Genomic DNA, 72,089 nt, shown 5'->3' on the forward strand with positions numbered 1-72,089 from the left:
CAGCGCCGAGTCTCGTGCGTCAATCCAAGTTGTAGATCAAAAGATGTAGGCTGGGCAATTTTTAGACCCTTAATCATGTGTGGGACCCACCTTATCCTTGTTGCATGTTCTCCCATGTGGGCCCACCCTAGCATTCCTCATTCCCTATGTAAGCTACAAGTTAGCCTGTAGCCACCCTAGTCTAGCATGATGTCATCCCTACCAAGCCTAAAGCATGCCTTGCTTGTCATGATTGCAAGCATGCTCCCATCCTCCCAAAAACTAATCATTTCATTCCTAGCAACCATTTCTCCCTCTCTTCTCTCTCTTTTCTCTCATTCTCTTCTCTAAGCCCCCTTGGACGTCGATGAGAGAGCTTTCTCTCCAGCCCCTTTCACCCTAAAATCCTCCAAATCTAACCCTCCAAATCCCATCTTAGCCATTAAAACCTCTCCTATGGTGCTATAGATCTCTAGTATGGAGAAAGAAGAAGTCTTGAGGTGGGTGATTCATAGGATTAGTTTCTTTCCTTTCTTATTGCATGAACCTTTTTCATTTGTTTGGGAGTGTGTAGGACCCACCAATCAATGGTGGAGGTCCTACAATACTCCATGAGTGTGGCCAATGACCCACTTTATGCATGCATGATTGTCATGATGGGGCCATTCTCCATGGACTCCATCATGAGATTTCCCTTTGGTTTGTAGGATTGTGGGTCATCTAGACCCTAAATCCATGGTGGAGATATCCCCACCTCAAATTTCTAATTTTGTAAGGGCCCATGCTTGCATGGGACCCATGATCATGAACATGTGGTTATGATTGTTGTGGAGGGCTCATAGTGGTGGAGTCCTCCCTATGGCCGTGATTCTCTCTCTCTCTCTCTCTCTCTCTCTCTCTCTCTCTCTCTCTCTCCCCTTCCCTATTTTGTTCCTGATGTATGTGGCCCACCTAATGTGTCCATAAATTCCAGACCGTCCAGATTTTTAGGACATCCAGGCCCACCTGCTGGACGTCCAGGCCCATCCTGTTTGCAAGGGTTGGATGGCCACTAAGGCCTAATTTTTTGGATGATTTTGTAAGGGGCTTGGGTCTGGAGTATATGTGGCCCATCTAGGTGAACCCCACTTTGTTGAATCTAAGCTTTAATTCCTCCATTTATTTTACAATGGGTTGAAAATGGACAACAACATGTTACTGTTCAGATTTCAAGCCCATTGTTGTATGGTTTTGTATGTTGTTGCAAGACCTGTTTACAATGCCTTTTTTAAAGATTTTTTTAGGTATTTTCTAAGGTGTGGACCTCACCTTGATGTAAGATGGAGCCCACATCATCCATCCTTGATTTGAGCTCCATGGAGTGGGCCCAAGAGGCTGGACGGTTCAAATTTTCTGGACTATCCAGCAGTCCTGTATGCAAAAAATACACATGTATCAGCTTAGTTTTGGGGATAGTGGGCCACTCTGATGGACCCCGTTTGTTGTCCATACATGGGTGCATGCAATCCACCCATTTCCGCTTTGATTTGGTAGGCCTAGGCCCACCCCATTGGGTGTCCAAGTTGGGGACAACCATAATTTTTCTACAGCAGAATTTTATTTAACCTTGCTATCCACTTTTGTAAATTGCTTAAACATGTGTTAATAGCTTCTTAAATCACTCTTCTTGTGGCCCACCTTGCTGGGACCCATTCCATGTGCATCCAGGCCATCTGGGCCACCATTATTGGGGGTGTATACTGCTGGGCCAGCAGCCTTACTGGATGTCTAGTAAGGGCTAGTCGTCCCCAGCTTTTGGGCCCACCATGATGATGTGTTTCATCCAGCCGTCCCTCCCTTTGGTGTGGCCCACTTGGACGTGGACCACCCCTAGTGGAACATCCATAGTGGGGCCCACCTTGAGCACCTCTTATGGGCCAGCTGTCCACCCCTTGGGACGCTAGAAATTTATGGGTGTTGCTGGACTTTTTGTCCAACAGTAGTCCCACCTTGCCTTATGTGTTGTACATCCACCCTACATCTGGTGAGGCCCATTGTATCGTGTATGGGCTACCTTGGACTATGTATTTTAACCAGAAAATCTGTTTTGTTGGATTCCAACAAGCCCAAGAAGTAGGTGGGCTGGATTTCTAGCAAGGGCCCAAAATTTGCTACATATAGTTGTTTGTTTTGGGATTGCAAGGCCCACTAGGCTGAGGGTGTTATGTGAACACACCATACTTATAAATCTCTAATTTTTGGGCTTAATTAGTGCCTTGTGAGGCCCACTTTGGGTTGATTTTGAGGGCCATAGTAAGCCAGATTTTTTTTTGGACATTCAGCAGGCCCAAATAATATTGGCCATCCACTCTTTGGTACTAGGACTGATTTCACCTTATGATGGACCTTATAGGCTGAATAATTTGATCCTTATTGCCCCTCTATCTTAACCAGATTTGGGCTGATTGGTAAGGCTCAACTTGTTAAGCATTGAGCATGCCTTACCCATGTATTTGGGCTTATGGGCTACCCATTAGGTTCAACATAGTGCATGAATTCGGTGGCCATTGTTCTTAGGCCATAGTTTACCTTTTTGGGCTCATAATGTTGTGTAAGGGCTTTGGGCCATTTTCTTAGGGCCCATTATGTGATATGATATATATGTATTGCTGCCCATTTTATTTTTTAAGGTAGTACTTAGGCCTTAGGCCTTGCTTTAGGTGGAATCTTTGTTGGGCTGCCTTTTAGGGGACAATGGTGGTTAAATGTCCCCATTGTGGACCCCTCTGGGCCCATTTATTAGGCTCATTCTCATCCATTGGTGGTTGAATGTCCACCTTAGACCCTTGTTAGGCTCATTCTTATCATTTAGGTCCATGGTATTGTTTATTTAGTCCTAGTGGGCTACCCCAAACTATTAGGCCGCAATTAGTAGTTGTGCTCCTTCCATTCCATGTATTGTCTAAGTACCTAGACCCTAATGTGTTATGAGAAGAGTACAACATCAATGCATGGCATACTTAATTATCTTTATGACCAATTCCCAGGTGCATCATATGTGTGCTTGATTGAGATGTGATTGGTCATGGTTTATGCCATTGGGCAGGCTATTATGGGACTCCCTGAGTGATGGAGTTGCCCCTCTTGAGCGCACTGTATGCGCAGAACTGATGCATGGTTGATTTGTGTGATTCATGCATCTAGCATTGCATAGCACGATTGATATTCGCCCTAGCTTCATCAGGGCCGTAGCCTCCACAGGTATATCGTGATGGCCAGATTTGGACACCGAAAATATTAGTTTGAGCACTGTGGGCACGTAGGATATTCTTGGGTGAAAGTCTCAAAACTTTCATGGTACCAGGAGATGCTCCAACATCAAGACCGAGTGGAAAACATGAGCGCTGGTTCCTTTACCATTAGGTCGCGTCTCCCACTGTATCGTGGTCGGTTGGAAAGGGGTGTGGCCTTATCCGCCCAAGTGAGGGGGCATTTAAGCTAGGCTGAGTTTGACCAACTATAAATGGATCCGCTTCCATCGTGCCTTGTTGTTGTTGATTGTCCACAGGTGGGTAGTGAGGTCTCTTACGCTCGCTGGGCTGCGTGGCTAGGGAGGCGGGAGTCAACATGTAGTGCATTTGACTCCGGTGATTTCCCAGAGAGGAACTGTACTGATATGTGGACTTGCTATGAGGATGAGCATGATCGCATTATATATTGCATATGACACTTGGCTGTATAGCCCCGCATTGCATAACCTTTGATTGGCAGATGGTATTCCTGTCTTACATTGCTTAGCCTTGTGACGGCTAGTGGTAATCATGGTCTTACTGCATTTTTCCATATACTCTGATATTGCATTCATGACACCTGTCCTGCACACACTTACACCGCCCTCTAAGCTTTCTATAAGCTTATGCATGATTAATGCGTGCAGGTGATTCTAGGCAGCATCAATAACTGAGTAGGAGTGTGGAGCTTGCCGTGGCCCCTTTTGGAGTTATTTTTGTATAGTCTTTGTAATGCTCCCCTTGAGCCTTGTAATTTTGAAAAGTTTAAATTCTTAGTGGATTTTGTAATGTTGTTCTTGTGGTTATTTATTTGTGGTTACGATGTTATGATCTTGGGTATACTCATTATGAATCAGACTTGTGTTTTAGAAATCCTCCTTGTAGGATCCCAGGATCGGAACCTGGTGAATGGGTGCTAGGAGCCGAGAATGGGGTACTGGGGAGGTTGTCACCGCCAGATTCGGTGATTGAAAATTTTGTGAGCCCAATTTATGAGTCTGGGGCGCGACACTATCTTTATCTGATTGTAGCCTGAATACTCGTCAAGAAAATAGTAATAGGAATGACCAGCTAGTCTTTCCAAGATCTGATCAATGAAGGGCAAAGGAAAGTGGCCCTTCCTCGTGACGGTATTCAACTTCTTGTAGTTAATGCACATTCTCCAACTAATAATGACTCTAATTGGCACGAGTTCATTATTGGCATTGGCTACGATGGTGATTTCAGAATTCTTAGGAACCACCTGAGTTGGACTCACACATTGACTATCAGATATAGGGTAAATGATACCCACATCAAATAGTTTAAGAATCTCAGCCTTAACCACTTCTTTCATGTTTGGATTTAGTCTACGTTGTGGTTGCCAATAGGTCTTAGCATTATCCTCGAGATAAATGCGGTGAGTACAAATCGAAGGGTCAATTCCCTTGAGGTCCGCAATCATCCATCCAATGGCTCCCTTATGCTCACTGAGAGTATATATGAGCATACTCTCCTGTTCTTTCTCTAGGTGGGCAGAAATCACCACCGGGTATGTCTCATCTTGACCTAGATAGACATATTTCAAATCAGAGGGCAAAGGTTTTAGGTTAAGCTTTGGTGCCTTGAGGTTAGACGGCAGAGACACTTCTTCGGTTTGGGGCAATTCTTCAAATTATGGCCTCCACCAGTTAACTTCAAGTACCAGCGCAATATCAAGCATGACACACATCTCCTTAATCATGTCATCATCAAAATCATGGGAGTGGGCCAGACACGTCTCTAGAGGATCAGAGGATAAAGTCAGAGGTGTCCTCTCTTCCACGAAAGAGTTAATCATGTTAATGTTGTGAAAATTGTCATCATCCTCTAACTGTCTGCCTGTACTAAAAAATATGTTTGATTCCAATATATATTCCCAAAAGACATACTCATGACACTATTCTTGCAATTGATAATTGCGTTTGAAGTGGCAAAGAATGAGCGACTAAGAATGATGGGAATCTAAGTGCTCATGTTACTGATGGGTTCGGTATCTAGGACGATAAAATCTATAGGGTAGTAGAATCTGTCAACTTGGATGAACACATCCTCAATTATCCCTCTCGGTACATGAACAAAACGATCAACAAGTTGTAATGTGGTCAAGGTGGGTTTTAATTCACCCAATTCTAACTACTTATACATCGAGTAGGGAATCAGATTGACGCTCGCTCCTAAGTCAAGAAGTGCGTGCTTAATTCGATAGTTTCCGATTACACATGATATGGTTAGGCTACCGGGATCTTTGAATTTCTGTGGTATATCTTACTTTAGGATGACACTCACTTTCTCGGTCAAGAAGATTTTCTTTTGAATATTTTGCCATCTTTTGGTCATGCACAAGCCTTTAAGGAATTTTGCATATGAAGGTATTTGTTTTACGACATCAAGTAGAGGAATATTGGCCTTCACTTGTTTCAACATCTCTAGAATATCCTGAGAGTTAAAGAGAGCTTTTGGTATAACCAACCGTTGGGGAAATGGAACAACCGACTTCACTTGAGGTTCCGGTTCTAATTCTTGTGGAGCATGGTTAGATCTATCATTTTTTGTCCACTTCTAGGTCCTTAGGCTTTTCAGCCCCAACCAGAATAGTTTTGTCAATAATCTTCCCACTCCTAAGAGTGGTGATAGATTTAGCTTGCTCCATTTGATTTGATGAGCTTGGATCACTTATCTCATATTGTGGTTTAGGATTAGGGAGAGGTTGTGCCAGAAGCATCTCCTTTTTTATAACCGTCATACCTGAATCCATCTTTTACATAAAGTTTGTAAGTTCACGTACTGCCTGAGTAAGCTCTTATGTGGAATTTTGAACTGGTTCTTCTTGAGGTTTCCCTTTATTTGGATTTTGATTGAAGAAACCTTGAGGGGTAGCAGTTTGTCCATTCCTCCAATTGAAATTTGGATGATTTCTCCAACCAGGATTGTATATATTAGAGGTAGGTCTATTGAAAGGTCTTTGATAATTGTTCACGGCATTAGATTGCTCAATCAACACCCCCTTGAAAGGCAGGTATTTTTGTACAATTTTCAGTTGTGTGAATGTTGCAATCACAGATACCGCAATCAGTTTCATTAACCTTATCCTTCTTTAATTCCATGGTCTCAAATTTCCTTATGAGATTAGTCACTTTAGAATTGATATCACCGTCCTCTTTTAGGAGATACATTTCACCCTTCTCCTTAGATTGAGTCGGCCTAGACATGGTGCTTGATTTTGGGTGTGTGTCCCATGATTGTGCATTTTGAGCAAGTCTATCCAAGTAGCCTCACACAACATCGACATTTTTATTCATGAATTCCCCATTGCAAATCGTCTCAACCAGTTGGCGCATGGAAGATGTCAGTCCATCATAGAAAAAAAGTGTAATGCTCCACGTTTCAAAACCGTGTTGTGGGCATGACTGATAAGATCCTTGAACATTTCCCAACATTGGAAGAATGTTTCATCTTCCTTTTAGGCGAAGTTCATGATTGATTTTTTAAGGGTGTTCATTTCATGACGCTTTGCATATCATTCCATGTGCCAATAGATCTAGGACGTACTGAATGCAACTACGTCTTAGCTTTCTCTTTCAAAGAAAAGGGAAAGAGTTTCAGCCTGACTGTGTCCTTAGACACGTTTGGAAAATATAAAGTGGCAATGATCTCATCAAACTCTTTCAGGTGTAAATATGAATTTTCTGACTCAAGCCCATGAAATTTAGGAAGGAGTTGGATCACCCCTAGCTTGATATTCATGTGTCTCGTATTGTCAGGAAAAACCATGCATGAGGGCGTGCTCACCCCCGCCGGTTGTAAATAATCTCGTAAAGTACGAGGTGGGGGTGCTTGATGCACCTCATTCTCATCCTGGACTTCCCTAACCCTAGGTGGAGGTAGTGCTTCAGGTTGATTTCCGGCCATAACCACAATTGTTTCAGGGGATCTCGAGCGGTGTTTAGTCCTGCGATAGATAGTCCACCCCTCAACCAATCCTCCTTCAATCAAGAGACGTCGAGTGTCATCACGAACCCACTTAGGCATGAAACACTTGCAATCCTCATTTCAGATTCTAAACCTAAACCTAAAAAATAAGAAAATAAATAGAAATCTTAGAAATAAAGAAAAAAGAGTTGGAAAGAAGTTAAGAAATTTGAAGTTCCTAAGTTAAAAACCTACAAAACAAACAAAACAAGTCAATATCTAAAAATAGAAAGTCTAAAATTAGAAAGAGATTCTAAAATAGAAAGTAAACTAATTTCTAAAAAGGGAAAATTTCCTAAAAGAAAATAGAAAATTTCCAAAAAAAAATTAAGAAAGTTCTAAACCTAAATTAGAAAGTAAGTTAGTTTAAAAGAAATCCTAAAATTAGAAAGTTCTAAAAATAGAAAATGAAACCTAATCTAATAATAGAAGACAGAAAACTAGAAAATTGGAAAGACTCTACCAATTTAGAACATCTATGTCAAGATCTTACAAAACAGAAAAGTTAGGTTAGTTTCTAGAAATCAAATAGAAAAACCTAAATGTAGAAAAACTCTAATCTTAACGTAATTCTAAAACTAGTTAATCTCAGAAAAATGTAACCGTCAATCCCCGGTAACGATGCAAAAAACTTGTTCATACCCCAAGTATAGGGTTGTGATGTAGTAATAATCTCAGTAAGACCGAGGTCGAATCCACAGGGATTGAACCTTGTACGTAATCTGAAAGTAACTTGAACTAGAACTAAGTAAAGATGTAATTTAAATCAGGAAATTTTAACAGAATAATGGTGAAATATTCAACTAAAACTTGTAAAATTCAAAGGTGGAAAACTAGGGTGCCAAGGATCCACTTGTAGAAATCAGGGAGATTTATGCTTGATATAACCTTAAAAATCAAATCTAAACTTCCTTTAATCTAGTTTTCAAGAGACGAGAGGTATGAGGATTAGAATTGATTCCATCACAAAACCATGCCCATGAGACAAAGCAAACAACTGAATTTAACCAATCCACAAACAATCTGAAAGAGTTAAAAATGTTAGGAAGGGTTCCATCATCCAACCATGCCCATGAGATGATGGTGAACAACAAGGTTTCCTTACTTCATAATCACAGTAATGAAAAAGACATGCTCAAAGCTATCGCGGATCCATTGTAATTTAAGTTACAACAAACCATTAAAAACTAAAGGCATTCCTTATAATCAAATTAGAATCAAAATCAGGTCAGTTTAACATGAATTAAAAGGAATAAAAAAGTCTCACATCACGCTACAAGCTTCACCTCTTAGCCCTAGCTAGGAGTTTTAGCCCATCATAGACATGGTGAGGCTAAAAATCTTAAAAAGCATCAAAACAGAAATAATCTAAAAGGGAAGAAAGAAAAATTCTTGAGATGGCCAGCCCACGCTCCATGATCTCTCTTCTTTGCTCCCACGTCCCCAAATATGGCCTTTATCCACATCCTCCCTCTCATTTTATAGAGTAGGAATGGCTGTGTTTCACGCACAAAAGGCGTGCGTAAAGCTTTCGCAGTGTGTAAACGCAACTCACTTGCATTTGGAAGTTTGTTTCAGAGAAAAGATGTCCAAGAATCTCTTTTTGTCTCCATGGCTGGGGTAAAGACCCCCATGCCTGATCTTTTGGATAGTTCAGATCACCCATCTGACCACAAACAGTAGCCCACAACTCCCCATAATGTCTAGAAAAACCGGACGTGCATTTCCTGCAAAAATTCTTGCTCTGATGTGTTCGATGGGCCCTACAGTGATGTTTTTAGTGAAATCCACCCCGTTCATTGCATTCCTGGTGAAATTTCGGTCGAAAAGGAGTGGTTTTGGTCAAGTTTTGGTGCGGTCCACTGTATCAAATTAACTCACCGTCCATCCTGCATTTTCTGGCGATCCACGTGTGTACGTGCGCATGGGGCCAAAAGGCCACCATGGCGAGGGTCGTGCCCCCCCTCTGAAGTGAATGGATGGTCCAGATTGTCCATATGGGAGATGGTTGGGCCCACTGAGTGTCCGGCCGCTTTGTTTTTACGCAGAGAGAGTTGGAAGGAGACGGGCTTACGTGTTTGACCAGACTGAACGGTCCGGTGCGGTGCGCGTGGTCCCACCGTGGTGCACGTGTACCATGTATGTGGGGTCCATAGAGATGTACATGTGAAATTCACTTCGTCCATCCACTTTGTCATCTCATTTAAGGGGTTGAAACCGAAATTGAAGCATATCCAGATATCAGGTGAGCCCCAGATTGATGATTTATGGGATGATCTATCCGTTGGGCCACTTCCATAAGGATCCAATGGCTGAAATTTGATGTGTACAGTTAATTTATAGTCCTCAGGCCAGATACAAAGTTTCGAGCCAAACGGATGGTGGGAACCCTGTGATCTTACATTCTGGACGATTTTCAGGCCTCTTTAACGTGAATGACTTGATTTTCTTAGATCTTTGGCATGTAAATTCTTCGATCTTGGTCCCCTGGGGTCCGTCCCTTGTCTTGGTGATTTCTAAGTGTTAAATCCATGCTTTTAGTACCCCTTTTCAGTCCAGGCTCCTAAATTCACCTTACAACACAAGCACGATTAAAATAGGCCGTTAAATAGTATCATGTTCATAAAATCAAGTAATAATTATGGTCAAATATGCAATATTTGACCCTCAACACTCTCGGAGCATAATCATTGAGCGATCGGTTAACCTTGATCACATCGCTCAATATGGTCTCCTTGAACTTTTCTCCAAGGTAGGATGGGAGAAAATTTTAAAATGGGGTGGAGCGGCTTACTGGTCCATTGCACAAGGGATGTATGCATCTATTAATAAATTTTCTTCAGATAAATTATCTTTTAATATTCAATTTTTAGAAGAAACTATCACAGTAACACCCTCCATTATATTGTTCATAATGGACATTGAAATGGCGGATGATGGTGTACCAATTGCTACGCTTTCTGAAGATATGAACAATTTAGAAAGAACCTCTCTTACCTGGGTGTTATGTGGATTTAATGCCGAATGAAAGTTTAGTAACTCTCTCCTCAATTATAATTTACTTCCAAAATACGGCGTCCTTCACTGCATCTTCAGGTTAAAAGTATATCCCAAGGCAGAGAATAAGACCGATCTTACTCCCTTCATGATGCGAGTTATGCATGTTGTTGTTCTGGTATACGTATTTGTCTTCCATCTTTGATTTCTTTCCTGATTATTCAATATTGCTTCCATCCACGTCATGGCTCCATTCCTTTTACATTTCTTACGACTTCCCTTACTTTGCGCTTTAATGTTCAAATTCCCACGATCAAAACACCGAAATCTGAACTCCCTTTTGGAAATGCAAATCTAAATATGATGAGGTTAAGTCCGCATCCTAAGCAACAAGGTGATCAGGAAGAAGCTCGTGAAGGTGACATCAACATGGATGATATTTTTGCTGATTTAAAAGAATCGAGAGATACAAATGATTCTGATTTCCATCCTTCTCAATTTTCTAATAGGTTGGATAGTTTAGAGAAGAAGGTGAAAGCTTTATAAGTATCCTAGGACTTACTACTTCAATCTCAAAAACAACATATGAAGTACGTTAAAAGTACTTTTATCGCTTTAACAAGAGTTTGAAGATTAATGATTTTGAGATGCTTGCATCATTCTCTTTTGAATTCGAATGATATTACATTTATGGTTTGTAATAACTTTATATTACTCTTTGGATTACCTGCACACTTACTTAATTTCACCTTAGGATATTCGGATAATTGTCTTTATGCACTTGAATGATTTTATATCATTAATCTCTATGACATTATCTTTGATATTCATACTTTCTATTATGCATATTTTTTATTTATTTCTTCCTTTGTCAACTTTTGACAAAAAAGGGGAGAAATTGGATAGGATATATTAATGCAAGATATGCTATATATGGAGAAATGGATATGTTTTATGATGCATGATATGATAAGGGATTATATTTGTTTGCATTGGATTGGATACATGTATTTATTTTTGACTAAGTGCTCAAGGGGAGTTACTTATGCTTGTTCTAAAGGGGAGCACCAACTTAGAACTTCAAGATATGGTACTACAGGTGGTGTATAAATGTTCTTTTGAATCAGAGCTCATTTTGGTATGATGAGTCTATGTTATGTTGTAATATTGTATGATGAATTGTGTATGATAGTATTTTGTCATGAAATTGACAACGGGGGAGATTGTAAGTGCTTATACATAAAGCACAGTTAGGAATATTAAATTTCATAGTCCCGAATAGATCACAAGTACTCATGAAGATGTTCTTCGGCAATTCATGAAGATTACGTAAAGTTCGGATCAACATCTTAAGGAAGACTCAACATCTTAAGCTTTAAAGGTTATGTATGATTCAAAATTTTAAAGCACTCTATATGTGTCAACCATCAAGTAGTATAACTTTAGAATGACCCTAGGTTAGGTGTATTTCACATGGTGACATGATAATATATAGTTCTAAGTAAAATACACTAAAGTTAGGATAGCCCGACCTCTAGTTCGGCCAGCCTAACTATCTTCAGCCAACCCAATACAATTCAGGTAAGTATACAACAATATATGATTTTTTTCGTGCAAAGTTCCCTATCCGATTGGCCAGCCCGAGTGTGTTCTGTCAAGTTTCTAGCAAGGGCAACATTTCGGATCTCAGGGAAATTCGACCAGCCGAACCTTATGTTTGTTCAGCTAGCTGAATTTTGGTTTGGGCCAGCCAAATTTTTGAAAGATCTTATCCCGTGAAATTTGAGTGTCTTTGGAACGCAATCGTTGGAATTCGAACAACCAAACCAAAAATCAGGCCAGCCGAATTTCCAAATCCTTCGGGTATATATAGAGGCCTTCTCTCACTCATTTCAACAATGAAAAATTGTGCGCAATATCCTCAAGCATAGAGAGAAAATCAGGGCCTTCTTAGCTATTTGTGCGGTAATTCTGATATTTATTTTAACTTATTATATTCTCTTTCTCAAGTTAATTTTAATAATTTTTAATAGAGTAATTCATACTCTACTTAAAAAATTAGAGAATTAAATTTGCAGCATTAGAGTTTTTGTTTATAACTTTGAAAATACATTAAATCCCTATACTAGTTTTAGGTTGAACACATATACGGCTTCATCAAATATCCCAAGAAAGAAGATCATTGCAATAAGCTACAGTTACCTCTTCGACTCAGCTTCTGAAGATAAGTACTGTATTTACTTTTATTACTTTTGGATTTTTCTGAGATAGCCCAAAAATCTCAGCGGGTTGTTTTGTGGTAAGCCTGTGAAAATCACAAAGTGGGTTTTGTTATGATAGCTTGTGAAAATCACAAGAACTGTATAAGGTTGTTAATATGAACCAGTGAAAACCTTGAAATAGTGAAAGCCAAAATTATGTGGGTAGTAATTTTAAGAGTGGAGTAGGTGTGGAGTTAAGCACAGAACCACTATAACTCCTTGTGCATTTGTGGTGATTGATTATTTCTTTATTACTTTCCTTATGTTGATTGTCTCTTAAAAAGTTTGATATTTTGATCTCAAAGATGTGGTGAAATAAGGATGTCATGCCTAAATCATTTAGGTGGGAATCAAGATTTCAATACTTTAAATGGGAATCAAGATTTCAATACTTTAAATAATTGAGAGTATTTGTTTTATTATTCTGTATTATATCGAAATATTTTGTATTGTCCTATTCACCCCCCCTCTAGGACATATATAGCTTGTCCTTTCACACATACATTAAGAAAATCATGCATATACCATTGAGTGTTGAGACTTAAATATTGCATATTTAACCCTTCAATTACATTAGTTTTCCTAGCATTTAATTGATAATTTGATTTAATTATATACGTGTTTGTCATGCGAGGTGATTCGGAAGCTTATGATAAATATGCACTTAAAAGGATGAATTTAGAGCTCAAAAGAAGATAACGAAAAATTAGAGATTTAGAAGTCATTAATAAAGAATTCACATGCTAAAGATCCAACGAAATCAAGCAAGGAGTGAAAAGAATCAAAGATTTGAAGTGAAAATTCGGCTAGCCCGAGTTTTAGTTCGGCTGGCCAAAGCTTGAAATTCGGCTAGTCCGAGAAAGTTTAGGTGAAATTCCAATAACATTTTCTTTTGGAAGATCGAAAAGTCGGCCAGCCGAAGGACAAATTCAGCTAGCCCGAGTTTTGGTTCGGCTAGCCGAAGGTTACGTGGAGTGCATAAATTTGAGGTGGTTTTCAGAATTTTTCAACTCGGTGCGAAAGTTGGAGTTCCCCAACTATAAATAGGAGTTCCTAGGATGCTTCAAAGAATCTTCTAGGGTTTGGAAAGGGAGAGAAGGCCTAGGTGGAGTGCTGATAATGTTTTTCTACTTCAATTTCTTCACGGGTTCTAGTTGATCATTTTGTTTTTCTTCTAAGATGTTAGTCTTCTTAGGCTAATCTTTTAACTAAGGCTAAGGGATAAAACCTATAGTTTATTTTGATATTTAGTTTGCTTTGATTCAAGTATATGTTGGACTTCCATTAAGTTTTGGTTTGAATTAAGATATATTTCTAGTTTTCTATGATTTATTGTGATTGAAATTATAGTAGATGCTGTGAAGGCTTTCGATATAATCTTATTGACTTTAGAATTGTGTGATGTGTAGAAGTTGTTGTTCACCATTATCTCTTGGGAATGGTTAGATGATTGAATTCCCTACCATCATTGCAATTAGATGGATATTTGGGAACCAAATTAATGGAAAGTTCAAATTCCGTTTTAACCGCTCCATCATCTGATTAAATAGGATAGGACTCCGATTCCAATTGAATTAATTAGATTAATGTTGAGATTGCTATAGGTGGATTCTTGGATCCTTAGTCTTTTATCTTTATTATTCAAAACTCTTTTTATCTTGCTAGATTAAAAACCTAGACAAACTAAGTTAGACTTAGATTAGTTTTAGACTGTGTTCCCCTATTTCCTGTGGATTTAGCCTCGGTCTTACTGAGTTATTACTACTTCGCAACCCTACACTTGGGGTTGTGAATAAGTTTTTGACGTTGTTGCCGGGGAGTGGCATTGAACACGATTAGGTTTATGTTTTTCTAGGTTTGATTTTTGTTTCAGGTTAGATTTTTCTTATTTTTCAAAATTTTCTACTCTAGGGTTTTTAGGATTTTTCAGTTTTTAAAATTTTATTTTTAGGATTCAACTTAATTTTTCTCTTTTCTTTTTTCTTCTAACATTAGTAACATAGTTTGATTGTTTTGATTTTGTAGGATCTTCAATTCTAGTTCTTCTCTTTTGGTAACTTCTTCCCTCTACTTACTTTCCATATTGCTGTAGAAATTTTTTATATATAAATTTATTTTAGGATTAGATTCAGAATTAGAGTTTCACCATATTCATGCAAGAGTAGACACGTAAATACTCTAATCTACTTCTTGAAGATGAGAGATACTGTGAAGGGCTGTCAAATAATTATGTTAGGAAAAAACCTATCTAAAAAATTTACTGAAACTATGATTGAGAACCGACCAAGACATGATACTCCACCTGTTAAGAAATCAATACATGATCATATGAGGGAGAACAATTATCATCCATCAGTTAAGAAAAAAACATTATGAGTGACAATACGTACCAATAACCATCAAACCCCTCCCACATATGATCCGTATGACTATGATTAGTGGAAACATAAACATTCGAGAGATGAACCAACAATCAATTCTAATGACTATCCTCTTGGATCCCCTATCTTTAAGATCCAATTAAAAAAAATTTAAGAGAAGTCAATTTAGAAATTCATAGATGATCAAGAGCAAATTAACAAACACATCGTGCACTCATTCATAGAAAGTAAAACATCATGTGAATTGCTCGAATCTTCAATTCAAAGAATTCAGTTGCACCTCAATGAGGAGGAAGAGGCTAGTTTATCCCAGCCTCAATTCAATCTAGAAACACAACGTGAGAAGAGTGATTCCAACTTGCTTGTGGAGTATATTGAATTTGAGAATGATGAGTTAGATTGTGTTAACGAGTTTACAGTTCAATTTCCCAAAGTGTCAATCTCGATGACTGTCCAAGTTAATGATCAAGAGACATGGGTATTTTTCAAACATAATGATGTTGACTCACTCCACCTACATGACACGCTTGATTCCAATGTGGAGGATGAACCCCTTTCAAGTGAACCTCACGACTCTTTTGAAGTGTGCTCGGCCCACTCCCCTAATTTAAATTATGATATGATTAGGGAGATGAAGGACTTGCTTAATATAACTCCAGTGTTTGAAACTACCCAGTGGAGGCCACCATTTGAGCAGTCACCCCTTGAAGATACAAAGCCTCTACTGATTAGTATCAAGGAACCGATTCCTCACATTAAATTTTCGCCTACTAATCATCAATCTGTCTATGCAGGGCAAGGTGAAATATATTTGGTAATGATTTACTCTCATCGAGAGGAAGAGCAAGAGAGTATGCTTCCCTATATCCTCAAAGAAGATGAAGGAGTCCTTGGGCATATCATCACAAACCTCAATTTGGAAAATGAGTCACTCTCAATTGAATCTCTCGACTCTTTAGAAGTTTGCTTGGCACACTTTGAGAGTTCTAATGACTATATGATTAAAGACATAATGAATGCCCTGCGAGAAAATACATTGGTAGTTGATACTGACTGAGGGAATTATTTTCTGAAGCACCTCCTTCCATAGATCCCGAATGTTTACCATTAAAAGAGGAGGAACTAAAATTTGAACTGAAGTCTGAAACTTCGAAATGTGCTGAGACTACATTGCTTAATGAGAATTTTTCTGAATCTCACCTAATTGTGGTCTCTGATTCACCATGGTGTACCAATATTGAAAACTTTTCTATACCTCAAGGGATTAAAATAATTTTTTTTGTTGAGGTTCATAAATTTCTCTGGACATTCATGCTCCAAAGCATCCAAGCCTACAACAAAAATGGCTTTTGGATGATCTTATTGAGAAACCTACTAAGAAATTGATCAAGATACTAGCCGGAGGAGGAACCTTGTTGCATGATTGGGTAGTTTTTCCCTGCTTTTCTAGTTTAGGATTAGAATTTATTTACTTTCTTAGGATTAGTTTGCTTTTCGCGGTTTAGTTTAGTCACTAGAACCACATTTTATTAGAAGATCGTATTCACTTCATAGGTACTCTTCATCTACTCCCTTTTATTTTCATTACTCTCAATTTTTCTCTTATTGCATATGTTTATACATTGAGGATAATGTAAATTTTAGGTTGGGGGGTAAGTTTCCTTTTGAAATTTTTTCGAATTTGAGCAAAATTGTTAAATTTTTGAGCTAAAATTCTTCAAAAGTCTTGAAATTTCTATGAATTTAAGTGATTGTGAAATTATTCTATATATTAGAATTATAAGATACTTAATATTGATGATTTATGTCTCTTATATTTTAGTTATTTGATAAATTTCAAAATTAAGTTGAGTTATTAATTCTTAATTAGAAGTTTTAAACATTGATTGATTCATGATTTCACATATCACATCTAGCTTACACATTAAAGTTTTTGTTTGATATTAAATTGTTAACTCAATGATTATTAAGAATGATATGAACTAAAACCTGGGGAATTTGTCCATCATGTTCAATGAAAAAAGAAAAAAAAAAGTGAGAAAAAGATAATACCCAGCAAAAATATAGTTGTCGTAAAAAAGGGCTACTTATCAAAGTTCATTAAGGACTGTTGAAAAGAAGAAAAGGAGTGAAAATAATGTGAAAGCCGTCGATAGAAAAATCAAAAGCTAGTAGAATAGAACATTGAACTATAAGGCAAGTTTTAGTTTAGGTTTTGATTATCTTGAACTCTTTTCATTATCAATGTTATCATGCAAATAAAGAACTGAACCTTTGGTTGTGATAAGTCCAGACTTCACTATACACTCATGGAACTCAATATTTATAATTTTTCTAATTATAGGATTAATGCTTTGAGCTTGATTAAGACATTTACTAAGTATTAGAGTTTAAGATAAAGTCGTACTCAACATTAATGTATTTTAGATTATTATAATCTGGATTATTTTTAGAATCGCTTGAGCTTATGAAAATTATACATTGGTTTTCGAAATATCTTTCACATGTTTTGCTTGGGACTAGAAAAATGTTGGTTGGGGGTGTGTTGACACTCAAATATTGATATTTAACCCTTTAATTACATTAGTCTTCCTGGCATTTAATTGATAATATGATTTAATTATATACGTTTTTGTCAAGCCAGGTGATTTGGAAGCTTATGATGGGTGATTCGAAAGCTTATGATGAATATGCGCTTAAAAGGATGAATTTAGAGCTTAAAAGAAGATAATGAAGAATTAGAGATTTAAAAGTCATTAATGAAGAATTCACACACCAAAGATCCAATGAAATCAAGTGAGAAGTGAAAAGAATCGAAGATTTGGAATGAAAATTCGGCTAGCCCGAGTTTTGATTCAGCTAGCCCAAGCTTGAAATTCAGCCAGCGCAAGAAAGTTCGGGTGAAATTCCAAGAACATTTTCTTTTAGAAGATCGGGAATTCAGCCAGTGGAAGGATAAATTCGGCTAGCTCGTGTTTTGGTTCAGCTAGCCGAAGGTTACGTAGATTTTATGTGGAGTGCATAAATTTGAGGTAGTTTCCGGAATTTTTCAACTCGGTGCAAAAGTTGGAGTTCCCCAACTATAAATAGGAGTTCCTAGGATGCTCCAAAGCATCTTCTAGAGTTTGGAAAGAGAGAGAAGGCTTAGGTGGAGCGTCAACAACGTTCTTCTACTTTAATTTCTTCACGGGTTCTAGTTGATTTTTTTATTTTTCTTCTAGGATGTTAGTCTTCTTAGATTAATCTCTTAGCTAATGCTAATGGATGAAACCTATAGTTTATTTCGATGTTTAATTTGCTTTGATTCAAGTATATGTTGGACTTCCATTAACTTTTGGTTTGAATTAACATATATTTCTAGTTTTCTATGATTTATTATGACTAAAATTATAGTAGATGCTGTGAAGGCTTTTGATATGATTTTATTGACTTTAGAATTGTGTGATGTGTAAAAGTCATTGTTCCCCATTGTCTCCTGGGCATGGTTGGATGATTAAATTCCCTATCATCATTGTAATTAAATGGATATTTGGGAACCAAATTAATGGAAAGTTCAGATTCTATTTTAACCAATCAATCATTCGATTGGATAGGATAAGACTCTGATTCCAATTGAGTTATCATTGAATCAAGTAAATTAATGTTAACATTACTATAGGTGGATTCTTGGATCCTTAGTCTTTTATCTTTATTATTCAAAACTCCTTTTATCTTGCTGGATTAAAAACCCAGACTAACCAAGTTAGACTTAGATTAGTTTTAGACCATGTTCCCCATTCCCGGTAGATTCAACCTCGGTCTCACCTATTTATTACTACATCACGACCCTACACTTGGGGTTGTGAATATTGAGCCAACGGAAAGTTGAGATCTTCACTTAAGCTCCTATATGTTGTCATGATTAGGTAACTACAGACATTGATGTCCCTATAGACATTGCTAAATATTAAACCTAGCATTCACAGTCTCAATGACTCTCATGAAATAGGATGCACAATAGAATCTGAATCCATTAGATCTTTCTGGGTATCCAATAAAGAAGCAACTAACCATTCTAGGATCAAGCTTTCTTTCATGTGGGTTATACGATTTGGCTTCTACAATACAACCCCATACATGAAAGTATCGTAAACTAGGCTTTCGCCCTGCCCACAATTCATATGGAGTTTTCATTACAACCTTACTAGGGACTCTATTAAGGATATGCATAGTTGTTTTCAACGCATCACCCCACAAAGGTTTTGACAACATTGAATTACTAATCATAGACTACACCATGTCCTTTAGGGTGTGATTACACCTTTCTGCTATACCATTCGACTCTGAAGTACCGGGCATGGTATACTGGGCGATGATGCCATATTCTTATAGGTATCTAGCGAATGGCCCTGGATTACGCTCAGATTCATCATACCTTCTGTAGTACTCGCCACCATGTTCGGATCTGATAACTTTAATCTTTCTATCGAGTTGATTCTCGACTTCAACCTTATATATCTTAAATGTATATAGGGCATCTGATTTGTTGTTAATAAGGTATAAGTATCCATAACGAGAGTAGTCATCTATGAAAGTGATTCCTGGCAAACTAGATTGACGAGTTTTGATCACGACCCTATTTTAGTACTGCAACACCCCAAGACTTGTACATTAGTGATTGCGCAGGCGCTACAATTCCCACGCCATGTGGCACGCCCTTGTAACGTCTCGAAAAAATTCATACAAAGACCCGAGTATCACCTTAAGCAGGAATCACTAAGGACCGAGTCCTTTGAAAATTAGACAAAAATTAATTAAGTACTTAACTAAATAAATCAGAGAATTAGCTTGAACCACTTTCTATACAAACTGCAAGACCCAAAACCATTAGGATTACTAACCTGACAGTTACTAGAAACCTAGGATCAATCTCAAAACCCAGTTGCTCTCAGGAGCACACTGAAACTCCGTATCCAGAAACGCACAACTTGAGCCCGGAGCGAAGTGTGTGAGAAACACGAATATCTTTAGAAAATGAACTCAAACTTAAGTGAATTGGGCCGTTTTCTTGTAGGCCAAATCTAAGGTTTCAGACTGTCAGATTCTGACCCAACTACACCCTTGGATTAGGGAAATTTTCCAACACATATCAGTGTACTTGTGGCCCTGATCGAGTGACGGTGGCCGTTGAACTGAAACTGGTCCTCCACGGTCGATCTACAAATTCGATCGGACTAAAACTTTAACCTGGCATAGATCCATTATCAGGAAACTTTCTCCAGACCGTATGTAGGAAATGGACCTCCAGATGAGCTCCGTTGGCCCGAAACAACCTCCCTTTGGCTATAACCAAAGTATACCGTGGCCCTAGGGCCATTTGCACCCGTTCTAGGCCTATATAAGGGCCTTAACACACCTCTCTCTTATTCCATACGAATTTCCTAAACCTAGGAAAGAGAAGAGAGAAAAGAGGAGGAAAGAGTGAGGAGGAGAGAGAGAGTGAGAGGTAGTTGTTGGGATTCATTCCCACCACTCCACATGCCGAATCATTTCTCCCGTGTCGCTACACCATCAAATCCGAATCCATTTTTGGGTAAGAAATCCTAACCCTAATCTATTTTAGGAATCTGAATAGAGGAAACAGTGAAATAGCTAACCTATTTCATGATTTAGGTAGTCGTTATGCCATAACAAGAACATGGTGTACGAACTGAGTTCGTAACGAGCGTATCGACGAAAGGTGTGGACTATATATATTTAGGTTATAGTTTTCAAGGCTTTCAATGTCAGTTAATGATTTATGATTGACTTGATTGTTGTCACATGTACTTAGATGCGATGTCTTCCTTGTATTACACATATATATAAACTATGTTGAATATAATGCATTCTGTGTGTTTATTGAAATGTTTGAATGAATATGGAATCATGATTTGTGCTTGCCATGATTATTGATTGAGAATATGTGATTGTTGTATGTGTGACAACTCCTTTGTGAAAGGATTTGCTATAATATATGTTGTAATTATTTATTACATGTATGTTGATATGTGTAGTCTAAGTGTTTGATAAAATGTCTGAATTAGAAGTTGTTTGTTGAAATGTATTTAATAAGGGTGTTGAGATAGGATTCTCAATTACCGTATCTATAGTTACAGTTTCCTTCATGTAACTTATCTCGCCACTACATGATTTATGGATGAAATGCCTATGTATGATAACATGTGCACTATGTGTTTGTTAAAATGCTAAAATGAGATTTACATTTGAATTGTTTGTCACATGGTGTTTTACTATCACAAATGAATGCCTACTACATTTGAGTATGATTGGGACTAATACGTAGTCCAGGCAATCGGTAACGGTTTACGATCAGTGGCGGAACTAGTTTCGCCACAACGGATACGTTCGATGAATCCGAGTCGTACAGTGATTATCGACAGTGATTAGGCTACGAGGAGTGCGTATGTGCTCTATGTCAATTAATTTAACGTGCACTCGTACCAGTCGAGCTTATCAAGCAACCCGATTTGCCTAATGTATGTTCACCATGTATGAACATTACTGCTTGAATCTAAGGTACCACTTACCAGTGAAAAGCCTGTTTAACCTTGGTACCACGATCCGCTAAGACTCATGAGCTGGGCATGGTGGTATGGGACACCGTGGTCGAGCTGTCGGCCTACGCTAGGGTGACGAGCCTCCCCGTAGTGTCCATTGAGCAACCCAAACTCGTGAGTCAAATACGGTGGTATGAGACATTGTATTCGAGTTGTCGGCCTATATTAAGGTGACGAGCCTTTCTGTAGTGACCTCGAGTATAAACTAGGCCTACTATGAGGTGATGAGCCTCTCCGTAGCGACCTGAACTTACCTATCCACTGCTTTTAAATCAAGGGTGATGTTGCCCTATAACTTGCCTCTCGTATGTGACTAATTAGGATTGACGACCCTAAATGGATCATTATTTGAGTAAATGATATAAAGGGAGGTACCTTAGCTTCCTGAACTTGCTGTATGAATATGCCTAATAAATCACTCAGTTAACATGACCATGCACCGCATTGCATGTGCCTTTGGCGTTGAAGAGCACGTGTTCGGAGTGGTGCATGCTGCGATCATGAGATGATGTCAGTGAGGGAGTGCAGGCGAGGGCATGCATCATTACAGCATATCATTCCTGCATTAACAAGAGTACTCAAGACATGGATGTTGTACTGCTTTATCATTACTACTTGATTGAATTGATAACATGTTAACCTTTGCCTTATAGCTCCACTGAGTTAATCACTCACTCCCATTCTGGGATGGTGTTTTAAAACACCAACCAAACTCTGTTGTAGCTTCAGGTGATGGCGATGCTTACGAGGCGGAGCCTGACTTTTATGATGACGAGGAGGAATTCTCCTACATGCAACTCTCTGGCGGGTCTATGTAGACCTGGAGTTGCGTCGACGGGGTTACAGGGATATGGATTAGATGTCAGTACCTTGTATCATTTTATAAATTTTGGAACTATACATGTAATTATTTAACCTGGTGACATGTTCATACTCTGGAGACTTACAACCACTTATATGCTTTATATATCTATCACAGTTTTCCACTTGCATAATCAAATTATTTTTAGAGTATGATGTGCTGTTTTAGTGTAATCTCATTTATGTTTAATGCACTAATACGGACAACATTCAATCATCATTATTTATGTTGCATAAGTGATGCGATAGATCTCGGGAGTTGAGCTCTGCTCGACCCTTGAAATTTGAGGCATTTCAAATTGGTATCAAAGCATGATTTGGATTAAACTAGACCTGGGTTATGGTAACATAACACACACTAAAGTACTTTGACTTAGGAGGGAGCGATAAAAATGTAAAAATGAATGTAGGATTCCAAGTTTCGCCAACGGACGAAACTGACCATTGAAACAGGACCCGTATGCATCTGTGATCATGTGAGGTGATCCCAGTTCCTTTCTAGACCATCAATCGATGGGTTTAGACGATAATTCAGCCTATTCCACACTCAAATGACCGGAATGCGTGAATATGCTCGAGATGGATGCCGAAAACGTCTCAAACGGACTCATGGGCCCAAACGGTGTAAATCAGGGGGAATTAAAGTGGCCCCCGCACATTTTCGGCACCCCGGGGGGGATGCCATCACCCCTAGGGCGATGTCATCTCCCTAGGTCCAGTGGACCGCAATGACATAGTGCTTACCGCGAGGCCTCGCGGTCCAGCTACAGCCGGTCATGTCGGGCCGATGGTGTACACGCGTGTAGGGCCCACGAACACGTGTGAGACCACTCTATATGTTCCCTTTTTTGCTTCATTCTTCCATTTTTAAGTTTTCAAACCCCTCCAAGCTCTCAAAAATCTGATTTTTCTCTCTCAAATCTCCCTACCATTCTCAAATATTATTCTTCTTCATCACTATATACCCACCTCCCACCACTCATTTCAAACCCATCTCCTATCTCCCTCATTTTCTCCCATTTGAGCACACAAAACCTCCTTTGTGTCTCAAAAATCTCAAGTTCCACCAACCCATCCTATCCCTCCATCTTGTTTCACTCTCATAACTCTTTTCGAGCTCGTGGCTGTTGTCTTCTCTCTCTCTACACTTCTTTCCCTCATGGGAAAGAAGAGGGCTTCCATAGATGAAGCTGGGCCTAGCCGCCCTACCCGTCCAAGAAAGCAGAAATCGGGCGCTGAAGTAAGTACAAGCGCCGCACGAGAGCTGAAGACGAAGCGGGATCTCGATCCCCAAATTCCGCTCGAAAGGGCCCTACCGCCGGGCATCGCACATGGTAGGTTCAAGGGTCGTAGAGTTCTCTGTGAAGCACACGTGGACGAAAAACTATTTAGGCTATATCCGACGATGGACCTCCTATTGGACGCCGGATGGGGTCTCATATTTGAAGGCAAGTCACGTGCATGTGAGAGCACTATCTGAGCCTTCTACGCTCACATATGGGACCCATCGCTGGAGCTTCTACAGTTCACTATTCCCATGGGAAGACGGGAAGCCACAGTTGATGTTGGTGTGATAGCTCGAATTATGGGGATGGAGCGTGGTGAGGTTCATGCTAGCGAGAAGAGTCTCAAGAGTGTGCGAGAAAGAGATCGTCGTACACGATTTCTTTGCAGCCGACTAATCCACTGGAATCGAGGCAACTGCCTCTGCGACCAAGATGACTCATGACTTCTGCCTACACCACATATTCACACATAATGTGTATCCTAGGTGGAGCAATCACTCCGAATGCACACGTTTGATGGTGGACTTCCTATACAGAGCTGGGCAGGGAGACAAGCTATACCTACCTACATTTGTCCTACTACAGATAATCCAGACCACACGCTTTCCTAGGACTGACATTTCACTTCCATTTGGCTGACTCATATGCAAGCTTGCTTGAGAGTTCGGCTACCAACTTGACACGGAGCTTGTGCTAATCCACTACATTAATGATGCTACGCTCAACAACATGGGATTTGGGCCATGACAACATCAAGCCCGACTCGATGGGAGTGAGGATGAGACAGGAAGTGAAGAGGAAGAAAGTGATGAAGAAGGGGACGAAAATGAGATAGAGGAAGGAAGCGAGGAAGATGGAGAGCAGGAAGAAGAAGAAGAGAAGGCCCAAGACTCTGATGAGGGCTCTCCACCTGCTACACATGAGCACCATCATGATCGGGCTGCTTTAGAAGCTCCCTTTACTCAGATTGAGGAGGGCCAAGTCACCCTACGACAGGAGGTCAGAGAGACCCGAGCCAAGCTTGAAGAGAATTAGGCCTACATGAAGCAGAGATTTAAGAAAGTGTCTCGCACCTTGAAGGCTCTCCTGTGTTGTATGCAGGACAAGGGTACTCCCCCACCATCACCAGATTCAGACGACTAGTCCTATGTTGTAGTTGTCTTTAGATTTTCTTTGCTTTCTTGTTTTCTATGTTATAGCCTTGATAGGCTTAGTAGTAGGGTAGAGTTGTTGGTGTGTTTTGGTGTTTAAGCTTTGTTAGATTTGCTCACATGCATCTTCTGTCATGATCCATGTAAGACTACATCTCATGTATTATGACAATTTTGGTTAAATGAAATGCATGCAGCTCCTTTTGCTATGAAATTGTAGAATGCTTGAGGAATTGAGTGTTATTATGTAAAATCTTACACATGTTGCATCCTATGTTGTATATAGGGAATGCCACCTAAGACCACTCAGAGTACGACACGTCTTACACTTGGCGAATCGATTGATGGGGCACCTCCCCTAAGCGATAGCCATACAGACCCCAGTTTGGGCCCGAATCATGAGACTATGCCGGATTCTCAGCCGGCCACTGGCCCCATAAATGGGCCGACACCTTCTGCACCACCGGTTTCAGGACAGAACCGTGCGTCTTCATCGACGCCCCACATGCATTAGGCTCCTCCTCCTGATAGGTTAGAGCAGATAATGCTCCTTATGCAGCAGCAGATTTGGACCACCATCGCTGGGGCCCTTGTCCAGAACATGAATGTGGTTCTGCCTGTACCACCTGTGAACCCTGTTGGAAGCCTGAATGCTAGCAGCCTATTCGAGCGATTCCAACGCTTCCAACCTCCCACTTTTATTAGTACTCACAGACCCGAGGCTGGATATTGGTTTGACCGCATCTCTAAGATGCTGAAGCTGCTGCACTGTACTGAGGCAGAGCAGGTTGAGTTGGTCACATACATGTTTGAGAAGGAGGCCAGTCTCTGGTGGAACAACATCATACGGACAGTGCCTACTGAGTATGTGTGGACACGAGAAGCTCTTGAGACCTGCTTCCATGAGAAGTACTTCTCCCTCATGTATCGTAATGAGAATGAGAGTGATTTACTTCACCTCTGTCAGGGAGGAATGACTGTGGCCGAGTATGAAAATAGGTTCACGGAGCTAGCCAGATACGCTCCCTTGATATTAACAAACAAGCCGATGCGAATGCGACGATTTTCTGAGGGTCTGCGGCTTGATATCCGCACGAAGATGTGTTGCGCTAGCATTTCCAACTATGCTGAGCTAGTGAACATGTCTCTGCGAGCTAAGCAGGATGGGGACAGACTATCCCGTTTACACATACCCGTGGGAAAAAGTCCTCGATCAGATTTGTCGAGCAAATCATTCCTTGGCAAGAGGCCACGTGCAGATTCGCCTCCCAGACTTACGGCTCCACCGACTCAGTTGAGGCGAGCAGACTTATGATGTACTTACTACAAGAGGTTGGGCCACACTGACACTTACTGTTTCACCAAGATAAGGGACATCGGCTTCGCGCCTCCTCAGAAGATTAACCATCAGTTACCTCAGGCCATCTCAGCTCTACCTTTACGATCAGCAAGACCTGCACCTCGATTTAGGCCGCCTTAATGGCCTATGGCACCATAGCCGAACCGTACTCAACAGGCACGAGTACATGCGCTTGCAGCTGAAGTGTTTGAGTCAGCAGCTACAGTAAACCCTTCGAGGTCACTGCCCACATCCAAGGTACATCCATATTCCTATTAATGGACACTCGGTCCACTATTTTGATAATATCATGTTCTACAGTCAAGCGCTTAGGCTGAACATGACCCCTATGGTTGGGGTGAGAGTTATCGCAGTAGCAAGAACTTTTACAGATGCCACTAAGTTGTGTGAGGTTGCTTGATAGATTTAGGGAGCAGGACAATATGCATTGACCTGATTGTCACCACGATATACCATTACGATGTCATCCTCGGCTTGGATTGACTTACTGAAATAAGGGCCAAGATCGACAGCGAGACCCGACTGGTGATGGCACACAAACCCAAAAACACGACCTTCACATTCCCCGTTCAAGTCAGTTGGCCCTTCCGGGTTCTTTATTATTCTGCCCTATTAAAAGCTCATAATGGTCCGACACTTGAAAACATGCCCATGGTCCAGGACTTCTGGGAAGTGTTTAAGACGATACCTGGATTACCTCCCTGACGCGAGATCAACTTTACTATCGACCTTGTGCTTGGTGTGACACCCATTTCCTTACCCACTTATCGCATGCCTCCATGTGAGATAAAGGAATTAAGGAGACAAATTGATGACCTGTATGATTCAGGTTTCATACGGCCTAATGTGTCTCCTTGGGGAGCACCCGTGCTGTTTGTGAAGAAGAAAGATAGATCACTGTGATTGTATATTGATTATCGCAGATTGAACCAAGTGACCATGAAGAACAAGTATCCTTTGCCCAGGATAGACGATCTGTTCGATCAATTGAAAGGGGCATAGTATTTTTCAAAGATCGACTTGCAGTCAGGGTATCACTAGTTGTGTGTCAGGGATGAAGATGTGCAGAAGACAGCATTCAGAACCAGCTTTGGGCACTACAAGTTCCTTGTGATGTCATTTAGACTCACAAACGCACCTGCCGTGTTCATGGACCTTATGAACCTGGTGTTTCATCCTTATCTATACCGATTCGTCATCATATTTATAGACGACATCCTAATATACTCTAAGAGTCGGGAAGATCACAAGGAGCACTTGCGAGTAGTCTTTAATACTCTCAGGAAGAACCAGTTGTTCGCACAGTACAAGAAGTGTGACTTTTAGAAAGAAGAAGTTAAGTTCCTGGGGCATGTTGTGTCCAAGGAAGGAATAACTGTGGACCTTGCTAAGGTGACCACAGTTCAGGACTGGGAGCAGCCCGGTTCAGTTACTGAAGTGAGGAGTTTCCTTGGCCTGGCAGGTTACTATCGTCGTTTCATTAGAGACTTTTCTAAGATAGCCAGACCGTTGTCTCAACTCACTCGGAAAGATCTCAAGTTTCCCTAGAATGAGAAGGCAGAAGCATCCTTTCAGGAACTGAAGGACAAGTTGACATCCGCATCCGTGCTATTATTGCCAGAGCAGGGGTTAAATATACGATATACACCGTCTTGTGTTGGGTTGGGTTGTGTTCTGATGCAGAAGGACAGAGTGATTGCCTATACATCGCGACAGTTGAGGAAGCACGAGGAAAACTACCCTACGCACGACCTAGAGTTAGCCACTGTCACCTTTGCATTAAAGCTCTAAGGACATTACCTCTACGGAGAGAAGTTCGAGCTCTTTTGCGACCACAAGAGTCTCAGATACATATTCACACAGAGAGACTTGAATATGAGGCAACGACGATGGATGGAAACCTTGAAGGACTTCAAGTTTGAGATTTTGTACCATCCCGACAAGGCCAACCTTGTAGCAGACGCATTGAGCCGCAAGAAGACGATAGCATTTGCAGCTTCGCTGATGATAGAGGAGTGGAACATGGTAGAGTTTGTGCGAGACTTTGAGCAAAAACTTACGGTAGAGGAGCCGTTCGAGAGCGTCGCACATATTCATGTACAACCACTTATCGATGACCGAATCATAGTGGCTCAGGGGGAAGATGAATGATTAGTAGAGTTGAGAAAGCAAGCCAGTGACGATGAAGACTTTGAATGAAGAGTTGGTACGGATGGGGGTTTACGTTATTGCGGCCGCCTATGCGTCCCAAATCTTCATGACTTGAGAAGGGAAGTTCTCAAAGCTGCTCACAATTCGAAGATGGCGATGTATCCTGGTAATACAAAGATGTATCGAGATCTGAAGCGTTCGTACTGGTGGGACAACATGAAGGCCCACATTGCAGGCTATGTATCCCGTTGTTTCACTTGCCAGCAGGTCAAGGGCGAACATCGCCGACCTCCTGATTTACTTCAGCCTATGCCCATAGCTGAATGGAAATGGGATTTCATCTCTATGAATTTCATTTCAAGGTTACCGAAGACTAGGAAGGGACATAACTCCATTTGAGTGATTGTAGACTGGTTAACAAAATCGGCTCATTTTCTCCCGATTAGAGTCTCAAACTCAGTAAACGATTTGGCCAGGCTGTACATCAAGGAGATAGTATGTCTGCATGGAGTTCCTATGGAGATCATGTCGGATCGAGACACGCGATTCACATCTATCTTCTAAACTAGTATCCAAGAAGCAATGGGTGTAAAACTGAAGTTCAGTACCGCGTTCTACCCACAGACGGATGGGCAGACGAAACGGTTGAATCGGGGGTTGAAAGATATGCTACGCGCTTATGTGCTTGATTTCAAGGACAGTTGGGATGACTGTCTTCCTTATGCTGAGTTTGCTTATAACAACAATTTTCAAGTGAGTATTGGCATGACTCCCTACGAGGCCTTGTATGAGCGCTCATGTTGAGCACCGCATTGCTGGGCAGAGGTTGGCGAGAAGAGTTTGATTGGCCCAGAGTTAGTGCAGACGACCTTAGAAAAGATCGACATTATCAGGCGCCAACTTCTAGCAGCACAGAGCAGACAGAAGAGTTACACCGATACAAGGCGGCGACCGCTAGAGTTTGAGGTTGGGGACCATGTATTCCTGAAAGTTTTCCCTACGAAGGGAGTCCTTCGATTTGGCAAGAAAGGGAAACTCACGCTAAGATTCATTGGCCCATTCCATATACTAGATCAAGTGGGTGTGGTAGCGTACCGCCTTGCTTTGCCCACACCACTCGCAGGCGTGCACAACGTATTTCACGTATCGATGCTGAAGAAATATGCTCCTGACCCTTCCCACATTATCAAATGGGAGCAGGAACAGTTGAGTGAAGATGTTACTTATGTATTGCGACCAATGCGTATCCTAGAGAGGAAGGAACAGGTGTTGCGTAGTAAAGTTATTCTACTTGTGAAGATACTGTGGACGCACCACGCTGAAGAAGAGGCTACTTAGGAAATAGAAGCCGAAGTCCACAAGAACTACCCTCAGATTCTCGAGGAGTACAAAAAGGTACTAATTTTAAGGATGAAATTTTTCTTTAAGGGGGGTAGATTGTAACGTCTCAGAAAAATCTGTACAAAGACCTGAGTATCACCTCAGGTAGGAATCACTAAGGACCGAATCCTTTGGAAATTAGACAAAAATTAATTAAGTAATAAACTAAATAAATCAGAGAATTAGCTTAAACCACTTTTTATACGAACTGCAAGACCCAAAACCATTAAGATTGCTAACTCAACATTACCTAGAAACCTAGGATCAATCTGAAAACCCAGTTGCTCTCGGGAGCACACTGAAACTCTGTATCGGACCTGGACCACGTGTCGAAAGTCCGATTACTACGAAACTATACGATTATGACCGCCTTACTAGGTTTGACAACCATATCGGGAATCAAGTCCAAATAGTATCTAGAAATACACAACTTGAGCCCGGAGTGAAGTGTGTGAGAAACGCGAATATCTTTAGAAAATGAACTCAATCTTTAGTGAATTGGGCCGTTCGCTTGCAGGCCAAATCTAAAGTTTTAGACTGTCAGATTCTGACCCAACTACATGATTGGATCAGAAAAATTTTCCAACACATGTCAATGTACTTGTGGCCTTGATGTATGTTCACCATGTATGGACGCTATTGCTTGAATCTAAGATACCACTTACCAGTGAAAAGCCCGTTTAACCTTGGTACCATGATCCGCTAAGACTCATGAGCCAGGCATGATGGTATGGGACACTGTGGTCAAGGTGTCGGCCTACGCTGGGGTGACGAGCCTCCCTGTAGTGTCCATTGAGCAACCCAAAATTGTGAGCCGAATGCAGTGGTACGAGACACTGTATTCGAGCTATCGGCCTACGCTAAGGTGACGAGCCTTTCCATAGTGACCTCGAGAATAAAATAGGCCTACGCTGAGGTGATGAGCCTCTCCGTAGCAACCTGAACTTGCCTATCCACTGCTTTTAAATTAAGGGTGATGATGCCTTATAACTTGCCTATCGTATGTGACTAACTAAGATTGACGACCCTAGATGGATCATTGTTTGGGTAAATGATATCAATGGGAGGTACCTTAGCTTCCCAAACCTAATGTATGAATATGCCTAATAAATCACTCAGTTAACATGACCATGCACCGCATTGCATGTTCCTTTAGCGTTGAAGAGCACGTGTCCGGAGTAGTGCATGCCGCGATCATGAGATGATGTTGCTGAGGGAGTGCAGGTGAGGGCATGCATCATTACAGCATATCATTTTTGCATTAACAAAAGTAGTTAGGACATGGATGTTGTACTACTTTATCATTACTGCTTGATTGAATTGATAACATGTTAACCTTTGCCTTATATCTCTACTGAGTTGATCACTCACTCCCACTCTAGGACGATGTTTTAAAACACCAACCAGACTCTGTTGTAGCTTCAGGTGATGGCGATGCTTACAAGGCAAAGCCTGACTTTTATAATGACGAGGAGTTCTCCTACATGCAACTCTCTGGCGGGTCTATGTAGACCTGGAGTTGCGTCGACAAGGTTACAGGGATACGGATTAGATGTCATTAGATTGTATCATTTTATAAATTTTAGAACTATACATGTAATTATTTAACCTGGTGATATGTTCATCTTCTGGGGACTTACAACCACTTATATGCTTTATATATCTATCACAGTCTTCCACTTGCGTAATCAAATTATTTCTGGAATATGATATGTTATTTTAGTGTAATCACATTCATGTTTAATGCACTAATACGGACAACATTCAATCATCATTATTTATATTGCATAAGTGATGTGATGGATCTCGAGAGTTGAGCTCTACTCGACCCTCGAAATTTGGGGCGTTATAGCCCTATTGCAATTCCTAGATTAGAAGTTAGTGTTTTGGTACATTCCGAGGTGGGTCGCGCAACACACGTGGGCCCCACTTGCACAAATCCCATGCTATCAAATCAATCAATCCATCAATCAAGCCATCAATTAAGCCATCCATCACTCATCTCTCTCTCTCTCTCTCTCTCTCTCTCTCTCTCTCTCTCTCCACTAGTCAAACAAGCTCATACCATGTTCATGCAGCCCATGCCCTTACCCATACGTAGCCATCATTCTTTGCTTCTTTTCCTCCCCATTTTACCCCTCCATCTTCTTCTTATTCCCTCCTTATACTAAAATTTCTACCACAAAACTCCTCAACTGTCTCTCATTTCTACCATTTTCTAACAACAATATAGAGAGATTAAGTGAAAGAAAGAAAAAGATTATAGAGAATTAGGAGAAATTAAGAGAGAAAGAGAGAAAAGAAAGAAAGATTAGGGAGAGATTAAGATAAAAGAGAGATCTTGAGAGAGAATTAGGAGGGATCAAGGGGGTAAGAGAAAGAGAGAAGGGAAAAGAGAGATTAGACGAGATTAAATGTCGAGAGGAGCTTGGTGGACCATCTAATCGCCGATCCAAGCTAATCCAACCGTTCATCCTTCAGAGTGAGTGCATGGGAGGATCAAGACCCTCCCTTTCTTTGTGATCTTTCCACGCCCACAAGGGTGGGGGCCACATTGATCATGTATAGATTTTATGGTGGACCCCATAGCGGTGGGGGCCCACTTCGATGGTCAGATATTTCCTTGCTTTTCTTTCCATTCCCTTTCCCTTTACTTTTTTTATTTTTGATGATGGCGTGAGGCCCATAAGTGGGCTACGCTATTGGAGAATGTGCCTTGAATGCTATCACAGTGTGGACCACCTTGTGTGGCCCACCATGATGTTTATTTTCCATCTAACCTATTGAGTAGATTGCACATATTTGGATGGTGGGAACACACCAAAAATCAAATTGATGCAAAGCTCCTTAGCCCACCTTGTGTTGAACAGCTTGATGGATGGAGTAGATTTGTCAAGGTGGACTCCACCACCCCTAAACACAAGAGAGAAGGAGGGAAGGTTTGCAGCCATGTCTGTTAGATGCAATCAATGTCTTGGACATTGCTACCAAGTAGCAGTTCCGTTGGGAGGAGTGGCGTTCCTACTCGTGGGACTCGCGTTGGTGTATGTGTTCCATCCACTCCATCCATCCACTTCATCAGACCATTTTCGCCATTGATCCAAATTCCAAGCCGATCCACTTCCCAAGTGGGCCACACCGTGTGCTGAATAGGAGGCTGGTAAGCCTGCATCACTGATGCTTTTGCATGGGAGCTGTGGGGTGGGTTTCTACTCATGGCTCCCAATGTGATGTATTTCTTAAATCCACACCTTCCATCTATTTTTCTGGCTTATAGTTGCCGTAGATCCCAAAAACCCGGCTGATCCAACCATCTAGTGGACCACACTACAAGGAACGGTGGGCTCACTACCACCTTCATGTCATCGTCCATGCAAGGATGAGTGGTAGTGGTGTCCCACTTGTGGACCCTAAGTTGATGCATTTGTGAAATCCACACCGTCCGCCAGTTTATTTAGATCATTTATGCCATGGGCCGAACAATGAGCCAGATCTGAGTCTCGAGTGGACCGCACGGAGGGGAACAATTCCTGTATGTTGAAACCTTCTAAGGCCCATCGTGGGATCCCTGATCATCCAAAGTATCCCAAGTAAGGGCCCATTGGGCTTTGTTCAAGCTAGCCATGACGGTGGACGAAGTAGATCATCCTCAAGGGGCCCACCTTGATAGTGTATCCAAAACAAAGAAATACATAATATCACAAAAAGGGCCAAGCAACCATGCTGGGCAGAACATATACTAGCCAAATATGGGTCTCACATGTGGGACCTATCATCTCATGTTTATGTGTAAACCGCACCGTCTATCTGTTCACCATATCATTTTAGGCCATGGGCCGAAAGATAAGGAAGATTCGAATCTCAAATGGGCATCACCGCATGGATTAAACCCTGTTGTTGAAACCTTTCAAGGCCTATTGTGAAGCTCTATTAATCCAAACCAGCCCAAGTCGAGGCCCATTGGACCTCGATCGAGTTGACCAATCCGATGGACTGATTAGATCATCCAAATGGCCCCCACCAAGATGGGGAAAGTAAAAAAGAAAAGAAAAAAAATTGGGAAGGACATGCACCCACGTCCAGTGGGCACTGCCCATATTAGCCAGAGAGTTGGATTCCACCTGTGGGACCCACATTGACCCATGTGTTAAATCCATTCTGTACATATGCTTTACCATATCATCTTAGTTTGTGGACTTAAAAAATGAGGCTGGTCCAAATCTCAAGTGGGCCGCAGCTAAGGAAACAATGAGGACAACGATGTCTATTGTTGGAACCTTCCTTAGGCCTCTGTGATGTTTATGTCCTTGACCACCAAGGGTTGTGGGGCCCATTTTAGAGTCCCTCCTGGAGGGATATGTTGTCTACCCTACCATCCATCTTAGTAGGGGTGCGAGGCTTCAATTTAAGTGGGCCACATCATGAAAATAGAGTGGTTGAGTGTCTGCCATTGGAAATCTTCATAGGCTCATTGTAATATTTAATTGTTATCCAACTTAACTGAGGGGCCCTCTAAGTGCTATTATGTTAAGCACACATAGATTGTCAAATTTCGTAAGACAAACATTCATAAGACAAAATCAATTCGAGATCAGTTCTCAAGTATGGATTCACAACAATTCTACATGCCTGAAGATCAGCTCAAGATCAGCTTATGAGTAACTCAAGATAAAGTCAAGATCGGCTTATTATCAAGACAAGATCGGCACATCTTCTCATCTTCTCAAAGAAATGGTCGCCCGTATTCAAGTCAAAGTTCAAGACAAGGTGACTCAGATATTTGCTATAACATAGGTGGTATAACCCTAGAAAGACCTTAGGAATAGGTGCTTTGAAAACTTCTTTATTTTGGATTTTTATAAGTTTTTTTTTTTTTTTCTTTGGAATTCGGTCGGCCTAACTTCCTCAGCCAGCCTAACTTCAAGCTCAAGCTAAATAACAACTTCTATTGAAAATTCGGCTAGACTAAGTTTTAGTTCGGCTAGCCTAAGATTGAAATTCGGCCAGCCCGAGAAAGTTCGGGTGAAATTTCAGCAATGCAATCTTTTGAAATTCGCGAGAATTCGCCCAGCCGAGTGGCAAATTCGGCCAGCTGAATTATGAATTTCGGCTAGCCGAATTTGACCTCGAGCCAGGTGAATTTTAGATAAATCTTATCCCACGCAATCCAAAATCCATTGAATAGAATCTGGTGAACTCAGGCTAATCGAAGCCTATCTTAAGCTATCCGAAATTCTAACTTCTTTGCTTATAAATTGAGTATTTATTTCATTCCAAATTACGAAGAAAATTTATTTCTATCATTCTACAAGAGATAGAAGCTTAAGTCCTCGACAAGCTATCTGTTAGTATTTATAAATTTTATTTTAATAACTTATTCAATTCCTTTTTTCTCAAGATCATTTTAGTCTTAATCTAATAGAGTAAACTATACTCTTTTTTGAGATCTAAGAGAATGGAATCAAGTAGCATTTGGGTTTTCCATTTTTAAAATCTATAGAATCCGAGACTCTTTCTGTCTAATTAAACATTGCGTCATCTACATTTAAGAAAGAAGTTCTTATGCTACAAGCTTTTGCTACGTCTTCTATATTTGAAGATAAGTATACTTTCTGAAATTCGTTTTAGGATTTTCTGAGATAGCCTGTGAAAATCTCGGTAAGGTTTTGTCTAAGATAGCCTGAGAAAATCTCAGTAGAGTTTTTATTGTAATAGCCCATGAAAATCATAAAGAACTATATCGGGTTGTTAAAGTGACCCTGTGAAAACCTTTTTATAGTGAAAGCCAAAATTACGAGGGTAGTAATTTTGCGAGTGGAGTAGGTGTGGTTATTTTAAGCACCGAACCACTATAACTCATTATGTCATGTGGTGAATGCTTTATTATTTTTAGTGATTGGATGTTATTTATTATTTCATTCTTATGGTGAATGTTGTAATCCTTTTATATACTCTTGGTAGTTTGAAAGATTGATTTTAAAGACATTCATGAAATAAGGTTGTCCTATCTAATATTTTAGGTGAAGGTTGTCCCACGAATTATTTAGATCAAGGTTTCAATACTCAAGCGATTGAGATTTTTGTAATATTTACAAATTTCGCATTTATTTCGATTATTTAACATTGTCCTATTCACCTCCCCTCTAGGACAATGCTAGCTCTCCATTTCAGGCCCACCATGGTTCCACCTTGATATATATGTTCTATTCAAACCATACATCTACTTTGTTATCTCCTTTATGTGTGCAGGCCCAAGTATGGGGCCGATTATAGTCTCAAGTGGGCCATGCCACATAGACCTTTACATTTCTAGCAGGGCCTGCTTTTCAGGTCTCACTCTTTGTATATGATGTGCCAATTTGGGCTGATTATCGCTCGATATGTCTTATAAAATGCTAGTGTACTTGGCTTGATAAGACACACTAATAACATGCATAGTGTAATAAAATCATGCCCCATTATATGCCCGTATGCATCATTTGTATACATGTTGTGGATGATAATTAATCATAACATACGCCTTTCGGCTTGATATACTTAGGGAACCCCATATGAGATAGGGTTGCCCCACATGATAGCATGGTATGTGCAGGTTTGGTGCATGATTTGGATGGTATAACTCGTGCATTTCGCATCTTGTATGTCATGATCACCTTACACCATAACGACATTAGGGTCGTGGCCTCGACAGGCATATCATGGATGGTTGGATTGGTTATCAAAAATATATGTTGTAGCATTAGGGCGTAATAGATGTCTTTTGGTGAAAGTCCCTAAACCGTTGTGGTACCAGTAAGATGCTTCAACGTCGAGACCTAGTAGATAACATGAGCACCCGAGTACTAAATACTAGTAGGTTACGTCTCTCATTATGTTGTGGTAGGTTAAAAAGAGGTGTGACCTTATCCGCTCGAGGGTGGGAAGCTGTAAGCTAGGTTGAGTCTAACTAGCTCATAAATGGGTTCGCTATTAGCGAGCCAGGTGGGCATTGGCATACCACTGACGAGGTGAATAGCGATGTCTAATATTCCACTCACTTGGTTATGCGCATGATAGGGCGGTAGTCGGTGTTGGAGTGTACTAGACCCCAGTAATGTTTCTAGATATGAATTGTATTGATATGTGGACTAGTTGAGGATTGACATGTTTTGTGTTGCAACCCTAGTAGTATATGACATTTAGCCATGTTGGCCTTGCATTGCATAACCTTGTCATGGCTAATACCATTCATGGATTTGACAGTTTAGCCCTTTATCATCTTCTGCATACTTTGATATTTGTGTTATTGTCATATGCATTGTGCGCACACACACGCACTCTACTGAGCTTCGTAGAAACTTATGCACGTTTGTTTACGCTGCAGGTGATGTTAGGGCATATCGACAGCAATGAATCTGGAGCACGAGCCTATTCTTTTGAGTTTTAATTACATCTTATATTTTCCCTTCGAGCATTGTACTCAGAGATTATATTAGTGGAAATGTGGTGATGATGTTTTGTGTCATGGGTACACTTGTGGTTATGTTCCTTTACCAAAAAAAAATATCATGAAAATCTTTCTTGTAACATCACAGCATTGGAACCTGGCGTATGGGAGCTAGAAGTCGAGAATGGGGTACTACGGAGGTTTTCAGCACCAAATTTGCTGGCCATGAATTTTATGAGTACCATTCCCGAGTTTAAAGCATGACAGAAAAAGCTAGGGATTTTTTCTTGGGGCTTTACATCGGTAACATTTTATCTTTTGTAAATTTGTTATTTATAGTGCATTATCACTTTGTGCTTGGTTTTTTTCATAAGAATTTTTCCATGTAAATTCAAAGTATTCTCTATTAAATTTATTTATGTGATTATAATTACCTTTTTATTATTATGCTTTATATGCTTCTGCGAGTCCCAACAGCATTCTCCCTTCGTATGGATTAACTAGCTTTTGCCCATATGCATCTTGCCATGCTAGAAAAGCGTTGAAGTATGTACAATAATGATAAAATTGCATCATCCAACCAATATTATAATATGAGCAAAAAGAAAGAAGAAGAAATGCAAATCATCTTAAGTCTTCATTAAGAAGGCTGCACAAGAGGATGGATGGGTGCATGCGTCCATAATGAGAGGGATGATGTGCACATGCTACCTTATACTGATTTTATTTTTATTTTTTTTCTTGTGGGACTCATCGAAGGAAATTAAATATATGGGTATGAAAAGTACTTATGAGTGGAGTGTGAAGGACGTAAGTGAAGTCCTTTTAATTAATCTGAATTCCATCAGAAGTAATCAATTCCATGAGAAAGAAGAAAGGAAAGAAATTCGGTCACCAGTGGGAGTAGTAGTGGATTGTGTCATGGTCGCACAGATGCTAGGGAGGGACCGTAATAGAGCATGGTAGAAGGTGGGCGCTGATGTTGGAATAGAGTATGGTAAAAGGTGGGCCCTGATTTTGGGATGGAGAATGCTAGAGGACAAAGGACAATGTGTGTTGATAGTGACGAGACATCCGCTGACGTTGTGTGTCAATGTATGTGGTCCACATCCATCATTACCTACTAAAAGCAATGTTTACATTTTTAGGCTTTATTACGTACCATGCAGTTAATCTCGTCAACGAACGCTCCTACGATATTACTTAGTCGCCGCAGTTGATTCATATTGGAGGATCATCCGGTGACGGAAGGCTCGTGTTGCATCAAAGTAGCACATCGGTTGCGATTTTATCATTGATCAGAATTTAATCAACACCATGATCGGAAATGCATGCTTATAACAGTTATCAACTCAGAAATCACAAAAACCTTAGGGCCGTAATTAATATGCTGTAATGTGTTATGGTTAATGATCATCATTACCAACATAGTTGTAATAAATCCGGATATTCCCCGTCCGTTTACGCCACTTGTCCTGACCATCGATATGCATGTAAACCACCGAATCTTGATTACATATCCCTGTATCTAAATTCTTCAAAATGCTTTATATCGACACCCTCCGTCCATTTTACAATATCATTTTAACGCAAGACCTCAAAAAATGAGACATATGGAAGCTCATGTGTACCACACAAGACCCCAAAAATAAGACAGATCCAATGCTCAAGTGTGGACCACACCAAAGAAAGCAGCAGGGACAATGATGCCCACAATTGAAAGCTTGACAAGGGCCACCGTGATGTTTATTTGCCATCCAACCTGTTCATTAGGACACGTACCTGAATGAAGGGAAAAAACAAATATCGGCTGATCCAACACTTTTTGTGACCCCAATGAGTTTTCAATGGCTGGTGTGGTCCATTTCTGCGTTAGATCTACCTCATTTTTATGTCTCATTCCATAAAAACATCTCCCAAGGTGGATGGACAGTTTAGATATATATAACACATACATCACGGTAGGGCCCATGGAACTATACCGGGTCAACAAACTTCAGCTAATCCATGTTGCTGCAGTGATTCGGAAGGACTACTATGATTTAACAGCCTACTCCATCTAATCAATGTTTAAAGTGTAATGATGTGAGTGTTCCGCTACATTGACCCTTAAGGTTCAGTCACGTATAACCAAGCACTCATGCACACCCATATCTATCCATCCATGCATACATGCAAACTTCTGTTTATCCATTCAGCTATCTGTACACATATATCTATCCATTTATGCGTACATGCAAACATCTGTTTATCCATTCATCCATCTGTACATATATGCATACAATCATACAAGACCAACTATGCATCTACCAATCTAGCTATACAAAGATGACCACTGATTTATGTATATAATTACCTGATCTTCTTGATCATTGATTGTATATATTAAATTTCTCCAAAGTATAACCATTGATCTGTGTTAGATTTGTCTAATTTAAACCATTGATCTTTGTAAGAAATCAACTCACTTTTGACCATTGATTCACATGTTAAGTCTACCCAATTGTGATGACTGATCTATGTGCCAAATCCATTCAAACATGATTGGTAATCCATGACTTAAATCTGTCCAAATAGGATCATTGATCTGTGTCAAACCTGCCCAAAGATTACCATTGATCCAAGTGTTAAACTTGTCCAACTTTGATCATTAATCCATGTACCAAATTAGTCCAATTTTTATCATTTATTGTTGTAAAAAATTTTCCCACGCATTGCAATTAGTTTACATCTTAAATCAGCTCAATTCATACAGTCAATTTGTGTGCTAATTAAATCTATCCACTTTTGATCATTGATTTATGAACCAAAACTGTCTATTCATGATTCTTAGTCTACACATTGTATCTGCCTAAGTATAACCATTGATCCATGTACTAAATCAACCCATTTAAAACCATAAAATTATGTGTCAAATCCATTAATTCACGTGATAAAACAGCACAATTACAGCTTTAAAACTACATGTTAAATCTGTTCGATATTGACCATTTAATTAAGTCCTAAACTTGCACATTTATGACCATTGATTGACACCTCGAAAATATGTTCGTTTATGATTATTTGATTTCATGCTAACACTATGCCAAAATCACTATTTAAGAACGGCGAGAGGTTCGGTTCAGGAACGGCTTCAAACCGTTCGAAATTTAAAACGGCTTTACACGGAAAAGGAAACCACTGAACCACTCGTACGCCTTCATTTTTTATCCCCTTTTTATTCTCTTTCTCATTTCTTACCGATTTTTGTTCCTCTCTCTCTCTCTCTCTCTCTCTCTCTTTCTGTAGATTTCGCATATACAGAGAGAGAGAGACTGAGTGAGAGATTCGTTAATGGCAGTAGATCTTAAGCAAGATCTAACCTTTTAGAAGGAAAACCCTAATTTTCAATCTATCTTTTCGTTGGGAGACGTTTCAATTTCGTTTCGGTCAGAAGCATCTCTCTCTATGCATACATCCGAGTGGAAATGGCCACGGAAATGTCAGATTTCTTCTTAGATCTTGCATTTTCCTGCAATTGAAGCATGTTTAAAGCAAGAGACAGACGAATACCATGCTTTCCAACGATTTTCCATACTAGTACGCTGCGGAATTGTTAATTTCAGGCTTTCTGAAGGTTCTTTTAACAGATTCGGTGATTTGCAAGTTTTTTTTTCCTCGATTTGTAACAGATTCCGTGGTTCTTAGGGCAGATTCATAGAATTAGGGTTTTCTGTGGTGTTTTTGTTTGAATGATTTGGTGGTTTCTAGGGTTCGTTGTGAGTTTCTGTGGGTTTTGAAGGGTTTCAGGTATTCTTGTTATTTGCATAATTGAGGGCAGATTGGCACAATTAGGGTTTTCTGAGGTTTCCTTTTTTTCAAAATAATTGTGGTTTCTCGTATATCCTGCATGGGCAACCCGATGTAGCGGGTTGGTTAGTTAAAGTAGCTTCTCCTACCCCAAAATCATATATGATACGTCAAAAAACTTATTCTGATTTGCGAGATACGACTGTTTTAAGGTTCTGACGGTCCTGATCACTTCCACCTCCGATCGGGCCTTCTTTGTTCCGTCTTTGCCATGAAAGTGTCTGCGACCCACTCTACATCACCCTGGTTGCTGCTTGTTATGCCATGGAGGAGGAGATTGTGGCAGCTGGAGTGATGTTCTCATAATTGGGGCAGATGTTCTGGTTTGCTGTTTGATACAATTGGGATATTTGTTTTGCTGTTTGATGCAATTGTGACATTTGTTTTGCTGGTTGATGCAGATTATAGAAGATTTGTTTGATTGTGATTGCTTGAGCTGTTGTTTGCTATTTCAAGCAGTTGTGGTTTAGTTGCCGTTTGCTAAGTCAACTAGTTGTGGTTGAGTTTCCGTTTGCTAATTCAAGTAGTTGTGGCAGAGCAGTTTGATTGTGGCAGCTTGGTATAGTGGAACATGCAGGTCTGCTTGCTGCTGGTAGTTGCAGGATAGGTGGATTTGTTATGGGTGCTTCAGCTGCAGGGGTGTCTTTTGGCTACCTGTTCAGATGAGGGATGACTGATCTTGCTGGATGCCATATCAGGTGTTTAATAAAATGCCGCACAGGCTCGAACTCGGCTCAAACTGGCCCGAGTTGTTGACTGATCTGAGTCGAGCTGGCCAGACAGGCTCGAGGACCGAGCCGAGCCGAGCTGAGTTTCAGCTGGGTTAGGTAGTGGCCGAGTTGAGCCGAGCTGTGCGAAGCTCGATTCGGATCAACTCATGTACAGCTCTATGAGCTATCATCAACTCACTGTTATTCTGTCTGGAATCCTAATGGGCAAATAAACAAAAGGGCAAGGACCGGTGCCCATTTCCTGTTGACATGGTTCACTATGGGCAATGGTGAGACACATCCATAGTGATTTTTTCAATGAAAAAATTGTCACAATTTGATTTATTACAACTTCTGAATGCATGCAGCCTTCAGTATTAAGCTATAGGTGCATGTTTTTTCTGTTCAATAGAATTTCTGGATGCATGCAGCCTTGAGTATTAAACTAAAGGTGTGTATATGTTTCTATTCTTTGAGCCATTGAAGGGTCATTCATGTACTGATGCATTATTTACATATTGTCCCTTTTGTTAATGTGTTTAATTATGATGTTAAGTGGAATTTGTAGAATCAGAAGCTCTACCAAGTTGACTAGCATACCATTTCATCCTTTATTTTCATTATAAAAAAATTCATTACTGTGGTATAAATTTGTCAATGGAATTATCTCTTGATGGAATGGTTAAAAGGCTTGCCGACTCAGACCAACTTGTTCTGTCCTGAGTTGAGTTGGGGCTGAATTCGCTTGACTTGGCTGATTTAGAGGTAAATCATGATATCAAACCAGATTGGGTCTGACCTTGTCTGAGTCAACTCTGATGAGCCACATCAAACTTGTTTGACTCAATATTAGCTCTCTCTTGTTGTACTCTAATAGCTGGATTGCCTTTCATGCAGGTGAATCCAGTCATGGGCTGATGCACCAGAATAGTAGTTGATAACTGCATATCCTTCAACAATCCCACACACAGTAAGCTAATTCTCAGTGTGTGTCATTGTTATTACTTTTTTTCCTCTTAAACTAATGGGTCTTAAATTCATAGGAAGTTTGGGGCCTCCAGCCTCCTGAAAAATTGTAAAGTAGAAAGTCAGTAATCCTTTTCAATCATGAAATCTTTTCAGAGTAAACATCGCAAGTATACAACAGAGAAAGATCTCCACAGCTGTAGCGCTTGCCAGTTGGAGCAAGTCCACATACGTCACATTCGAATATTTGTCCTTGATAGGTTGAAGAAGTTTTGACGCATTCACAAGACCTGAAACACAAAATTATTAGGCAAGTGTAACACCGACCCAAGAAACATTTTGTAGACTGGATCTCCATTACCAGCATTGGTAGCATGCTTCAGCTCCATTTCGAATCTTAGACTAGACCTCCATTGCCATCACTCCTCAGGCTAAAAACATCTGATAACACTTTCACCTCTCTTCCAACTTATGGAGAGACGCATTGCAATTCAGTCATCACTGTTAGTGTAAAAGCATTGTTTGCTGCTTTTATGTTGGTTCACACAGGATACTTTTTCTGGTCTGTTGAGAAAATCGTGGTGTAAACCATTATCAAAGACCAGCATAGTATTGAAATTAGGTTGTCTTTGTATGTTATGGATATTGTGATTTCCTTGCAATCATTGCGGAAAAAAAAAAGAAAAAGAAATTCTCTTGTGCTATGTTTGAACGATAAGGACAACCAGAGTAGCATTAGTAGAATAACAAGAATATCATTCAAGGATGTTAATTTTCTTTTCTAAGCACCTCTAATTTTCCTTTTTTGTTCAACCATGATCTCCATTGACAGGTTATCTTGCCCCTCTCCCCAAACTTAGTGTCTCTAATCCATTGGCAAAATCCCTGGCCTATGCTCTCATGAGACGACGTTTTCAGTTTTGCATTCTGAATCAGCCAATTCATCCTAGAAATTTTTGAGATATCAATCCACATGAGGCTAAGGATTGAAAACAGATTACGGTTTACAATACATGTCACCATTGAAACTGGGTCATATTCCTCTTCAGGCTGTTTTGTGATTTTATTGGTATGGTACAGGTATCTCTTATGAACAAAACTGTTTGTATCTATCCAGCAATACACACTGGTCTAGAACCATAAATCTTGTACAGGATGCTTTATTGATAGTTGGAAGGATTTCACCTTTCAAAATTCTCTGATAGCTGGTACTTTTGGAGAGATGCAGTTGATTATATCATACAGAAATGCTGATTTATTGTGTGCTCTGTTGTCGATGGAACATAAATCTAAAATCATACTGACTGATCAATCTTTGTTATCCAATCAATCTTCTTCTTTGTTGTCTATGATCTTTCTAAGATTATGTTTTCTACAAAAGTTTTGGTTTCAGTTGATTGTGGCCTTTTTTGGGTCTTTTCTTATTTTTATATTTTTAGAGATTCATTTGTGTTTCTAATAGCTATTGGTTGAGCTAATCTAGTATGCTTCTCTCTCTTGTGGATCTTTAGCCAGACATGGGGCTGACTTAATATGAGATAATATGACAAATATTAATATGATATGGTGATTTAGCTATATGGGATTGAATTCTGTTTTTGGGTTTTCTTTTTTTTCATTTCCTTTTTTTTTCTTTTTTTTTTCCCTGTAAAGGATTGGAATTGTTTTTTTTTTTTTTTGGTTATCTTGAAATGCATAACATTTTTGGAGTTTGAATATCGTGTTCTTAATATCTTGCATTACTGTAACTGTTGTGGGCTTTGTTTGGTTTCTGTAGATTATAATTGAGTTGTGAAGAATATGATTTTTTTTGCTTTCTCAATTTTGATTTGTGGAAATGTTGCTAATGTGATCTTTGGCTTGTTTGTGTTGATGCCCATGTTTTGATGTTTGAAGAATGTCAGGTTTTTTTTTTTTTTTGTATCATTGGCTTGTTTGTGTTGATAGCCATGTTTTTACTTTTGAAAAATGTATATGTTCTCATAATCTTTAGCTTGTTTGTATTGATTCCCACATTTTGATTTTTGAAGAATGTGTGTGCATGTGTGTTTACATCTTTGGCTTGTTTGTGTTCATGTCCATGTTTTGATTTTTGAAGAATGTGTGGTGTTGGATATCTTTGGCTGTTTGGCATGTTGTGTTATGCCATGTCTAGTTTTTGAAGTGTTTGTTAAAGCTTGTACAGCATACCATTCAGGTTTAAGGAGTTCTACATGTGGGGGCCATTGTTCAATTATCCAAACTGCTGATGGCTGCCTTTAGGGCCCACAAAAGAGCTTAAGATTCCTTGATTGCGGACCTTCTATTTGTTGACCACCCACAGAAATGTTTGGAATTTAAAGCTTGTACAACATACATTTCAGGTTTTAAAGCTTTTACAGCAAACCATTCAGGTTTGTACAGCATACCATACAGGTTTTAAAGCTTGTACAGCATACTCTGTATTGTTTGTTTAGAATCAATACTCATGTTAGCTATAGGACATTATCCTGAAAATTAGGCCACGTCAAAGTTCAAGTGGGACACACCATAGGGAAGGATGAAGATTTCCTACTAGGCAATTTCACCAACAGAGGCATCATTTCATCAAATCATAATTTCTAAATAATTTTGACTTATTTTTATGTTGGTTCTCAAGCCCTCATCCAGTATCAGTATCAGTCATGTAAGAGTACAGTAAGGCCTTGCATGCATAGATATTCAATGCACTGAATTCATTAGAGCTGAAGTCACTTGAGGAGCCAATTTACCTTGTTAGACAATTCTTTAAGAAGCCCTTGGAATGCTTGATGCTTGGTAATCAGTCTTTATTCAATGGCATTCTTTATATTAACATGTAGTTAAACAGCATGATCTCTATGCTGAGGATCAAAGCAGAATTATATTTGTAATTGTTGGGTGCCGGCAGCATATTATTTGCCTCAGAATGCAGGAGACATAGCATGAAAGTACATTCGAGATCCCCAATTGTTGGCCTTCATAGATGCAGAGGTGAATGTTTGTAAGTTGACTTTAAGCGTTGAAGAGGATTGTATGATCTTGTAGCCAAGGATATGCAGTGTACTTAGGTTTTTCAGTTAGTCCAAGTGGAGCTCATGTTACAAAGCTCCAGCCTCCCCGGCCATCAGTCTGTTAGACTTGACAATGAATGGACCATGCCCCAAAAATCTCCCAGAATGGAATAATCCTGGCCACCAGTCCCATGTCCTCTCAATTGAATGTGGCCCACTGCTCTATTTCACTCATCAACCATCTATTTGAAGGCCACAGATTGAGAAGAGTTTTGGAGCATGGTCCATCCACTGTTGGGGCCCAATGAGCAATTGGTGGTGTTGGTGGAATTGCGAAGGCGTTTGCGAAAGGCTTAGTAGATAAGGGCAGTAAAATACTCTATAAAGCTAATGTGACTAATATTATACTCGAGCATGGAGAGGCTGTAAGTGCTACCACCTACGGATAATGCTCACAATTCTTGGCTTTCTAACCATAATAATACCAGATTAATTTTTCCCTCACTATTGCTAATGCTGTCTTACAACTGCATGAATCTTGCAGGTGAGAGAGGCTTTCAGATGGAAGGAGGTTTTTCTTCAAAACCGTAATATCAAATGCAACTAGATGGGATACCTTTGGTAAGTTCTTGACCATAACACTGCAAAATGTGACCTTTGCCATGTCTTCTTGTCAATGTATTTGTATGCCAGATTTTGTGGGAACTTGTCTATTTTATTTTGAGAAGATGACGAATTCACTGAGATTCTCTTTGGTTTTCCAATTTCCTATTAAATGTTGTAACATTTTTTGTTTAAGGGTTGAAACTGTCTTGCAAATAGGAAAAAAATCCCAACGCATGTTGTGTCGTGAATGCCTATCATGGATTATTTATGATTCTCAATGTTTTAGACAGGTCTCATGACACTCGTTTTACTGTGTGAAATGAACAAGATTTCATATGGTTATGTTTCCATCCTATCAAATGTTTAGTCATGTTGTGCACATTTGGCTGTTTTCAGTATGTTGAGGTCTTGTTGATATTTGATTCCGTCTATTTTGAGGAATTTCTCTAGGTTACACTGTCATTTAGATCTTGTTCAATAACCATCGTGTTTCTATTTTTTTCCAGGTCATTTTTCAAAAGATCTTAACCTAACCAATTTTTGAAGTTAAACAGCCTGACTGATAGGTAACATGTTGAAGAGTTCGTGTTTTATACCCTTGCTCTGTATTGGCATGTGTGGTTGCTTGATTTGGTGGTCGAATTTTGGAAGTGGGACCCAATTGATTCCATGGATTCTCAATTCTGATAAGTTGGGATTCATGGGCCATGGTTTGACCACTGATATGTCGTGCCCCACTGTGGATGGACAATGCCACAAAAATCTCCTTAATAGGACAATTATTCTGTTTCAATTTTAGCCAACAACATAAACCGTTATGTAGTGGGTTGCAACAGATCCTTGTTCAACTGAAAAAAGGTCCCAATAGCGGAGCATCCTACAGGGATATTTCCATACAGTTCTCCATCTGTAGTGGGTTGCGACAGATCAATGGTTTGGATTACTAAACTGTGGGCCCCACCTGTTACGGGGTTTTGCTGCAGCTATAAAATTAGTGGGCCACCTGAGGCTCGGAATCACCTCATTTTTAGCTGAAGTATATCTTTCAATGGGCTTATTGCATTGATTATCTAACATGTCGCACATGAATGTCATTTTGGGGTAGTAAAGATGATTTACTTTATCCAATCCATCATCCTGTGAATAGATTACAGAATTCCCCTTAGCCAAAATATAGGCCGCTGGATACAATTTTTGGATTCCACGGGATTTCAGTTACATGCTGCCAAGCACAAATGAAGATTCCAAAATAACTTTGATTCCGGTGTAGTTACGATTTGGATTCCAATTCATTAGCCAAAGATCCTACAGAATTCCCTCTTAGCTCAAAACTAATGGCGTCTGGCATAGCAATTTTTGGTATTACCAGGGATTTCAGTGTCCATGCATTGCGACAAATTACAGATTCAAAAAACTTGGATTCCGCTGTGTATTTACTATTTTGATCTTGGTGGTCAGGGATTCCTCAAAACACTACATTGCGTTGGCTGGCAGAGTTATGGTCATTGACCAGTTTGCAGTGGTCCATGCATTGGACTTCTGTTGCAAGACTTGGATTCTTTCCTTGTATTTATATTTTGAATCTTGGGGAGGGATTAGCCTGAAGAAGCCACTGTTTTCTTTTTTCAGCTTGATTTGTTTACTGAAATGGTCCTCTGCATTTTTTTAAAGCAGGTGAAGGATTGGGTGTTAATGAGAAAAAAAGGGTGATTCTGCAACATACTGGAACTAGATCTGTTTGGTTCCCCCTTTGTAGCAAATGGCATCAGCTAGTGTGGTGCCTGCGACTGGATTGAGAAACACAAGTGGAAATGCTATCAGCATGGATAGGTTGCCTGAAGAAATGAATGATATGAAGATAAGGGATGACAAGGTAGGTTTTAATATAATCTTCTCTGCTTGCTTGATAGCATATTAGCCTTCTCTATGAAATGTGAATTTTTCTTCTAGGAAATGGAGACTGTTGTGGTCGATGGAAATGGCACAGAGATGGGTCATATAATCGTGACAACTATTGGGGGTAGAAATGGCCGACCAAAGCAGGTAATCACTAGGAGTTAAATCTTTTTAAGTCGAATGAAGTGTTGAAGGATTGGAAAGTGTGTAGTGCAAAGAGGATTTGCTTTTATTTCTATGAGTTGTTACATTATTATTTTAGGAATTTTCATGTTCACTAGCATTAGTATGTGGAAATATAGATTACCTCGTCTTTTTTTGGTGCTTGATGAGTGATAAATGTCATTACGTATGTTTCCATTTATTACCTTTAGTATCTGGTAGTGTTATTATCTTGTGTTTGATGTTTTTATTAATTGCACATTGTTTATCTGATAAACCTTGTTCATTTTGATGGCAGACAATAAGCTACATGGCCGAGCGTGTTGTAGGGCATGGATCATTTGGAATTGTTTTCCAGGTAAGCTTCTCCACTTTTAACCATGGATCATACAACAATGCTATATTCATCTAATATACCCATCAATCTATTATTTTCATCAGTAGAGAATCTAGTCTTTCCAGTTCATATTAATGCTCCCTCATTATGGTATCATGCTCCTGCAAAATTGTTTGAGTGAATTTTCTGATTGTGAACTGAGTGAAAATTGTCCATATCTTGATAAATTCTCTAGACTATTGACGCTATTTTATTTTTTGAGCTGATTTTATTTCAATGAAAAACCTGTCACGCGTCTCTGCTTTGATTTGCTTTAATGCTTTTAGGAACATTGTAGAAATACATATCCCCAAGAAATTGTTACTTCGTATTAGTTGATGATTCCATGCACACTTTTATTTATTCTCATTTTTTTTTTTTGTCAAATGTTGATGGCAAAAATTTGGATTTTACCAAATATACCTCAATAAACACATTCACAGGCAATGAATGCTTTTTTGCATGAGTTACATTACTTCCCTTTGCATTTTCATCTATCAAGAAGCACCTCCATGTAATTGGTAATCTATGTAATGTCTATACATCCAAGCATTATTTGGTAAAATAAAACAGTGAGAAATGAATAAAGGGAAGGGCTGTTTACATCTAAAGGATTTTTGCTTTACCGTAATTACATGTAATGACCTCCTGTATATGCCATACCTGAAAATCTCACAGAAATAAAATCATATGCATCAACCCTCTCTCGTTAGACATGGAGTGTTCCTATTTTCTTTCTCAACTATCTATTTATCAGCCAAGTAGGGTTAGGATTCTCCAAAATATTATAATTAATCTACAAATTTCATGGATATTGAATGATTGAAATTCCAACAAGCTCCATGGGGCATTTTTAGAAAGAAAAAAAAGAGCCACTAGAGGGGGCAGCAGGGACAAAAATTCCAACAGAAAACAAAGCTCCATGCGCTATACTGGAAACCCTTGCAAAAAATTAGGAACGGTTGAGAACCGTTCCAAAATTTTTCAATATGGTATTTTTTCTTAATTCAGAACGGTTTTAAACTAAAAAAACCATACAACTACGGGCAAAAGCCAACAAAGTTGTAGCAGCACATTATACAATTTTAAGCACATAAGAAAAGCCTGCATCAATAGTAAAGATTCACTAAAATGCACAATAAATAAGTTGGTCCGTCTTTTTTAATACTGTAAGAACAGCTGAACTGCAGAAACGTCTACCACCTAATTTTTGGTCCAGAAGATATACAAAATGTAGTCGACCTAACATATTTGCATATGTGCTTGCATGTACTTAATGTGCTATAACGGATTATCCAGGTTTACATTGTTCTTGTACTATATTCATATTGAGGGCAGCTCAGTAACTACATTCAGCATCTTGGCAAATATGGATCTAGAGTTAGCAATAGCATTGCAGATGGAAAGGCTTTTTTCTTTCAAAGAAGAAATGTATTTAGAGTTGGGGATGTTTTTAACAAATCAATAAAAATAGGAATGTTTGAATAATTTGACCTAAACTTCTTTAAAAAGAAAGAGAATGCGCAAAGATAACCAATGTTGATTTTTTAGGTAGTGCTTTGTTAAAAACTGGGAATTTTGCAGCTAAAGATACAAATACAAATAATGAAAGAAACTTGGGACTCTGTTTTAAAATAAAATATGCCTCCAAACCATATACCTACAGAGGAAGAGCAACGGATTTTTAACAGTGCATCAAAGTTTATTTGCCTAGAAAACAAGATGGCAACATTATCATTTACCACCCAAGACTTAAGTCGAATTGTTTTATATATGAAAGCTGAGATATCATTATCATTTTTCAATGGAAATGAACTTAGAGAGCTGAAAATGAGATCAGGGCATGAACAAGCTGAATGCAGGTATACGTTGATAAAGGAATTTTGGAAGCTTACCCGCTTCAAGTACCTTGAACGTATCCATCGGGGAGAAACATGGAGAGGGGTCCGCTTCTCCTCAACTGGTCTCGACATCAGATGTGTCGAAGGTAGAGAAGAAACTATGTGCACATAATTTGCAAGAGTTCTCTTGAAATGCTCCAAATCGAATATGTCAGAAAACTCACTGTAAAAAGAGAAACCAGAAAAAAAAAAAAAAAAAAAGTCTCAAGGTTTCTGTTCTTAAAGATAATAATTTTGAGAAAAAAAGAGATTTGACGTAATTAAAATTTATAAATATCCATAACCAGATACTTCTGAAGGAAAGAACTGATCGTCCTCGAAATCTTTTCAGAAGATCATAATCAGTGAAGAATTGAAATGCAGAAAATTTGTAAATTGCAGGGAAATTCCTTCCTTTCGAAAATTTTGAAATCTATTATCACTCCAATATTATTTACTTTTTCCAATCCAATTCAATATATCAATTCAAATGCAGAAATTTCCCAAGAAAGGAAAAACATAAAGTTGAAAACTCGGAAAGAAATTCCACTGCTGTTCGTGTCGTATCTTTCACCTCCCCAAATCACATTCACTTGCAAGATCGGAACAACGAGGGCAGCGCCTAGGATCCTGGCAATGACAACGGCATCACAAAAGTATTAATTTAAGGGCCGACAATAGATTTGTCTATCACCACAGGAATTGTAGCCAGTGGCACCATATCCTATTGAAACCCGCCAAATAAAACAACTTTTAACCTGACTTCGTTCATGTCAGCTGCAATGGAAAGTGAACATTGGGTTAATATTTCAGAGATAGTGGTCCAAAAAACTGATCAAACCTTGAAGTTATGCCACAGAAGAGACATCATATCCTCTCTCATTGTTTTCCATATATAATATTTCTGCTGGTTCAAGATCTGGGACCATAGTTGCCAAATCCTGCACAACAATATTGAGAACAGAAATTCTTATAAGACCCTCAGCATCAATCCAATATAATATTCCTGACACAACCTTCAAATCAGAATCACCTTTTTTTTCTTTTTTCTTTTTTTCTTTTTTTTGAAATAAATAGATGGCTGATGGTCTTTTTTTTCTTTTTTTTTCAAGGAAAGGTGGAATCATTACACCTAATTTTTATTTATGTGGAACTGGAATGAACAGCCATAATCACCTATAACATCAAAAGATCAAGTATTTTGAAACAATTCCAAGATTAACTTTTCATTTCTTCGATGCAACAATAAGGAATGGTTACCATATGGGTACCTGGCAACATGTATGTATCTTGGAGCTGAGCAAGCTACGAACATAGACGTTGAATAGTCTGAAAAAGAAAAGAAAAGATATGAAAACCATCATCCTGAATAAAATTCTGCTAGCAATATAAAGATGGAAGTGGGCATGGAGCTTCAAAACATTCTGTTGATTCTCCCTTGCTAATGGAAAATCAGTAACCTGCATTGCCAGAAAAACATGAAAGATCAACACCAAGAAATCCCTTTGAGAAAGAAGAAGAAAACACACGCACGCATGCAACTAGCTCGGGCAAGTAGTTAGTACATGACAGACCATTCCTTCCATCTACAAAGTAAGTTGGCCACCCCATTGTTGCTTCAGCTTAGTTAAAAGGCTTCGCTCATGGTCAACATTCGTGCTCCTGTCAAACAACAGCCTACAAGCAAGCTTTTTCCTGCAATGAAACCATCATGATTATCTAGTTTGATAGGAATTATTTATAGACAAGCAAATTTGATAACTTACAATCCCATCGTTATGGTTTGTTTGGTTGCTTAAATAAAATGAATTGCAATATCTCAAATCACTTTCAGTGAAATGAACTACGTGGAATGAGCCCCAATCCACTCAAAACAAGAGATTAGCCCCCAAATTGCCTTCGGAGCTGGGTTGCCTGCAACATCCTTATTGCAGAAGACTTCAAAAGATTCTTTGAGTGCCTTCAAAATGACCCATAATATGCAAGCAAACAGAAAAAGAAAAAAATTGACTTTGTGGAAGAGAGCATGGTTCATAAAATTGTTTTTCATGTAGCCCATGTACCTGTCGTGAAGTGTAATAAGGTCTCTTATGAAAACCTGATCTTGTGATTCGATGGTGTCTTTATTCTCCGCCTGTGAAAAATACTCTGTGGTTAGTTGTGTGCTCTAGAAACCCAACAAAGGCTGTGATTCAATGCCTATTAAATTGAACTGAAACAATTAGTTTACATGACCCAATTGCAATTATCTTAGTATTCATATCAAGAGTACTACTCAGGAATTCAATTGCTCATTGGGGCACTATTCATGTTTTTACTTATTAGTTGTATAATTTCTCATTTGTGTAACATAAAAGGGAAAAAAGGCATATGGTTTCCTACCTCAGGTTTGTGCTTAAAAACAGAAAGCATTACAACCATGACCCTTAAATTCTCTGGTTGAGTGCCTTCCACAAGACAATGACCCTTGATCCCCTGGCTGATCCAAATTGGTAGCCAAACACAAGCCACACATCGCATTGACATTTAGAGAGCAATTGAATGTATGGGATTGTGGATAGTAAATTGGGAAGATTGAATACTAGCCAAATGCAAATATGGAACTATTAAACCCAGCTAAACAAATAGTTAAGAACTGAATTTTTAAGGAAATTCAAATACTCTCACAATCTTTAAAATCACAAATGAAACATGTGATAATAGTCTCAAATTGAACCCACAACCTCATGGTAGCAGCAAGGCTACATTCAATTGAAGCTATAAAATATATGATTCTTACAAAATTTTCAAAAAGAAGAATATTCAAAAAGCAATACTCCATAACAATGAGAAAGTGACAATAAAAACAAGGAAAAGGCAAGCAGAACTCCCATAATGATACTTTCTTTACCTTGAAAATGTGAGAAGGATAATATACAAGTCTATGAGATTATTCTCCTCCCGATATATACTAGCCTGAACAAAGAAAACAAGCATTGCACATGAATGAATATGTCTTATGACTCGAACTCATTTAACCTAGAGAACATCCAAGAACCAAGGCCCACAAGTCATGTTGCTTTGACATACATCAGGATTCATAATTACATATCAAGTTCAATATTGTGCTAAAAGTGAAATCGATCAATTTCTAGACAAAACTAACAGGAAAATAAAAATAAAAATGGATTACTCGATCTTTCTTTAATAAATGGGAGATTTAATATTGTTGCAGCATTTTCTTAATGATCTGTTTGCAGCTAGCACATCTGTAGCTGGCTCGAATCAACAGCCTAGCTCACCAAACCATGGACTGTTCTTGCATCTTTTTCTTAACCAACTGTTTTCTTAACTGATGGTTTGCAAACAGACGGTTAAGAAAAAGTTGAAACAACAATCGAAATTTGATGGAAAAAAGACAGATTGGACAGATAGGATTGTCCCATCAAGAACACTTTTCAGGTGAAGCATGCAGATTTTTAGATTTCCCACCTTCATTTTGCCAATGATTGTCTTTAAACATGTCATCCGTTGGCCACTTTCTGGTTATCATCTCCAATAGAAGGATTCCATAACTGTAAACATCTCCTTGCATAGACGCTTTACCACCCATCACATATTCTGTAATTTATGTCTCATATTTCAATGTAAGCAACCACTTAGATACAAATAAATTAGAGGCTGAATTTTGAGAGAAAGAAAGGATAGAGAAAATATTCCATTCAAACAAGTAATTAGCATTTCTGTTTTTCCAGAAGTTTGGAATTTCTAACATCAATTGATGTGCTATGAACTTTAGATAAACCTAAGACTTCCAAATTCCAACAGATATATATATGACGTGGGTTCTTCACTAATGAGACTATCCACAGGTCAGTAAATAGAGAAGGAACACATACTTAATCACCTTCTAATCCTCTTTCCTCATATCAGACGGGACGATGTCCTGAAGTAGTCCATGATCCTTGAGCAAAGAAGCTGTCGAAGCGCAAAATCGCCGGTCTTGAAGAAGAGATGGTGAAGGCAAAGAAGAAGAAGTTGAACTAAAATTCAAAGAAGGTGATAAGTTAAGATAGTAGGATTGTTGCTGTTGTAGCTGGTGAGACTGTCATTTGCATCTGTGAATGATGAATTTAAGGGCTGTCCGAGGTGAGGGATTTGATGCAAGGAATTGTTAAATGCATGGATTTCCTATATCCACTCCCACATAAAATCATGGATTTGGGGTGAATCCAAATCCCAAAAAAAAACTAAGGACTTGAACATCAAACAAAATGAAAGACTTGCTGCAATAAAAGTTATTTCTTTGCAATAATGGCCTGAGATCTCCATAGATGTTATCAAATCGAAAGATGTGTATATCTTGATTCCCAAACAGTGGCAAACAAATTACGGACCGTGGCAAACAGAATTCAAGGTTCCTTAAAAACCAAAAGATCAGACTAGAGCCAGTTTGGAAGCACCATGAATTTGGGATCAGTTCTGCAATTTCAACTGAACACGAACTTTGGGTTTGCAGTATAGAAAATGGGAACCTCATTTAAGTGAGACTCCATTTCCCTGCTCCAAATTACAATTGGGATAAGAAAAACCTCTTACTAGTTCTTATCTCAATCAAGATGGGAGTAAAGTGCTTTGTGCCCACTGCTAAAAGTGGAATTTCCAGATGCACCCTTGGGAATTAGTGCTCGTAGATGCATTAAGAAGACCAACTTCAACGAGATTTTAGACCCAAAGGTTCAAATTTGTCAGTTTAAATCACACTGGCAGCTGTCATTAAGCAAAACCATCAAGCCATAAGTTTTAAAGCAAAAATTCACAAGGAAGTTCCTAACATTCACAAAATACTGAAATGCTGATAAAGCTGCCCCATCAAGGATGTGGACTACTGCTCCTTTTTGAACAATCCATCAAGCCATTATACTGTTAGAATCATCCAAATGGAGTATTTTTGTGCCACAACCCAACCTAGAAGAGGCATGATCGGAGATCAACTCAGGTATTTATTTATCATCAGCTTCTACCATATCAAAGCAAAACATGGCAATCGATGAAGTCCATATACTACAGACTGAAAGAAGAAGAAAAGAAAATTAAAAAAGAACTTACTAGGGCCTCAATTCTCTCTCTCATCTTCCCTTGAAGGCCGGTGATTGACCGTGAGGGCCTCAGCCACCCCACCTCGACTCATAACAAAACCTGTTAATTTCTGGACAATTTACCATCCAAGTGACAGATTACCACCACAAAATCAGATAACAAAACTTCTAATAAAAAATTGAAAAGAAAAAAAAAAAGAATCAAAATCACAAATACCTGTTTGGGATCTCCATCAAGATCGACGATGGCAGCATGGCGATCTTCCATCACTTCCCTCCACCCTTTCTTACAGAAAAACGAATATCACTCGGTCTCCATCTCGATCTCTTTCAAACCTCCCTCTGAAGGTGGTGGAAAGCTCAAAGAAGGCAGGGCAGGGATATCGATCCGCGTAGGCCTCTTTTGCTTCAGAACCGAAGCTGGCGAAGAAGAACGAGCGGATTTGACGACAGCAGCGGCATCTTTCCTGCAAACCCTAAAACTGCTTGCTTGTTTCTGAATACATCAGAGCTGAAAAGAAGAAGAAGATGAAGGAGAGGAACATGAAGAAGACAAAGAAGAAGGAGATCCGATTAGGGCTAGGGTTTCTGGAGACGAAGCGTTCTTGCAGAAGAGGGAGATTCTAGAAGGAGAGAAAGCAGGAGAGCTTGCAACTGCAACGGCACAGGACATGATTGGAAGTTTCAGATTTCTACAAAGATGGATTTGTTTTTTCTTCGTTGGAGAAACGGAGCTTTGAAGGAGAAGGGATTTTTATCTGAAGATGGTAGACATGAGATAGAGCTCAGTGGTTCTTCCGGCTCCCTGAAACTCCTTGGATCTTTCTCATAGAGAGAGGGGGTTACAGTACCAGCACCGGAATCACGACAATGGAGAGGAGATCTCGATCTCTAGAAGCGTCCTTAGCACAAAAGAGAGGAGCGGCTGCTGAGAGAGAGACAAATAAGCTGTTAGATCTGAACATTTTAAACTGTTCCAAATCTGGAACGGCTGACGCCGTTTCTAAACCAAGGATAGAGGCATTCCTAAATCACGATTTTGGTGTAGTAATTCATAAAAATGAAATTAAACAAAGAAAACCCAACAGAAAAGAATCTAATATTCTTCTGAGCCATGATCTACCTAATTCACTAAAAAGAAAGGAAAAATTAAAAGTAGTACTAGAAAATAAGAAAAACAACTCCTTCCGTAGTTAAAATTCATGATCTAGTAAATCATCCAATCTCAATCTCATCATTGCAATGGAAAAAAGTACAATTCCAAGAGAAACCCCACAACCATTTCAAGAGTTTATCACTAATCTAATGCAAAAACCTCAAAACATACCTCTTCATGGAGTTTCTTGTTTTGGGCCTGTAGGATATCATTATCTGCTTTAACGGCTTCAAATTGCCTTTTCAGAAGATCATAGTCCTTCTCCAACTGTTTATGGTTCAGTGGTTCCTTGAAGAATTCAACCAAGCTTTTATAGACCTTGAGGCAACAAAAAATTCTTGTGAAAAGCATTTGGCTTGAGAACAATAAAAGAGACCATGAGACTTTTAGTTAGGAGACAAAACAGGAAAGAGCATATCTCAATTTTTAGGAAAACTTATCGAGACATCAATTCATATTTTTCGCATATTAGAGGAGGTCCAATGAAAACCGTTCTTCTCTAGTTCTTTGTAAGCTGCCAAAGGAGATCAAATGGAATACTTTGTTGAAGATTTGCATAAAGATATTCATCCAGTCATCCACAATTCTCATATCTACTACCAAGCATGGAGTACAGTTCGCTAGGAAGAGGAACAGAGTTGAATTTGACACACTATATTTCCAATTTGCTGAGTGGCCATAATTAAAATGCAAAATTGATTCCATACCATTTGGAAATTCAATAATTACATAATAAGTTTGGACTGGTTTTTAGGAAGGAAAGCTATACAAGTCAGATTCTTTGTATTGACAATACAACTTAAAAGTGATAATGTTTCATCCTGATATGACTTGTATTATTGATTTGTTCAGGTTGGCATTCAAAACCTATCTCTACACAGGTTCATCATTAGATCCATAAATCCAGAATAGAAAAAGGGAAAGGATCATGATTTATATATTAACAAAGAGATCAAACTACATTTTCACAAACGGAACTAGATTCTATTAAATTGCCGAGCATTTCCTCAGTTCATGAGAACTAGAAAGTGATCTCACTTAGTTCCTTGGGATCGTATGTCTCCCATGTATTCGAAACAACTCCAGTTTCATTTTAAGGACAAAAAGATGGCAGAAAAAGAATACAACAAACTGAAAGCAGGAAATCTACACCTAGATGATATTGGGGAAATGCAGGGAAATATTGGGGAAACATGCGGAAAACAATGTTTTTTCAGGCCAGATCATCTACAGCTTAGGGCCCACTTGATCCACATATCATATGCCCAACAAACATGCGGCTGCATGTGCAGAGGGCTGCTTGTGCGCTAAGTACTGCACAGTTACACTTTGATGAGCAGTAAAGCCAAAAACATGGCAGAGCAACCCATGCAGGTCAGAAAAAAGAAAGAAAAGAAAAGAAAAAGAAAAAAGCAACATCATGCTTTTTTTTTCCAGATGCACTATCATCTACCCTGGCTTGATTTTCATTTTCTTCCTAGAATTTTTATTAACAACCATTTTCTTGATTCCTATGATTACCATATTGTGGCCTACCTAGGAGTAAAACAAAATGATTTTTTAGGCCACAAGTTTTAAACAATGTGGCCCACCTAATGAAATCTCCTAACCATATTGGCAATGTGAAGATCCCCAATGTGACATGTCCCAACAAAATGTGGTACCTTGTTGCATGCTCAAAAGGGACATCTATGAGGCGGAGAAGAATCAATCCTTGTGCAATTGGGAGAACCTGAAATGCAAGGCAATACAATCCAATTGATCCCAAGTGAAACCCTGTAAATTTCAACATTCGAAGACTGCAAAAAGTGGCTAAAGGATTAGTACCCATGTAGTGAAATATGTGGAAATGAGTTTTCTCTATATCCAAACACTAGAAGATGGCTGATGAATTATGTGAAATGATGCTCCTTCTTGGCTCCTTGGAATCCTTGTCTTCTTGGCTTCAACTTTAATGGTGGAAGATGAGGATTGAAGGGTTGAGATGGAAGATTTTAGGGTGGTAGGAAGTGGGCCACACCATAGCTTCTTTCTCTCCTTGGAATCCATGGATGGTTGCTCCTCTCTTGGTGCTTGGGGAATGTGTTAGAGAATGAGAGAGAGGGAGAGTGATGTAAGGAGAGGGATGGGTGTAATGGGTGTGAGTGATGGGTGTACTTGACTGGTTATGGGTTGTGTTGACTTGGGTGAGAGAGGGGTTTGGGTTGTGATGGTAGGTGTACTTGATTGATTGATTGATGTGATATTTAGGGTAGAGATTCTCTTGGGAATTGCAACGCCCAGTGTTTTTCTCGAACTGAATGCGGGCCCACATCTCCTAGCCCGGATATCGCCTCGGCGTGCGAGACGCGTCGTCGGAACCGCGGCCATGATGCGGTCGCAAGGGTATAAGTCTCGGGTCAAGTCGACTCTGATATATGGGACACAACTTAGGATTACGTGCAACTACTATCTACTCATCGTAGGTTGCCGAAATTCGACCGGGAGGACCGTGGAAGCCTATGGAATGGTACGGTCTAGGATACGGGCCTCACACCCCTCTAGGACATTTAGCTCGGCCTTTTTCAAATGGTATCAGAGCCTAATAGCTCGTTTTATTTTTGGTTATTTGGATTAAATTCCTGAGCTAATTGATCTGAGCTTTTTAAGATGTCAAATGTTGATAGCCTCTCAATCACTAGGCCTCCACCATTTGATGGCTCCAATTATGCCTATTGGAAAGCCAAAATGAGGATCTTTTTAAAGTCCATGGATGAGAGTGTGTGGCAAACCACAGTGACCAATTAGACCCCTCCTACCACTGAAGTGACTGATACTGATGGAACTATAATTGTAAAAGTTTCACCTTATTTTTCTTGGACCACTTTCAGAAAAGTGAGAGTAATGCCAATGCAAAGGCTTTAAATGATATTACTTGCACACTATCACCAGATAAATTCAAGAGAATTATATCCCGTGATACTGCAAAGCAAGCCTGGGATATTTTGAAAATGACACACGAGGGTACAACAATTGTCAAGAAATCTAAAGTTCAAATCCTCACAACCAAATTTGAGGAAATATGTATAGAAGAAAGTGAAACTTTCATGGACTTCTACACAAGATTGAATGACATTGTCAACTCTATGTGGGGTCTTGGTGATAGGATCTCAAAAAGTAAAGTCTGTGCAAAGATACTGCGCTCGTTGCCTGATCGGTTCAATTCAAAAGTGACCGCGATCCAGAAACTTCGTGATACAGATAATATGAGGTTAGAAGAGTTAATTAGGTCTCTTCAAACCTATGAGTTAAATTTTAAGGCTCCCAAAGGTAAGTCAATCGCCCTCAAGTCTTCTAAAATTATTTCTCATGAAAATAGTAATAATTTTGATTTAGACACTTGTAATGTCTCGGAAAAATCCATACAAAGACCTGAGTACCACCTCAGGCAGAAATTACTAAGGACCAAATCTTTTAGAAATTAGATAAAAATTAATTAAGTACTAAACTGAATTAATCGGTGAATTAGCTCGAACCACTTTCTATATGAACTGTACGACCTAAAACCATTAGAATCGATAACCCAACATTACCTAGAAACCTAGGACCAATCTCAAAACCCAGTTGCTCTCGGGAGCACATTGAAACTCTGTATCGGGCCTGGACCGCGCGTTGAAAGTCCGATGACGGCGAAACTATAAGGTTATGACCACCTTATTGGGCTTGACACCCATTGCGGCAATCGAGTCCAAATAGTATCCAGAAATGCATAACTTGAGCCTAGAGCGAAGTCTGTGAGAAACGCGAATAGCTTAAGAAAATGAACTAAAACTTAAGTGAATTGGGTTATTCACTTGCAAGCCAAATTTAAGGTTTCAGACCATCAGATTCTGACCCAACTACACCCCTGGATCAGAGAAATTTCTCTGCACCCACTGGTATACTTGTGGCCCTGATCGAGTGACGATGACTGTTGAACTGAAACGGATCCTCCGCAATCGATCCACTAGTCCGATCAGACCGAAACCTTAACCTTAACCTGGCATAGATCCATTGTCAAGGAACTTTCTTCAAACTATATGCGAGTAATGGACCTCAAGATAAGCTCCGTTGGCCCAAAATAGACACCCTTTGGCTATAACCTAAGCAAACCATGGCCCTGGGGCCATTGACATCAGTTCTGGGCCTATATAAGGACCTTAAACCACCCCTCTCTCATTCCATACGATTTTCTCTAACTCTAAGAGAGAGGAGAGAAAAGAGGAGGAAAGAGTGAGGAGAAGAGAGTGAGATAGGGAGATCGTTGTTGGGATCCTTTCTCACGACTCCACACGCCGAATCGCCACCCCACCGTCGCTACACCATCGATTCTGACTCCGTTTTAAGTAAGAAATCCTAACCCTAATCTGTTTTAGGAATCCAAATAGAGAAATCGGTGAAATAGCTAACCTATTTCAATGTTTAGGTAGTCGTGCCGTAGACAAAAACGTGGTGTATGAACCGAGTTCGTAACGAGAGTACCAACAAAAGGTACGGACTATAAACGTTTAAGTTATGGTTTTCAAGGCTTTCAATGTCAGTTAATGATTTATGACTGACTTGATTGCTACCATATGTACTTAGATACGACGCTTCCCATGTATCACACATGTATGAACTATGTTGAATATATAATGCATTCCATGTGTTTGTTGAAATGTTTAAATGAAAGTGCTATTATGATTTGTGCTTGCCATGACTATAAATCTTGGTTATATGTTTGTTGTATGTAGAACAACTCCTTTACGAAAGGATTTGCTATAATATATGTTATAACTAAGTTAGGTCATGTATGTATTAATGTGTAGGCTAAGTGTTTGATAAAATGTCTGAATAAGTAAATATTTGATGGATTGTAATTATTAAGGGTGTTGAGATAGGATTCTCAACTACCTTACCTATATGTATAAATTCCTTCAAGTAACCTAAATTTCAAATACGTGATTTATATATGAAATGCATATGTATGATAACATGTTCAATATGTTTGTTAAAATGCTCAAATGAGAATCATATATGAATTGGTTGTTAAATGTTGTTATGACTATCACATGTGATTACTTGTTGCATTTAAGTATGATTGGGACTACTACGTAGTCCAGGCAATTGGTAACGGTTTCCGATCGAGTGGCCAAACTAGTCTCGCCACAAGGGATACGTTCGATGAATCCGAGCCGTACGGTGAATGTCAACAGTGGTTAGGCCACGAGGAGTGCTTATGCGCTCTATGTCAATTAATTCAGCATGCGCTCGTACTAATCGAACTTGTTAAGTAACCCGATTGGCCTAATGTGCGTTTACCTTGTATGGATGTTACTACTTGAATCTAAGGTACCACCTACCAATGTAAAATCCATTTCAAACATGGTACCAAGATCCGCTAAGACTCATGATCCGGGCATGTTGGTGTATGGGACATCGTGGTCGAGCTGTCGGCCTATGTTGGGGTGACGAGCCTCCCTGCAGTGGCCAGTGAGTAACACAAACTCGTGAGCCGAATATGGTGGTGTATGGGACACTGTATTCGAGCTGTCGGCCTACGCTAAGGTGAGAAGCCTTTCCGTAGTGACCTCGAGTACAAACTAGGCCTACGTTGAGGTAACGAGTCTCCCGTAGTGACCTGAACTTGCCTATCCACTGCTTTTCAATCAGGGGTGATGTTACCCTATAACTTGCCTATCGTATGTGATTAACTAGGATTGACGACCCTAGATGGATCATCGTTTGGGTAAATGATATAAGGGGGGTACCTTAGCTTCCCGAATCTGCTGTATGAATAAGCCTAATAAATTACTTAGCTAACATGACAATGCACCGCATTGCATGTGCTTTGGCGAGGAAGTGCACGTTTAGGGAGTTTGCCATGCGTGATCGTGAGATGATGTCGCTGAGGGAGTGCAGGTGAGGGCATGCATCATTATAGCATATCATTCCTGCATTAACAAGAGTACTTAGGACATGATTATTGTACTACTTTATCATTACTGCTTGACTGAATTGATAACATGTTAACCTTTGCCTTATAGCTCCACTGAGTTGATCACTCACTCCCACTCTAGGACGGTGTTTTAAAACACCAACCAGACTCTGTTTTAGCTGCAGATGATGGCGAGGCTTACGAAGTGGAGCCTAACTTCTACGGCGATGAGGAGGAGTTCTCCTATATACAGCTATCAGGCGGGTCTATGTAGACCATGTACTAATCGACGGGATTACAAGGATACGAACTAGTTGGACATTACACTTTGTTATTTGTATATTTTGGAATAAACATATATATATATTCAGCCTGGTGACATGATCATACTCTGGGGGTTTATAACCACTTATATACTTTATATATCTATCACAGTCTTTCGCTTGCTTAATTTAATCATCTCTGGAGTATGATATGATGATTTAGTGTAATCCCATTTATGTTTAATGCACTAATATGGACAACATTTAATCATCATTATTTATGTTGCATAGGTGATGCGTTGGAACTCAAGAGTTGAGCTGGGGCTTCTTGCATTTCGTGCTTTCATCCTACGAGACATTACGACAGTCCAGCCCTTGTCTCCTTTCGGCGGTTGAGGTGAAGCAGATACAACCCTAGCTGTCGCTCGAGTCAGGTTATTTTTGCTTGTAATAAGTTGAGTCACGTACTCTGGGGGTTGGTTCGGTGCGTACTCTATCATGAATCCAGTTGTGGTGAAACGGAAGCTCACTTTTCTTGTAGAAGTTGTCATTGGTTGTAACTTTTAGTCGACTTCAGAAACCTTCAAACATAAAACATAACTATAGTTAGCATTTGAAGAATCAAATAGTCTATCTTAGAGATGAAGGGGAGGATGTTCCCACTGAGAGTCGTCATTTGAGCATCAGAAAGACGCCAAACTATGATGAAAGTTCTATAACTTTCTCAATGTTAATGTTAAATAAGATAAAATGTCCCCAGTAGAGTCGTCATTTTATTTCGAACAAGAGACAAATGCATTTGATTTGGGATATTATCTTATTCAAACATAACAGAGAGAGAGTATTAAAGACAATCATCATATTTTATTTCACTAGTCGACGGGTTTCTATTAAACATCCTAAGATGGTAGCCTCATGAGCCGGGGATGGTGGTAATGGGACATTATGCCTGAGCTGTCAGCCTATGCTGGGCCCTGCACTCCCCGTAGTGACCGTGAGCTTATTCTGAAACAGCTGATTGCAATTGGACTAATAATGAGCTGGCAAATCATGCACACATAGCATACTACGACGGCTTAGATCATTATGCCCATATGATTACGCCGTGTGTTGTGTTAATGACCAGCCGATCGATTTATGATGATGACTTGTATCACTCATGCCTATACGATTACGCCGCGTGTTGCGCTGATGACCAGTCTCATCCTTAGGTGACGACCCCATTGACCGTCCGGATGTTTTTCCTGGGGCACCGACCGTCCGGATGGTTTACCCGGGTTGATGATTGATTCATGCATCCATGCACCTAATAAGACTGCATTTACTCTGTTTTGGTTGTCTGGATGTTTTATACTATTTCTTACCTAATGCGGCGGTGTGTAATCCTGAGGAAAATTCACACTGAGTTGGCCACTCATCCATCAAATATACAACCGCACAGGTAATACAGGTAGCTTAAGTAATATGCTTATTCAGACTTGATGAGGAGCAGGGTACGATCGCCAGGGATGCATAGTTGTATTTACCTGGAGGAGTTGCGTGATATTGCGGCTTATATTTATATGCTTTCTACTATTCTTCATGTATTAAATTCTTGTAAATCTTGTACCTGTTAAATTCAGAGACATTGGTTTGTATAAGTCATTATGGGCAGCTTCTTGTAAATTTGAATAATAATGAAATTTTCTTTTATGTCGATTTGTCCACACTACACTCATTTGCTTACTCTGATGAAGGAAAAAAATGTACACTCGAATTTGACCATCCTTTAAAGCTAACACTTGGGTTTTTGGGACACGGGTTATATACTCGGGTCCTGAAAATTCGGGGCGTTACATCAGATCATCCATCTGGATTAAGGTGGGGTCCTAGTGCGATCCTTGTGGACAATAGTGCAGAAAGAATCCGCTTCTTGTGGTTTTTATCGGGTCAGCATGCGTTAATCGGGAATCCTGGTCTGGTGCACTTCGGCAGTGCACCGCCTACGTACACACCATCTAGGTGTGGGGTTCGTTATGAGGTCCTTCGGATCAATCTACACCATTCATTTGTCTCTCCACCTGGTTTAAGGGGTTAAGCTCAAAATCGAAGTATATCTAAGGCTCAGGTGGGCCCCAAGATTAAGGGTTAATGATTGATCTATCCGTTGGGTCACTTTTACAAGGATCTAAGGGCTGCAATTCGATGTGTACAGTTACTTTAGGATTTATAGACATGGTATAAAATTTCAGGGTAATTAGGTAGCAGGAACTACGTGATCTATAATTCAAGGGTCTAGGTTAGTGGCCTTTTCGTAATTATTGTTGATCTGAGAGTTTTGTGAGATCTAATGGGTGTACATGGTATTGGGCACGTTTCTAAGTAGTTCTTATGAAAGAACTTATATCTAAATCATCATGGATGAAAGTTTCATTTGTTAATTCATATAAGAGATGGTTTATGTGTCAAAATACCTAATGGATGATCTTGTCCTAAAATCAACGGTCCGATTGCTGGATTTATGAGTGGAGATCATTCATGAGAAAGTATTTACATCAAATCACGTGATGGATGGTCTTGTCTTGAAATCGACGGTCAGATGGTTGGATCTATTAAATGGAGGTAATTTCCAACGATTAGATTTGTGTCAGGGCGAGGATGTAAGGCTAGGATACTTGGATTAGTATCGTGCGCACGTATATATTACGTTGAATCTTATGGTAACGCTCAAGAACTTTCGATGCTCGAGTATCAAAAAGTTCGAGGCGTTACAATCTACCCCCCTTAAACATAATTTCACCCCCAAAATTTAGTACTTCCATTATCCGAGTCATTTTCCATGCACCTAAGGATTCCCTACTTCTTATGTTCGAGGTAATATGAATAGATGGTTGTAGTGGGTTTGTGTCTGATGCACGGATCCTTCACCTACGCAGTACAGAGGATTTACCGGTATCAATTCGTAATCCTGCTAAATCTCAATCCTTTGCTTGATCAAGGCATTGGGATCATTTCAGATTCTCTAGGACCTAGAATTTGAGTCAAACCACGCAACTTCCGCGTAACCATGGTTCCATCAATCCATAATCCTGATCGTTTTAGACTCATGGGAAATCTCACATGCTCTTGTATTCTTATAAAGGATGATTCTACGTGGCCCATTATGCTTTTACTACATACTCTGATTTTCCAATATACTACTTAAATTTTTGATCTGCTTTTATCATCCTTACCGGTTCATTAAGCTTAGGTTTTCAATGCACTACTCATAAGTTAGATACATATAGGTCTAGGTGCGTGTATAATTGGCTATGTGAATTGGGATGCTACAATCCATTTTTTGATATCATTCTAAAACGAGAGATAAAAAAAGAAGTATATCAAAATCTCAAGTGGGCCACACTACAAGAACTAGTGGGAATTGGATGCCTTTGATAGTTGAAAGCTTCTTAGGGTCACAGTAGGCTTTGATCAAGCTGATATTTATGTTTTCTTTGATCTAAGTCTATGTGAACTTATGAAAATGTTAGATGGAAAATAAACCCACAGTGGACCCTAGGAAGATTTCAACATAGTCATTCAATCCCTTCTTTCTGTGGTGTGGTCCAATTGCACTTTGTATGTGACTATTTTTTACCTCATACTTTAGAATGATCTAAAAAAATTGATGGACAGTGCAGATCTATCACATAAATTGTGGTAGGACTTCTCTAAGTTCCACACGTTAACAGTTGGGTTGTGTAGCAGGCAATCTATCGGGTAGAAAGAAAATCGGCGTGCTCTGTGACGTGGTGTCATCGGAGATGACGTGGACCAAGCGATCAGCACTGAATTTTCCTATGCCTTAATCTATGTGGGGTCTATTTGCAAGATCCAAATCATCCATCGGGTTGGCCAGCTCACTGTGGGCTCGAAGAACCATGCCTTTGGCAGGTTCCAATACACACATGCATCACAGTGGACCTTAGAAAGTTTCAACAGTGGGTAGAGCTGGGCATCGAGTCGAGTTGGACCGAGTTAGGGCTGACTCGACTCAACCCGCTCAAGTAAGATAGTGGGCCTTTGAAACAGTCGGCTCACTTAGGCAAAGAATGAGCCTTTCAAACAGTCGGCTCACTTAAGGAAAAAATGGGCCTTTCAAATAGTTGGCTTACTTAGGCAAAGAATGGACCTTTCGAACGGCTCATTCTTGGTAAGAGGATAGACCTTTTAAACAGTCAATCCATCAAACAAGAGAATGGGCCTTTCAAACAGTCGACCTGCTCAAGTAATATAGTGGGTCTTGCAAACAGTCGAATCGCATGAAGTAAAGAATAGGCCTTTCAAACAGTCGGCTCACTAAAGCAAAGAATGGGCCTTTTAAATAGTCGGCCCATTAAACAATATAGTGGGTCTTTCCAACAGTCGGCCCATTAAGCAAGAGAATGGACCTTTCAAATAGTTGGCCCATTAAGCAAGAGAGTAGGCCTTTCCAATAGTCAGCCCATTAAGTAAGAGAATGGCCTTTCCAAACAATCGGCCTATTAAACAAGAGAATGGCCATTTCCAATAGTCGGCCCATTAAGAAAGAAACTGGGTCTTTCTAACAGTTGGCCCATTGAGTAAGAGAATAGCCTTTCTAAACAATCGGCCCATTAAACAAGAGAATGGGCCTTTCCAACAGTCGGCCCATTAAGCAAGAAAATGAGCCTTTCTAACAGTCAGCCCATTAAGTAAGAGAATGGACTTTTCAAGCAGTTGGTCCATTTAATCAATCCACAAGCATATGAAGATATATAAATACAACATATAGATGTTCATACAAAATAAATGTTGAGCATATAATTTAATAATCAGATTCAATTATAAGCACAAGTAACCAAAAGTTAGAAATATCAATCATCAGTTGAAATAAAAGTTAGACTATTACTTAAGCTAACATGGAAGATGAAAGCTCAATGGGAAGAAGTCATCACCTTATGTTTTGAACCGCCTATATTGTCGTTAGGAAGCGCACTCGCCCTTAAACTCGGATCCTACCATGAATTGTAAATTATATGGTTAGATCCAAGTTCTGCGCACTATCTAAGGTTAAGCTCATATCCTAGGGTCTAGATTGCTTAGATTTAGGGTTTCAACCTAGAGTTTAGGTCTAGGTTTAGATTTTTGGATTCAATTTATAATTGATGTAATAACAATATTAATGATATTACTAATTAAAAATAATAATCTAATAATAGCTAATGATATTAAAATAACGACAATAACAAATAAGATTGAATGAAATGGCTTACCTAACTCGATCCCGATCTGAGCAAGTCGACTCAACTAGACTCGGTAGGGACAATGAAATCCACTAAACTCAGTTGGACTCGCTATAAGCTAACGAGTCAACGACTTGACTCAGTTTTGGACCGAGTCGGCTCAACAACTCGGCTCTCTCTTCTTCTTCTCGTTCTTTCTTTTCTATAGTCTGGCTAGCCAAGAGCCTGGACATAAAACCTGACCCTAACTCGGTCCAACAGCAAGTCGAACAGGGTGTGCAAGTCACTAAGTTGACTCGGTGTAGGAAGGAGAGAGTCGAGCTTCTCTCACTCTCTGATATCTTCTCTCCTCTTTCCTTCTTCTCTCCTTTCCCCTTCTCTTCCCTGGACTTCTACAGAGTCTGAACTCAGCTGAAGTTTTGGGCAAACCTGACCTGAGTCACACAACACATCTCCGGTTCGATAACAACTTAGCAGAGTTGGAATGGCTTGCTCCCACTCCCTCTTTTCTTCTCGTTCTTTCTCTCCTTCTTCTCCTGTCTTTTCTTCCTTACTCTCTCTATCTCTCTGATGGAAAGCCCCGGATGGGATGCCAGACTCAACCCAACTCACAGCAACCTAGACCAAGTCGACTCAACTTGGTGCGGCAGCTCATTGCGATACGATCGCTCTCTCTTTCTCTCTCTCTCTTCCGGATTTTTAGGGCTGGCTTCCCAAAATGGAATGGGAGAGCTACCCTAATTAACTTTTAGCGGCTTCTACCCTAACTAATCTGAGGATTAGTTAGGGGTGCGGTATAAAAACGGCTCGACCCAAGGTTTAAATGAAATATTGGCCGTTACATGTTTGCATGGTTGGCATCCAACCTTGGTGATGATCATTAGTACATGAGATCTATCGATTCAACGTTTCAGATCTTGGAGTGGGGTCCACTAGTGGGAAGTGGGTTCTTTAGGTTGGACGGAGAAGATGACCCGATTGACAATGGAAAGTCTTTGCCTAAACGGTTTATATGTGATCCAACCCTTCTAAAAAGACCAGATGAGCCCAAGGATTCTCGTGGGACCCACTTTTTGGACGGCATCGAACGTTCCCTTGGTGGTTTCAACTCACCATGCGTCCAAGAAGGAAAACTCCAGCCGCTGCAAGATAAACCTAATTGTTTTGAGAGAAGCTTCTAGGCTCTCTCCTAGGGCTTACTTGGACGTATGAGATTGATTAGAGGAACCACAAATGGCTCGGATACAATCCCGGCTTCCTGCTCTTCTAACTATACCGAAACCAAAAGATTCTCCCACTACTCTCTCTCGCTCTCTCCAACTCGAAAAGCCCTAAGATAGATGGCTTAGATTACTTGTGAAGGAGTGGTTGGGATGAAGGTAGAGGTGATAAAGCGGATTGCCAGCCTGTCGAGAGGAGTTTATGCTCTCAGCACGCTACACTCATGCTTGCTCGTGCCCGCTATTGTAAGCACGCACGCGTGCTTCAAGACGTGTGATCAACAGGGTTTTTGGTCGGGGGTCATGCCGCGTCAGATGGACAGTTCGGATCAGCCAATAAATGATGATGATGGCCCACCAATCAGATAATGGACGGTCGTCCATCGCTGGGAAGAAAAACACGAAAGAGAGAGAAGCTTTTTCTCTTTGGAGTCGGGTCAACCCGGTTTGACTGGATTGGCTGGTGTAGTGTGGCGCAGGAGTATACAAGTTGTGTAATCCAATCTCTAGTGTGGGGTCCACTGCGATGCCCTTTGATATCCACTTCGTCCATTCATCTTAAATAGGGTTATTGGGCCATCACACCCAAGATGAGGTGGATCCAATGTTCAAGTGGACCATACGTTTAGATTTTGTCCTTCTAATTGTATATTCTTATCGATCCAATAGCCATATTGCATTTTATTTGATCGTTAACGGTCATCATGGTAATACCTAAGTACTGAAAAGTATGAGGTGTTACACCTTATTATGTTACAACCACAACCCTTACCTTTGTAATGTAACCAAGGTCGTGGTTATAACGTGGTATGGGTCGTGGTTGTCATGTGTTGAGGGTTGGGGTTGTCATGTTCATGTAATTAATAACTTGATTATTTTTAAATAATAGGGGTTGGGTCCCACAATGGGGTGATCCGTTCCGTCCACCTTGTCAGCCAGCTAACAAACATCACAGTGAACCTGGAAAGTTTCAACAATGGGTGTCATTGTCACCATTATTTTCTATTATGTGGCCCACACGAGCTCTGGATCAGGCTGATATTTAGACCCTAGCCCTAAAATGATATGGCAAAAAGGATGGGTGGCATGGATTATACACATACATCAATGCGGGCCTCATGAGTTGGGCCTTGCCTACACCCTAAAAGACTTCCGTCGACATCACTTTCTCTAACTTCTTATTCACTCAAAAATCATACAACTACTGAACCAAGGACAATAGCATTTTGGTCTGAAAAATTTTTCCAAAGCTTGTTGAAAGGTCACCCTTGGAATATTTGAAAAGTAGAATCCCTTCGGAGAATTCCAGGATAAGAAGAGGCCAGTACGGTCAAAATCCCAAGTTTTAAATGAAGGGCGTCCAATGACCATTGTTTCCGGTATGGTGTGCTCCACCTGATATTTAGATTTGCCTCAAATTTTTGCTCATGTACTAAAATGATCGGTAAAAAATCGTTGGATTCATGCATTAAAATGATCCGTAAAACTGGATGGGCAGGGTGGATAAAACACATATTTCCTGATATCAAGGACTAAACCTTTTTTTTTTTAAAGAAAGGCAGGATTCCACCTGATTTGTATTGATAAAATTGGATGTACATCTTGGCGATTCGGGCGAACCCCGGTTGTTGACAGTGCCCACCTATTATGTGAAGAGAGATGAAGGAAATCGCGAAGAAAAAAACAGGAGCTAGACCGGCCTAAGAAGCCTGGAAGCAGATCAAGGACTAAACCCGATGGACAGAATTCATCTCACATGTACAACATGGTGGGCCACAAAAAACTTGGTTGTTCTACCACTGCGTAAAAAAAAAAAAAGTGTGTTAAGATGATTCATGTCCTCCCAAGCCTTCCATGTACTATCTTTTAATTTTCTCTCAATTTATTAGCCATCTTCATCTCATAATTAAGACCAATCTCTTTCTTAGCTAGTTTTTGAAATAGGATGTGGCTCATTTTTCTCAACCATCTTTGTCTCATAATGACAAATATCTTTCTTAGTTATTTCTTGGAATAGTATATGACCATATTTTTCCTAGCCATCTTAGTCTCATAATGAAAAATATTTTTCTTAGATATTTCTTAGAATAGAATTTCGCCTGTGAGCAGTCATGGATGAATTTTGATGGTTGATTCCCTTGTAATATACTTTTGACGGAAATAGTTTTACCAATTCCTATAAATTTTACTTATTAACTTCATCTTCTTTAACTTTTCTTTACTTAAAAGTTGTTCTACTTTCATCGTGCATGTATATGTTGTTGTGCATAACATTCTGCCATACTACGGATCTGGCGCAAAGAGGGTGATGAAGTCGATCACTATCTTCCTATAAAAGAAAAAAGTCTAACCTATTGAGATAAACCACTTATTAGGTCTAAAGAACATTTCATTGGCTACCTTGCAAATATCACAATAATCACACAAATAATAACCATTTGATCGGTGGCCTTAAATATGGACAGCCAAGATCAATTATACAAAATTATGTATAAGCAACATTTTGATCCATCAATTTGTCAAGGTCTATAATAGATTACTTATAATTCTAAACAACCATCTTTGTTGGGAAATTTTAACCAATCCCATCGATGACTAGGAAATGGATGGTTGTCTAAAGTAAGGCCAAATTAAAGATGGATTGGATTATCTGATCAGCTTGACTTTT

General features: G+C 39.6%; 2 protein-coding genes and 1 long non-coding RNA gene across 13 annotated transcripts; 2 read left to right on the forward strand and 1 right to left on the reverse strand.

Moving 5' to 3' along the window:
- The first annotated feature begins 43,042 nt into the window (after positions 1-43,042).
- Positions 43,043-45,632, forward strand: LOC131233429 (uncharacterized). The gene is made up of 2 exons (XR_009165242.1): positions 43,043-45,412; positions 45,525-45,632. It is a non-coding gene; the product is annotated as an uncharacterized LOC131233429 (long non-coding RNA).
- Positions 45,633-45,653: 21 nt separating this feature from the next.
- LOC131233430 (shaggy-related protein kinase alpha-like) lies at positions 45,654-50,682 on the forward strand. 4 transcript variants are annotated; one of them, XM_058230129.1, is made up of 6 exons: positions 45,657-46,248; positions 46,740-46,799; positions 47,908-48,106; positions 48,184-48,276; positions 48,590-48,649; positions 49,967-50,682. In XM_058230129.1, exons 3-6 carry the CDS (start codon positions 47,993-47,995, stop codon positions 49,997-49,999), a joined length of 300 nt encoding a protein of 99 aa, XP_058086112.1. In that variant the 5' UTR covers positions 45,657-46,248; positions 46,740-46,799; positions 47,908-47,992; the 3' UTR covers positions 50,000-50,682. The 4 variants fall into 4 exon arrangements, with proteins under 4 accessions (XP_058086109.1, XP_058086112.1, XP_058086110.1 ...); XM_058230126.1 differs by lacking the exon at positions 49,967-50,682 and having other exon boundaries at positions 45,654-46,248; positions 48,590-49,580; XM_058230127.1 differs by lacking the exons at positions 46,740-46,799; positions 49,967-50,682 and having other exon boundaries at positions 46,162-46,248; positions 48,590-49,580.
- Positions 50,683-51,120: 438 nt separating this feature from the next.
- LOC131233851 (uncharacterized) lies at positions 51,121-54,030 on the reverse strand. 8 transcript variants are annotated; one of them, XM_058230665.1, is made up of 5 exons: positions 52,930-53,065; positions 52,611-52,681; positions 51,808-51,876; positions 51,389-51,488; positions 51,121-51,271 (listed from the first exon to the last, which is right to left on the reverse strand). In XM_058230665.1, exons 1-5 carry the CDS (start codon positions 52,966-52,968, stop codon positions 51,212-51,214), a joined length of 339 nt encoding a protein of 112 aa, XP_058086648.1. In that variant the 5' UTR covers positions 52,969-53,065; the 3' UTR covers positions 51,121-51,211. The 8 variants fall into 8 exon arrangements, 3 of the variants coding, with proteins under 3 accessions (XP_058086648.1, XP_058086649.1, XP_058086647.1); XR_009165378.1 differs by lacking the exon at positions 52,930-53,065 and adding an exon at positions 53,438-54,030 and having other exon boundaries at positions 51,121-51,488; positions 51,819-52,242; XR_009165375.1 differs by lacking the exon at positions 52,930-53,065 and adding an exon at positions 53,438-53,934 and having other exon boundaries at positions 51,121-51,488; positions 51,819-52,507.
- Between the last annotated feature and the right edge of the window lie 18,059 nt (positions 54,031-72,089).

Source organism: Magnolia sinica, chromosome 18 (genome assembly GCF_029962835.1).
Source record: "Magnolia sinica isolate HGM2019 chromosome 18, MsV1, whole genome shotgun sequence".
NCBI classification, from domain to species: domain Eukaryota; kingdom Viridiplantae; phylum Streptophyta; class Magnoliopsida; order Magnoliales; family Magnoliaceae; genus Magnolia; species Magnolia sinica.

Bases quoted from the DNA above. Each gene is read 5' to 3' on its own strand.
- LOC131233851 (XM_058230664.1), bottom strand. From the start codon at position 52,013: ATGCAGGTTACTGATTTTCCATTAGCAAGGGAGAATCAACAGAATGTT. The intron at 51,489-51,807 runs GTAACCATTCCT...ATTGTTGTGCAG, and splicing joins TGTTGCCAGGTACCCATATG to GATTTGGCAACTATGGTCCC. The intron at 51,272-51,388 runs GTTTGATCAGTT...GGGTTTCAATAG, and splicing joins TTCTGTGGCATAACTTCAAG to GATATGGTGCCACTGGCTAC.
- LOC131233430 (XM_058230126.1), top strand. From the start codon at position 47,993: ATGGCATCAGCTAGTGTGGTGCCTGCGACTGGATTGAGAAACACAAGT. The intron at 48,107-48,183 runs GTAGGTTTTAAT...TTTTTCTTCTAG, and splicing joins TGAAGATAAGGGATGACAAG to GAAATGGAGACTGTTGTGGT. The intron at 48,277-48,589 runs GTAATCACTAGG...TTTTGATGGCAG, and splicing joins GAAATGGCCGACCAAAGCAG to ACAATAAGCTACATGGCCGA.